The sequence below is a fragment of the Odontesthes bonariensis genome, chromosome 2 (genome assembly GCF_027942865.1).
Source record: "Odontesthes bonariensis isolate fOdoBon6 chromosome 2, fOdoBon6.hap1, whole genome shotgun sequence".
NCBI classification, from domain to species: domain Eukaryota; kingdom Metazoa; phylum Chordata; class Actinopteri; order Atheriniformes; family Atherinopsidae; genus Odontesthes; species Odontesthes bonariensis.
This window is the reverse complement of record NC_134507.1, coordinates 4,762,505-4,819,947: the sequence shown is the minus strand read 5'-3', so window position 1 is coordinate 4,819,947 and position 57,443 is coordinate 4,762,505. Positions and strand designations below refer to the sequence as shown.

Sequence of the window (57,443 nt, the reverse complement as noted above, 5' to 3'; positions counted from 1 at the left end):
AGCGGATCACCACTCCTGTTTCCGAACAATATATAAAGAAATGACTTTGGCACAGTAATTGTTTATTGATTAAACACAAAATTAAAACTAAGCTTATAAGATAGTATCGTCCTCCCTGGTGTCTGCAGCTGAATATCTTCAGGTTTGAAAAAACAATAAGATTAATTAATAAGAGACAATTACAAATACAACAACTTGTAAATGTAAATACAACTTTTCAACATTTTTAGCTTCTTCTCAGTGTCACCTCCCCCTAGCGGCGCATGACTTCTTTGGGAAAACGGATAACATTTGGTATATTGAGCCATAAAACAGCATGCATGGCCCCTGATTTCTGGTAATTTGATTACTTCTGCTGTATCTAACTAACATGTCTCATGATGTTGATGACCCCTCTTGAAGAGGATTCTCGGGTAAATAAGCTGTTCTCGGGCAGACTGTTTTTCATATTGAAATCTACCATTGGTATATAAAATCATACCCAATGCATGATGTATATGGCCAGATTAAAAAATTTATAAAAAAAAGAAATTCTAGGTGTTTTCTGTTAATCTGATGCTGAAATTTAACTCTCACTAAGTAGATCTGATGCCTTTTTTATGCTTTATGTTGGTTTATGTCAACTATGTACCGGCTTCTTGATTACTTCAAGCATTCCTCATTGAAACTAACAACTGCTGGCAAAATCCAATACAACAAAATGATTGAAGCACATCTGGAATTTCTCTTTCCTGCTAATGCATGTGGACAAAAGCTTCAACAATTGGGATCACAGGAACTTTTGGGGCCACAGGTGAGACTGGGAGGTCTTTAGGTCGGTGAACGGAGGCTTTGCCACCGAATTCAGCACCTCACCAGGATGATATATGCTTTGTCTCGTCAGAAAGGTTGGCAGGAGTTGGAGAGCACTCGTGCTTTTGGTGTAAATGAGTTACCTGGAGAAGATGAAATGAGTTCAGAGTGGAGGAACCTGCCTCCTCGACATCCTTCTTTCACACTCCAACGGAACAAAACGTTCAAAGGTTGCACTATCACCGCTTTTCTTCTGTACCATGTGACCTCGTTGATGGCTGTTTAAACTGTCAAAGTGCTCAAATCTCACATTTTTCCATGCTGGAAGTTTGTTGGGTTGCTTTCCTTCAGTTTCTGGGACTCTATTGTTGTCAGGGGGGAGAAAAACAAGAAAAAACAGGGTTTCTTTTAAAAATCGTGTCATTCCTCTAGCCTGGCTGACGCGTCCACAATCTCGATGAGATGGTGGTCTGGGAACTAGGTGTGCATTTTCTCGTATTTGAGGCGTGGTTTACGAATGCCTAGAGCCGTTTATTGGGCGCTACGAATGTCTATCAAATGACGTCAGGTTCTTCCCATGCTGCTTTGCGCGCGATTCATAGCCAATTGTATCACTTATACCAGATGACGACAGAAATTCGACGAGGAAGAAGAAAAAAATGGAAAATAAAAGTAAACTTGCGCTCTAAGCTACTTAAATTGACAACAAAGTAGGCCTATATGCTATATTCTACATGATTTTTTATGTTGTAGAGTTGTGAATTTATTTTATCAATGGAGAAATTGAGCAGCCTTGCTTTGTTGTCTACAGTAGTAGCTCAACCCTCATCTTACTTTGAAGCTCCCAGCTCCAGAAGTGACGTCGACGCAGCTTTAGCTGCAGAAAAGCTATCAGGCTTGTGTTGATAATAATAAACTCCTGGACTATTTTCAAACTTCCAAATGCATCGTTTTGTGAGTACAGACCATATTTGTACTACTGTAGAAGTTTGGTGTCATGACATGTGATTTTAGTGTGGTAATTTTGGAGATACTGCCAGGATCCATTAACCCTTGTACGAAGCTATTCGGGATAACTCAGTAACTCAGCTGATGTTCAGCCAAGATCGGAAAAACTTCGGGTGGGCTACTTGGCTGGATGTCACGGTTCAAATGACCCCAGGTTGAATCTACTCCGAAACACTTTCTAAGGCTGCATTGAACGGTAACGTTGTGTCCGCTGTCATGTTGGATTAACGCTCTACAAGCTTCGGTGTAGCGCATAGACGTCGTCATCGTCTTGCTGCCCCCCCCGTTCTGCGATTGGTTCCCAAACTCTGGCAAAAATAAGGGCGGTGGTTTCCAGGCTGACTTTGCAGTGAGAATGAAATCGAGCGCAAAGCAGCATGGGAATTCCCAGGCTATCATTCCTCTGGATTTTAGATCAATTTTTCAGTTCTGAATTCGCAGCTTCGCAGTCACAATGCAGTAGAAACTGTGCGACTGCTCTGCCAACCTGCTGGCTCATTCATTCCAGTCATACCTGACCTCAGAGCTATCTGTTGGAGAAGCCCTGAATCAAAACTTTGCTCTTTGAAAGTTGTTATGTGAAGTTGTATTGTTCTCCTGAGCTGCATATTGCAGAATAAACTTGTGTTTGGTAAATCAAGCACAATCACGTTGGGTCATGGAGAACATGGATCACTTCACCAACTCTGGTTTGTTTGTGGGTGTGTTGGGGGAAAAATGAAGCTACTTGATCTGAGTTTGTAGCAGCAGACACATCAACACAGCAACACAATCTAGGCTAAAAACCTACCTATTTAGGATTGCTTTTAATACCCAGTAGTACGATGACACTTTTATCTTATTTTATCTTATTGCTTTCACTGTTCTTTTATTGTTGTTTTTTGTTTTTACTTATTCTTCTCTTTATTTATTACCTTTGGTACATCGTAATGATTGTTTGTAAAGGGCTGTATAAATAAATAATTTACATAAAATTCTAAATACATTGAATTCTAGAATGGTGCAACATTGGAGGTGGCATCTTGCAGTAGCTGTGGGCAAACTGTGTCTTTCTTTGTACACGTTTGAGATTTTCTGCTGAGCTTTTGTGTATGAAAATATAGATTTTTCTAAAAATCTTTTCCACACTGGCTTGGATGCTGTGCAACTGGAATGATTTCTGATGATAATTTTTCAACTCTTGTAACATGTTTATGCGTTGGAGCGGCGGATTAAGAGTTAAGAGGAATAACACCCCGAATGCAGATGAGATGGAGAGGAGATGACACAGATGTAGGGCACGAGCAAAACGGAGATGAAGGAGGAAGAAGTTTGAACTATTACTTCGCTTAATCATCAGGGGGCTTGTGAGATCACTGACGGATAAAATGGAAAAGCTCTCCCGGGCTCTCAGACTAAATGTTCAGGTCAGGTCCCTCAGAGTGTCTTTGCTCTGTCATCCATTACCCGAGGGTGCAGCAGGACAGGACTTGTGAGATTAGAAAAGAGTAATAGCAAGAAAAAACGATAGATCTCTACCAGAGTGTTATATTCACCTCACCTGGATTCATTTTTCTAAACACCAGTTTCACTTAAAGAGCAGGTCCGCTCCTACATCAGTATACACCTGCCATGTTACTGCTTTGATGTCTGCTTTTCTGTACGTCACACAGACGAGGAGGAAGTTATATGCTTTGATAGTGAGCAATAAACACCGCCTCCACAGCATCCTGGCAAGACAGAGGACTGAGAGGTTCAGGAGGTCCTTTGTCCCCACAGCCAGAAGGATTTGTAACAGTGACTGCTGACATGTTCTTCTCACATTTATTTATTATTGTTGTTGTTCTAATATACAATCATTGTAAATATTTTAATTGAGCGACATGACAATTTGAATTTCCGCCACGGGGGATGAATAAAGTATTTTTCTTAGGGCTGGGCAACGATTAAAATGTTTAATCTAATTAATCACATGATTTCCCTGATTAATCACGATTAATCGCATTTGTACGCAGAATCCAAAAATGAATCCAAAAGTAGTGTATAGCTTTTAGCATTTAGCTTTATTTTAAATGTGCTGCCATATGAATGAAAGTGCCATAACATTTGTTGTGCAAACACACTTTTAACATCAGCATCTTTCTGTAGTTTTTATGTAGAAGCCTCGCTCCACTGTCTGTTTCCTTGAATGACTTGCTGCTATCAGTTGTGTGTTTTGCCTTTAAGTGATATTTTAGACTGGAACTACTACGCTGAGAAGACAATTCAACTTGGCAGTGTTTACAGATGACTTTGGTTCTGTCGACTCCGCCGTCTGGAAGAACTTTAAAATGAAAATGGCCGAGTAAAAGTTCCGTACCCTTCTCCATGTTTGGTGGATCCGCCGATTACTTTCTTTTCCTGTTCCACAGCAGACAGCAGCAGACTTTTACAAAATAAAAGCCTGTGAGCAACAGACTTTTACAAAATAAAAGCCTGTGAGCAACAGACTTTTACAAAATAAAATAAATAATAAAACCTGCGTTAATGCGCCATAAAATATTTATCGGCGTTAAATAATTAACGAGTTAACTCGCCCAGCCCTAATTATTCTATTCAATAGACACAATGAGTCTGTTGTCAGCCACTAATTTGTTTCATTTATTTTTTTGTCTCATTATATCAAATTTACAGTTATTGAAATAATCTATAAACCCTGTGGTTGTGACCCAGCAGTGTTATGCGTAACATAAAACAAACTGAAAATCTAAAAGGAAAAAAAAAGACACTCCTGTGGGATTTGATACCCCCATGGCCACAAAAAAGAGGAAAGCAAATCAAACATAGTCAAACATAAACATGCACCATATGTCAAGTGGTTCAACTGAAATGCGACATGACAACAATATTATTCATATTAGTTGAAAATGTGAAGTATGAAACACATTCAGAAGAAACCTGAATGTCGATATGCAGTAGTAATGAGATGCTAGTCAGAAGCAGACCTGTAGGACTCCTCACCTGATGCCTCTAATGTTTGTCTAGATTTCCCCCATCGTACACTCGCACATGTTCAGCACACGGCTTTGTTCTGAGTTTGGGGAACATCTGAGATGTCCCCACTGACTGACAGAAAACTGCAGCTGCTTACAAAAAGGTCAAAAACAGCTGCAAAAATCAGGACTCACGCATACTCGTTAAAAGGTCTGAGTCAGTGCCTGCCAACTTAGCTGCTGGTCACATAATAACTGATAATAACGGCCTGAGAAGGAAGAGACCAGCCCACTGATAAACTTTATGACTGAAAGGGGCCCTAGAAAAAAAAAAATACACAAAACCATCCACCCTGTCTGCACTAGAGGGATTTTGTGTGTCTTTAGTCTCAACTTTGTTGTAGTTTAATGTATTTTTTTGCTGTCGTTTTACATGTCTGTGGTTATTTAGTGTAACTGTTTTCTGTCTTCTCATTTCATTGCGTCTCCTTGCTTTTTCTTTTCAAATTTGTACATCTGCTTTGGTTCTTTTGTGTGCATTTAAACTTGTTTTGGTACATTCTGTGTCTCCTTGTAGTTGTTTTTTTTTTTCTATCTCTTACTACCACCTGTGACCTTCACCCTGTCGGTCGTAGTCTGGCTGAATCTTTTTTATGTATTTCTGGCTGCATTCCTCTATTTGTAACTTCTTACAATTTAACTTAACAGTCTCAGTCTGTGACAATTTGAGGTGTCACTATATAAATGTTGTATTTAACCTCATGGCTGATGTTATTTTAATGTTTGTTTTAGATTTAGTGTGGTTGTCGGTGTGATGTTGTGTGTGATTTTAAGCATGAGTTGATTTGATTGTTGATTTTATTATGTAAAGCACTTTGTGCTGCTTTTTAGTGTGAAAAGTGCTATATAAATAAAGTTTTATTTGATTTGATTTGATTTGATTTGAAACTAAACACCTTGATCCTCCTTCATGCAAAGAGACACACACACACACACACACACATGCAGCTCATTGATAGGTCCTATTGAATCAAGATCATCAATGACTTCTTCATGTGAACTAATGCGTTAATCATATATATCCACTAGAAGCAAAATGCAGAGTAAAGGGGACCGTGTGGGGGAGCTTGTGCTGCGGTTCCCAATGATTGCCACTAGAGGCCATTGCAAACCAGAAGTTATCCAATCTCTCATTTCTAACATATTCTATCCGTCCAAAGCATGCACTGTCCAGTCCTTCAGGTGGTGGCGGAGCTGTCAGGTGTGAAAAGAAGCAGCTGCAGAGTTGGACGATGACAGCAGAGTGTTGCCTCAGCCAGCACAGGTGATCACAGAAGGCAGGGGGGCCGAATTTAAACGATGCAGCGAGAAAGGTGGACAGGGATCAGCTACCTGAGAGATACTGTACGAAAGCACAAATAAACACACTTCAATCACACCTCACCTGAAAAGCTAATTTATTCAGATAATGTAGACGGAATATCTTAGTGTGTGGGATGTCAACAAGAGAAAACTTTCACAGGACCTTTGCAATGCCTTGATTTCTGCCTTCATTGGCTTGTCTGTTGTCCATTTGCAGGTCCATTTGAGATCACCGTCCTCTTGCAATGACCCAAATCTGGCCAAGGTTTAACTTTCACACAGATGGCCTCACATTCGACTATAGAATTCTTTGATTTACACAATCGTTTACGAACCACCCAAGCGTACGGAAACAACGATGGACAGAAAATTAGTTTTTGGTTTAGCCCACTCATCCATTAACTTTGATTTAACTGTTGCATTTTCTACATATTTAGTGTTTATTTTCGGGGGGCTTTAGCAGTTTCAGTCTCCAACAGAAAGGTACCTCGTGGAGTTATGTTTATACACATTTTTTTCAAATATGATTTCTACCCATATCAACAATACATGCCCAGTAATATTTTTTTAATGTTTTAAATACTTGAACGCAGTTTTTCTAAAGAAGATAATTGTTTTGTATATGGGATTATCGTCCATCGACTCTTTTGGGCTTTCACATGCGCGAGCCTACAACCAGCCGGTGAGTGACATGCTGTTTATAAAGTTGTTTTGTAACGTCCCCATGCCAGTAATGTGAGAACCATGCATATGGTTTTGATGGTAAGGCTTGTGACTTTATTGTCGGATGGGTTATAAAGTGGTGTGACGTTTCTGCAGTGTGCAAGTTGTTGTTTTACGTGGAAGGGTTAGCGCTTGCCCCTTAGCCACCACGTATTAGCCTCGCATGACATGCTGCACGAACAGCGCGATCTCCACACAGGGAGCGCAGATTTGCACCTGTCTGTGTCCTACTGTCAGTATTTGACAACCTCTAGCAACGGAAACGCGCTTCAAATGCCCCGGAGTTCCCCTTTAATATCCGCTGGCAGTGGATATTTAAAAAAAAAAAGTATGCAGGTTTTCAAGGCCTTATCATAAGAATGGTCCGCCACCATCAGGCCCTATTTCATTCAAACAATCAAAACTGGGTTTAGACCTTTAAATTGTCTATTTTCCAAAATTGCCAACAGTGGACTCAAAGGGACAGAAGTCGCATCTTAACAAGCATGCCTTTGTGTGGAAGAACAACTGGGGAAATAAATTGCTAACATATAAAGATGCCACCATCCTTAGACTGCACATTGAATTCAACGTGTGCAGCAAGATGTTGGAGATGTTCTATCAGTCTATTGTTGCCAGTGCACTCTTCTTCGCTGTGGTCTGCTGGGGGAACAGCATCAGAGCCGGTGACACCAGCAGGCTTAATAAACCTATTAAGAAGGCTGGTTCTGTCATCGGCTGCGAACTGGACTCATTTGAACCTGTGGTGGAGAGGAGGACACTGAACAAACTGTTATCCATCATGGATAACCCCACCCATCCTCTCCACCAGCTGCTGGTTGGACAGCGGAGCTCCTTTTCCAACCGGCTCATCCAGCTCCGCTGTCACAAGGACCGATTCAGGAAATCCTTCCTACCAGCAGCCATCACCATCTACAACACCTCCCCTCTGGCTGGAAGAGAACTTTACGCTCCATAGGCCTGAAGTCTCTCCTAAAAACAATAACATAAAAAAAAAAAAAAACTCTTCATACTGTAGATTTGTACATAGCGAATGTTTATTCACTATTTTATTCTATTTTATATTTATTTTATTCTATTCTATTTGCTTGTTTTTACTTTAATTGTTTTCATATCTTTTACTGCATGCTGCAACAAAACAATTTCCCAAATTGGGATGAATAAAGTATCTATCTATCTATCTATCTATCTATCTATCTATCTATCTATCTATCTATCTATCTATCTATCTATCTATCTATCTATCTATCTATCTATCAACAAACTGTCTTATTCAAGTTGGAGAACCCAACTGCTGCTTGACTACCAAATAAAAATATGTTAATGTAATGATGGTTTTGATTGTTTTGATTATTACTATTAAAGATATTAAAGTCTTAAATGATTGAAAATGTTTTGGATTCATTTCGTTTGCTGTTGTTGTTAAAAGAGGTAATTATGTGTGTTTTGTTATGTCTACCAGCAGCCATCACCATCTACAACACCTCCCCTCTGGCTGGAAGAGAACTTCAATCTATCTATCTATCTATCTATCTATCTATCTATCTATCTATCTATCTATCTATCTATCTATCTACGCCTACTTCTCTTTAATGGTGAGGGGGAATAATTTCCGTACGTGGGTAGGGGGGGCTGCATCTCTTCAGAAAGCACACAGAGTTGGTGTGGAAGTGCTGCGTGCCACCGCGGTGTGGGCGGGACCACGGTGCTCTGACTCAGCTGTTAGTCACCGCATGACATGTCTGTCACTGCCGATGCGTCCACCCACAATTTGACAAAAGGAAAATGTTACTGTGCTGTTACTGACACTGTTACTGTGGTCCTGTAGTTAAACACTGTCGCCGAACCCCATCTTGTGTATCTTATTGGAACTCCTTTGTGCAGAATGTTAATTGGGAAAAAAAATTGGTCTCTCCCACACAAGTTTTTTCTCACTAATAAAGTCAAATAAGTCTCTTTTAAATTAATTCATAAATTTTATCCAACTAAGCACTTTCTTCAGAAATATAAAGCTGATATTTGATATTTCCTGTTCTTTTTGTAAGCTTTACCCAGAAACATCTGCTCATCTGTTTTGGAACTGTACATGCTCGAAGAAGTTCTGGAAAGACATTTGTTGCTCTGATATCCAACTATATCCAGCCAGATTTCCTTCTTTTCTTTGCAAATTTTTTGTTTGGTATCACAGATTTCAAGGCGAAAGATTCCTCTCCCACATACCTTATCAATCTAATATTGTTGCTTGCTAAATTTCATATTCATAAAAGTAAAATAATGCACAGGAAACCACTTTTTGCCCTCTTCGTAATAGATGTAAAATTGTATCTTGACTCAATCTCGAATTCGATTAACAAAAAGGCTATAAAAACAATAAGTATTTGGAAAGACTATAACTTATGTTTTGTAACTCGTGTATTACTTGTGTAATTTTTTTATTTTTTTCTCTCTTCTGTTCTAACAGTTTCCTATCGTTGTATTTTTTAACTATGTTCTTTTTTAATTTTATGTCTTTTGTTCATTACTGTACACTATTTCTTTCATGACTACTGTTACTGTGATATTGTGAAGATGAATAAAGTTTATTTAAAAAAAAAAACAAAAAAAAAACGCAGCGCCAGACTGGCTGTTCTTACGTGACTTCGCATTGGACGCGAATATCTGTGACATTGGAGTCGTTGAACTGAGGCTGTCCGTAAATCTATAATAGTTCATTTTAGATTTGACTTCCAACGTCCCGGCGTCGGCGGAGTGAGTTTTTCTCCCTGAACAAAAGCCGAAGAAGAGCCATATCTTTCACATCTATTTTTCTACTTTAGCACCGTGCTGGACGTGTCTACCACAGAGGGTGAGTGTCTCAAACTGGATCTTTAACTCTGCGCGATGAATCAGTGGGTCGGAGGTTCTTGGTTGTGACTGTTAGTTTTCATCTATTTCTTTAAACATATTGAACAAGTTCAAGAAAGTTGTTTCATGTATGTAAAGGAGATATATCAGATGGATAGGAAAGAATAAGAATAATACGGAATCTGAGCAGCACAGCTTGGATTTCCCGTTACGCACGATGGTTACGCACGAAGGTGTACCGCCAAACTCATTTAGTGGAGATAATACATCATTTGAAGCTGATATGTAATAGGCCAAATAGACAGACATATTTTTTGTAATGTATTGATGTTACTCTTCAAATCGGCTTGAATATCAAAATGTAAACACGACAAGCTACAGAGTAAATAGTAACTGTAGCAATGGCACTCCTTGTATTACAGTAAAATTCTTTAAATATACACAGGAGCTTGTTGTAAACGAGGAGCATTAGTCAATTCAATAAGTTGAATTTCTATTTAGAAAGCATGCGTCTAGTCGGCGCATATCAAATTAAGCACGTGACTTTTAAAAGTGTTTTTTTATTCGTTACTGCTCGCAATCATGAAGCAAAACCAAGAGACTTACGTGTGTCTATTCTGAAAACGCGTTCATATTGATGAGACCTGAGAGTGTTTGAGCTGAAATGAACTGGTTGTTGTTGACACTCGAGAGCGCACATTCGCCCTGCCGCCTGCGTTATGTAACCAAGTTGTCTTAAAGCTCTTAAACGCACGCACGATCACTGACGGACAGATGTGTCCAGATGGGCTGCTGCGCTGCCCAGAGATGCGCAGCGCATTCCCCACCTGGGCCTGACAAACGCGCTTTGTGAGCCTGTGCCAACATTGTGATCAAATTCCAACTTTTACGCTACAAACAAGCATCCGGACATAGAAAATAAATCATGACATTCCAAGGTCAATTTAAGGAAGAGCTTAAGTCTAACTTCATGGTAAAAAGGACAGTAAAACACTAAATGCATCTCATTTTCCACCTCATTTAAGTCCCACAGGTGACACTTTCTGTTCTCCTCTGGGATTGCTTGGAAACGTCCAGTTTCAACCGCCAGAGGCAAAATGCCCCTTCACTTCTCAGCTGGGCCCAAACAGAGCTCTGCGCTCTGCTAAGGTTCAGGGTGACATAGTGCTCTGGTTGGTAGACAGACTTTATCAAACAATACATTCTAAGTTTAGGTTTGTACAGAATTTCTTCTGCCCAATTTTGTTTATAGTTTTCAAATAATATTATCTAAATTTGTTTGACACTACAGGATCATTTATTTCTATATTCGTATGAGTCGGGTCAAGTTGAGTCAAAAATAATGTAATAATGTACACAATTTTTTTTTGTAGCGCAACTTTGCTGTGTCGTCTTTTCTTTCCTTTCGACCACGTGACCTTTGATTTATGTTGTGAGCTTTCGGAGGGACTTATTTTCTAAATGAGGAACAGCTGGAGCAAACTCTAATTCCAATCCGAAGTGCGTGGTGGCCTTTTAATTCGCAGTTATAACTGCGTCCTTGTGCAGATGTTTGCCCGGCAGCTGTCTAAAGATTTCTGTTCAGGTATCTGTACGTGACTGTGTGGCCACTCCAGAATGGCCTTAATGAACGCACAGCTGTCAAATGGCAACAGTTGCTGGCAGAACTTTGTCGGCGGGATTACACAAGCAACCAGGCTTCTAATTTAGCTGCTAATCCAGATTAAGGTGCCGCTGTCCGTCCCCTCTCCCAGCTCGTGGTTCGGAGCTGCCTGGCATTCCCTGCCTCTTTCTGTCTTCTGGGATGACACGTTCAACACCCTGCAGCACATGTAAAAGCAGACTAAACCTGCCTGTTGTTGGTCAATTCTGTCAAACTCTCCTAACCCTGAGACAGTCAAATTGTTAACGGTTGCACTAAACTCAAACTCTGTAGTTTCACGTGTTTGTGCGTTTGTCCACACGTGACCAGTCTAATCGATCTCGCTTGTTCAGGGATCAAATAATCCACATGTTACAGATGCCCACAGAACGCCTGACTATGTCACAGTTTCTAGTCGTGTGTCAAATGGAGTCAAAATATATCGTGAAGTGGAAACTCAGCTTTGCCTTACTCACCAATTCCAAGCTGTGTACACAAATGGAATGTAATGTCCCCCAATGAGACGATAACTGGACCCGTGTGTTTTATACGAGCACATATGACAATTTTCTAACATGTGAAGGTTGGTTGGACAGGTGCCTCGTTTCTTACTGACTTTTAAAGGTTTCATTTTATTATTTTTCTTCTTCTCTCGGAGCTTCTCCCTTTAATGCACTTGGCATTCAGTGTGGAGAATCTGACAGAGAGACTGAGGGGGAGAGAGAGAGAGAGCTCTGTGAACTATAAATAGATAGTAGGAGAGTGGTTGTGATGATAGCATCACCGCACAATAATCCCTCAGTAAGACTGGCGTTACTCCATTGCACTTCGCCAGCTCCAACATTGAGCAGGTATCCCCCGCCTTTTTACTGCCTCCCATACAGTAAGCAGAGCTATCTGGATGAAGCTGATCTTCTGACCCTCTGCTCAGTGTCTCCGCTTGCCAGACGCCGTGCCAACTCTGTTAGACTGACGGGCAAAGGGAGCTTTTTTTTCACTCTGGTCTAAAAGCCCTCACAGATCAGACAATAAATGTACAGTGTGGATGGAGCTAAGTGATCTAGCAGGCAGAGGTGTAGACTGCTGCTCTGTTGTGGGCCTTGACTGCTGTTTGTTGAATGTCATGCTGTTCTCACTGTGACTCCCATTAGCTACCACTCGTCAGCAAAATACTGTCAGTTTAAGTTGCTCATGGAAAGCTTTACACTGCAGTACGGTTAAACAATAGTCATTACACAGCCCACTGCTGAATAAAGACCACTGGTGCCAGAAAAACCTTTAAAAAAGACTTGAGAATGGCGTCTGCTCGGATGTGGAACAGTCATGTCTCCTCTCTGCCACTCGCTGGGGAGGAGGTGCTTTACAGGATGCCACGATGAGTCGTTTTGAAGGGTATGACCCAATAACCTATACGGGGGTCGTGGTTATTGTTGCATTGAGACACACCCATGAGGACAAATGAACAAACATTAGCTCCACGAGTTCAAAGATGTGTGTGTGTGTGTGTGTGTCTTTGACTCACTTTTCAAAAACAATCTGGTGGAACTCACACACTGGAAAAAAATGCCCCTCCAAAAATAAGTGAAAAAACAGCAAATACAAGACGTTTTTGTTTGAAATAAGCAAAAAAAATCTGCCAATGGAACTAGTGAAAATCGGCTTGTCAAGATTTCTTGAAATAAAATGTGATATTTAGGACTTTTGAGTTAAAAGTGATCTTGAAATTAGCTTAAAAACCCCTTCAAATGAAAAAAAAGCTTGTTTCATGTGAAATATGACTCAAAACAAGATGTTTTCAAGACTTTTTCACTTAACAAGATATTCAAGATGTATTGTATTAAAACAAGTCCCTATATCTGGCTGAAATGGTACTTGTTAGGCAGTTGTGTCTTATATCAAGTGTAATGAGATACTCAGTGAGACAAATATACTTGGTAAGATTTGGATTTTTTCCAGTGCACTGGCACTACAGAAGTAGCTTCAAGCCAAAGCAAACAGTTTAAAAGCTACACGGTGTTCCTGTCCTATCGTGTATTTTTCAAATAATGTTTCACTTCAACGTTTTAAAGCGGCACAATGCAACTTTTTCATGGTCATAAAATTGCTTGGCAATCATCAGATTGCTTGGCTGACCTGTTCTGATGAAAACGGTGACATTTCCATCTCCATCTGGTGGCCCTAGACCGAAACAGCGCTTGCAACTTTGCCTGTGGCGCCGCGTGCTTTGTTTACCTCTGGAAGTCTCGCTACACACGAGAGCCGAGAACTACTGCTTCACGGCAGGTCGTAAAGGGCTCTGAGCCGAGCCAGGTAGCCTGATAAGACACACCCCCTCTCCATTAGCTGTCGACGGCTCTCCAACTCTCTGCCAGTGTCTTGAAAAATAAACCGTAAATGCCTCTGGTGGGTTTACGACAGTCTGGCTAGACTGTCACCTTATTTTCTACGGAGCTCCCCCTACAGCTTTGGGGTGTGTATTGCATGGTAAACAAACCCCGTATTACTGAAAGTTGCTTTAAGGTGAGTTGGGCAGGCAACATGTGGACCTGACCCTTCCCCATCTTATACCCTGTAGAGTCATAGAAAAAATTCTATGACAGCCGCACAGTTAGTGAATAAAAACACATTCTTGCCTTTAATTACATACATGAACGCTTGTGTTTATGGTGGCTGCTTCACGTATCCTGCGTTTGTTTGGAGCGTCGTTGATGCGACGTTGGCGACCAGTAGGGGCTGTGCAGGGCGGATCGGATCGGTTGTAGGGTCATATCGTCAGCAGCGCTAAAAGTGTTGGGAAGTCGGCGTGTTTGTTCCGCTCTGAGTCATCTGGTGCGCCCCCCTGTGGAATCCTTTGGTAACCGGCATGGTGGCACACGGGCAAATACGTGCCATTATACCACGATGGAGCAAGTCGCTGACGTGAGCGTGGGATTAAAAAGCCTCCGTGTGCGTTCATGTGTGTTATAGAACAATGTTCGAGGTCAAAGCTTTGTCTTCAAGGACGCTCTAAATCTCAGCCCTTTGATGCAGAAAGGTGACAGGAAATAGCCCCGCCACCGCAGCTTCACTTGAGTATATTCGTGGAATATTTTCGACAAATCCAGACTTTTGGTCGAGGTTATCCGAATCGTTAAAACTTTGCATCGAGAAGTCAGATTGAAATAGAAGAAAAAACGTTTGTCCATTTTAATCAGGATTCGATGAATATTACAAATGACCGAATTGTAGGTTGCAGGTCAGCAAAGTTTGGGAAACCGTATCATTTGGGACAAAAATTCCATAAATATAATGGGATACTGATTAACTGTCTCATGTGACTGCTGTGTCAAAGTTTTCCACATCTGTGTTACCCTGATGCTACTCCGTATGTCACTCCAGCAATGACTTGCAAAGGGTGTAGAAGCTCAGAGTAAAGCTAGGTCGTCACTACGACAGATGGTTACATGGACACGTTAATGACGTTTATTCTATTCCTTGCTCTGCTGCTATTCCGTGTTTGGGTTTTGAAAGTCTAAAAAAACTTGATTAACTCTTTGGGTGCCAAGTACACGTCTTTTGAAAAGCTGTTTGTTTCCTCTGATGAGCTATTCCCTGGTTAGCACCGTCACCTCACAGCAAGAGGGTTCCAGGCCCAATGACCGCTGGGATTGGCTCCAGCCCCCCCGCGACCCGACCGACGGATTCAGCGGGTATAGAAAATGGATGGATGGATGGAGCTAGTCCCTGCCAGCATTATTTGAACTCTTGTCCTATGTTTGAACTATCACACTGTAAGGGACCGATATCTCGTACAGTACAAAACAAACAGTTTTAACAGCTTGCCTGTGCACTTGCCGCCATTTTTTTTTTTTTAGTTAGCGTCAATGAAGCCACGGAACTTTTTGTGACGTCACTTCGGTTGACTTAAGGCCTCAGTATGCTTCTCTGTCGCTATCCGTCAATCCGTCTCCGTAGCCACGGAGAGGCTTTAAACCTTTCAAAGTTCTCCGTCGGGTTGACGGATACGCAAGGCACTTCACCTCCCGATCAGTAGGCGTAGACGACCCAATCTTGCGACGTCTATCGTAAAGGTCGTTGATTGATAGTTTACCTTCCGGCTCCGTTCCACTCCTCACAGTGAACGATGGCGACCTCTTCAATTCCTCGATTTGCTTTAGCCGATCCCGATCCCACAGATAAAGGCGAGCCTTAGGCGTTGCTAAGCTGCCAAACAGCTTGAAATGTATTCAGGTGTTAAATAAACCTCGCTTCCAACTGTCCGGTCTGATAAACTCTTCTCTGCAGGTTCTCAGAGTATGAAGCCACGCCTCTCTCATGACACGTCTTCCGCACGCATAGAAACGCCACAAACAACCAAACTCTTGATTTTTATTATTGGAAGGGGTCTTTTTGGAGGAGAGATGCAAAGTTTGTTTTTTCCACATTATTCATCAGTCCAGCATCACAATAGGCTATCTGACGTGTGTGTGTGTGTGTGTGTAGCTTTGACAGATCTGTTCTCTAAGCTTTTACTTTGAGCAGAGCGTTAGCCGTTAGCCCCGCCCCTTTGGGCACTGACCTCCTTTTCATCATTCACACAAGGAGCACCTTTTCCTTTCTTCTGAGCTTCATTTTCTCTCTCACACAGTGATTCTGAATAAAAAAAAACTGAAAATCACACCGCTCAACCGTGTAGCGTTGGGAGGAAGAACCGTGCGGGACACAGACATCTCTTCATTGTTTATGTATCAGTAATTCATGCGGGGACGCCTTCTTTGTGCAAAAAGGTGCTGTTTCACAAGTGTTTAAAAATCAAATAGTTAAATTGTTAATATGATAAATGGTTCCATAAAATGTAACTTTGGACCTTTAGAATATTTATCGATCTAGTGTTTCAGTTTCAAATAGGTGCCGTGACACATAAGACGTTGTTCAAATTCTGTTTCTGTTGGCCCTTTGACGTAAGTGCCATCGCACGAAAACATAAAGTCATTACACGTGTTGTTTTCTGCTGTCGTTGCAATTTGTTTATGACACGATCGCAGTGCACTTCTATTTAGCCTTATAGATTTGATTTTTTTCAATGAAAAAACAAGCAAATTCATTGCATTTTTCCAGTGTCCAGTGTCTGAGGAAGCTTTGGGCTGCTTTCACAAATCCACAGGAGACGAGCTGAGATCTGAGACACATATTCTGTACATGCAGCACACACACACGCACACACACACACACACACACACACACACACACACACATATACAGCTGCACATGGATGGTGGGATCGGATGTCAGGAGAGCAGCGTTTCCAGAGCAGAGGAGGCCTCTCACAAAAAACAAAACATAACAAAGTATTAATAATAGACAAGGCTGAACTTGGACAGATAGATAAATGGATCAAGATCTAGATACAGGTCTCAGGTCGCTGTGTTGTTGTAAAAATGTGTAATTACAAAGTCACTTTTTGTTTTTTTTTCGTTACAAATGAACAGTTTAGCAATTTGAGAGCCTTGACAGCAGGAGCGTTTTCTACGTGAACTAAGCCACGCACGCAGATGTTGAATCGTAGGGGCGTTTTTACATCACCTCCCCCAGCACAGTGACTCATTGCTGCACTACTTGTATAGTAAGCTGTTACATCACGTACTCTGCCGGAATACCCCCTCCCACACGCTCTTCCTCCTTCCGTCAGACAGTGAGAATGACAAACTTAACGCACCGAATTCACACCAATCCTAATCATCCTGCTCCATAAATACCAGTGCGTGTATTATGATGGAGAATGGACGGGTTTTAATGCAGCTCCGGTGTTTGATTGGGGCGATGTTGCCTGTTAAACGGCAGAGAGAGCAGGTGCAATGGTGTCAGATGGTGTCTGACGTCCTTTAGTTATGTGTTCCAATGTTTTTCAGTGTGAGGAGTCAGAGCGAGTCTTTCTCTCAACACACATCTTAAATACACCGCTCACTACCTTAATGGGAGCTGTGCTTTAAAAAAAAAAAATAAAAATAAAAATCAATGAATAATGATCTTAAAAAAGTGGGAGTACAAAAGGGCTTGTTGGAATCTTGATTGCTTCCATTTTTGCGATCAATTTATTTGATTTTACAGAAGGAAGAATGAGCCGCCTCGGGGTGATCTCATGATAGAGGCCGTAGGATCAGGGTTTTTTTCTGGCTTGTTTGTTTTTTGAGTAGCTTGAGGGCATAGTGATAGCCGATTATCACGCATTGGGACTTTCAAACTGACCTGAAGGTGTTACTAAATCAGATCAGAAGATCGTCAGTTTGAATAACAACCATCATCGTTTAGACCACCCAAAAGCATGAGAGAAACAGCTGCAGATGCTGTGCTGTGTTGCTACTTCCTTGATGTAGAGGAAGAATAATTTCAATAACCCAATTTCAATAATCGGCTCCCAATTAAGACGTATTTTTTTGTTTAATTTTTAATTGATCGATGTCGTTGCTGGAGAGTACACATCAAAAAACATGAACAAATTTGATGTTTCTATAGTAAACGAGGTAAAAAAAAAACAAAAAAACAAAACGACCAACAAGAATTCAGTTGGGGCTTTTGGAGGTTTCGCTGTGCTTTTCTGGTGTCACACCTGCTGATCAGGATCATTTGTTAATTTTTCAGTTCGGCACGTTTCGGTCTGACGTACTTTTCTGCCACGAGTTCATTTTTAAACCTGCAGGGGTGTGTCTGTGACAGGCTGTTCTCCCTTTTTTAGCACACAGGACGGTGGATTGTCCCTTATACTCATTACTGCATTAGCAGCTTTAGAGCTCCCACTGAAAAAGAAACCCAAACTCGGCCAATGGCAAATGTTGAATGAGTTAGGGTGGCATATCAGGCCAGCCCTGATATTGGGATATTTGGCCTCCGGCCGCTGTATGATTATGGCCTAATAATGATCTACTTTGTTGTACAGTGCTGCGTCAGCTTGGCAGCCGTTTAAGCGGCTGATATCTGTGTCAGTGGTGACACAGTGGTGGGAAGATTATTGTTTGGGTCTCTGGCTGAATGATGACGTGTGTAACGCGATAATTTTGGCTTTGTGTGGGAGCAAGTTACGTGTCTTTCGGTTTGCAAAGACACATCGCAGGTCATGCATGCACACAGTTTTAGAACTTGGGAGGAAACAGATGAAATGCACCTGCTTTCTACTCAAAAAGATGGACCTTTGGAGCCTGGACCCATCCGAGTCTGGTCGGGCATAAGGGGTAAATCAAGCCACAACCACCGACGACTCTGAGTGTGTTAGTCTGGTTTGGGGGAAGCTTGGTTTTGTGGTTTTATGCATTTTAAAAGTCCAGTTTTTTGTTTCTAGTGCCTTCTAAATGTGCTTTGTGTTCCGTAATCACCTGAAAATACTGCTGCAGCTGCTGTTGGCAAGCAGGCCAAACAACAATAACAAATATTCTCTATTCTTTTGTTCTTGGTGCATTTTCAAATCATAGACATGCATCTCACCCTTTCACCCTATGAAGTAGTGTCTTTGCCTCGTGTCTCTACCTGCTGCAGCTCCATTCAGTTGAATTCTGTTTATTGCATAGTGCCAATTCACAAAAAGATCTCAAAATTTGTGAATTGCATCGAGTTTTCATTTCATTTCAATCCCCTGTCCTGAGCATGCCCTGAACGGCGGAGGGACAGCGGAGAGAAGAGCCTCCCTTATTAAGAGGAAGTGACCAGAAGGACCAGACTCAGGAAGGGCGGCCATCTGCCTCGCCCGGCTGGGAGGTGGGAGAACAAACATGAAACATCAGCCCAGGGGCCTCACAAATAGGAGTGCTTTAACAAAGATACTCATTACTTCACTTAAACTTTAAGGCTGTCCTGTAAGACATGGCTGAGTGTAAATGCGTGGTGGTCTGGAAGGTCACTTATCTTGTGATGATTTCCTGAAAAACATGTTATTCCTGAATCATTGCAGGCTAATTGAACCATGCTGCCAGAGTGGTTTGAATGGGATAGCTGCCTGACAAAAAAGGTCACATTTTTAAGGCGGAGTGTGAGTGTAAATGGTTGTTTGTCTCTGCGTGGTCCTGTGATGGACTGCCGACCTGACCAGGGTGTCTCCTGCTTCCGGCCCAATGGCGGCTGGGATAGGCTCCAGCTCCGTGCGACCCTAAATTTGAAATAGAAAATGGATGGATGTTTGATAGATATTATAGGGATAGTAGTGTAACATTTGCACGGATTTAGGAAACACCATAAACTGCGGTGTGTGTAGCAGAAGCTAGTTTTCATTCTTTGCCCTCGTGTGGATTTTTCTGTTTAATAATTAATGAGGAGAACATCGAACACGTCCCTCTGCTCAATAAGGACACTAAGTGTGTGTGTTGGATCAGGTGTTTGTGTTTGTTCTCGGTTGTATCGTGTTTCTTTGTTTTTACCATTGACCGCTGCGGGGGGAAAGGAGCACAAGGACTCCTTTTGGAGGAATCTGGTTAAGACGAGCTTAGACAAGACTGGGACATACAGTTTTAGACTGCGATGTGCCCAGTTAATCGGTGCATGGCGGTCTGATGCGTGCCAGCCCGGTCCAGCTCAGACCAGGCTCACCTCAGGTGGAATGGACCGAGCCCCGACACTACAGTCTGTTCGGATGGGTTTGAGCCCGATGAGCCTGGACTGGATTTATTTCAGATCGTTTTTCATAATTTTCCATCTTCTTTGCTGTTATGTTTCCAAAGCCTGCAGAAGCAGCTCACATTCTCAGGTTTTCCATGTTGTGCTGTTTCCAGTAAGAATTAAAAAAAAAAAAAAAGTCAGTTCCCCTGTATTTGTTTGTGTGAGTGGTTTGGGCTGAAAAAAAAAGCTTGGAAGTAAAGCATCTTTCTCATAGGTTTGGCTTGGCTCACAATCACTGTGCCGAAACAGAGTTGCAATAAATATGTATTCCTTTTTGCCCCTCTGATCGTTGCTGTGCTATTGCTGCTTTGCTTGTAGATTCGTTTTTGCTTTGTTGAAAAATGTCTTCTAAATTCACCCACTGTTAATCTATCATGTCACAGATATTACCTCGAGAAAAAGACGCAACGAAGACAGAGAAACAACAAAATACAGATTTAATAGGATTCGTTGAGGATAGAAATGTCATGATGATGTGATCTGCATGTTCTGACATTTTAAGGCATTGTATAGACGTGCAAATTCACTGGTGAGCACAAGTGGGTTTGATGTCTGGTTTATGATCATTTTTTAAGCCATATGTTGACCCCTGGTTGTTCGAACTCTTACAACTGCCCTGCCCGTTCTCTTTAGTGCATTTTCAAGTTGTACCAGAGATGGGACCAAGTCACACATGTGCAAGTCTCAAGTAAGTCCCAAGTAATTTTTTATTGGGCAAGTCAAGTCAAGTCAAAGTCAAGTCACCTTATTATTGCAATTTTAGCTTGTTTAACCCTTGCTTGTTGCTTGTTCACAAAACGTACAGCCGGTCTTGTGATGAGCCGGTCGGCGTGCTGTCACGTTGTCTGGAGTTAATGTTAGCAAATAAATTTAAAAAAAGGTTTCACCAAACCGACCACCCCGACCCCGTATCATATCAAGCTAATGTTAGCTAACTACCGACTAGGCTAACAGGATAATATTAGCTAATTTTACAAGCACTTACTGATCAGAATGGATGTTCAAATGACGAACAAAGTTGGAAGTTGTCGTCTGGCTGTCTGAGATGTCGATGCCGCATGTCTTGCACTGAGCTGTTCGTCTTTTGCCGTCAAAATGGTAATTACGAAAGCCGAAGACAGTGGCTGTGTTCGAAACCGCATACTTCTCCTACTACTCATACTAACTTTAACTTTTTTAAGTTCCCGGATGCATACTAGATACTCTGAAATGTTGGGTATGCATCGTGAGGTTACTACTCATACTCAAACTACCCAAGATGCAACGTAACGTGACGTCGCCGATCGTCATTTCCTGTCAAAACGGCAGTTTCAAGCTAGCTACAACGAGGGTAGGTTCACTTCCTGTTTTCAAAACAAAAGCACCAATTGTATCGTAATGGCTTTCCCTATGATAAAAGGCAACGGGTATTTTATTTTGTGAAAATAACCGGAAGTGCGTTGCTAACTGCGGCTAGCTTTAGTAGCGCCGAATTCGTGGGATCAAAATTATACATAGCCGCTATTTTGTCAGGTTTTCAACACGTTGGGGATCTAAGCGACTACTTTCTCGCCTGCAAATGTTTCAAATGTTGCTAAAGTTATATATTTACAGAGTTTATAGCCCGAGCCGAAATCAGCCGGCCTGAAACTGATTGTCGGCTGATTTCGGCTCGGGCAGGACCGAAATGCATTGTGGGTAAACGCTCTGCATACTGTCTGATCGATGAGTATGCCGTTTGCAAGTATGTAGTATGTAGTATGTAGTATGTAGTAGGCGGTTTCGAACACAGCCAACGACTCTCGGTCCCCCTCCCGCTGACATGTTGATGCATATCTGATATGAGAGGGCGGGTCTCTCCAATAAACACGCCAGGTATGTAGAGAGGGCATGGCTGATTGACAGGGTCGTGATCCAATCATGACGCCATTCTCAGCCTGCGCTCCTACCGGGTAATCGATATCATTTTTTTAATTAATTTATTAATTTTATATTCAAACTGAAAACATGAACTGAATAACACTCAAGTTAAGTCCCGAGTCTTTAACTTCCATGTCAAGTCACAAGTCATCAAAACAGCGACTCGAGTCCAAGTCACAGCGACTCGAGTCTTCATCTCTGAGTTGTACCAATAGAAATCTTAAGGTTTCAAGTTTAGTCTCCTGCTGTTTGAAGACTAATTAATCTAACCGTTACAACTGTCCAGCCTGCTTTCAGGGCAGTTGCTAAGGGACATGGTTAGGAAACTGCAGTTATACTTCCACACTGATATGCCCAAGCAGCATAAAAAACGCTGCCTGATCTGCCGTTGGTCCATTGTGTGCTGCTGAGCAGCTTTCACCATCTGCGCAGTTGACCCTAAGGAGCCATTATATCGGCTGCAGATCCTTAAAGTTCTTGAAGATGCTGCCGTGGATCAGACCTGTTTCAGGTCATCCCCCAGCAAGTCTCTCTGAGAGTCACTGTTGGAAGAAACATACTGCTGGCTGGGAGCACACCTCAAGCCTCAGGGTTCGTTTACACTAAGCTAACAATCGGCCATTGGGCGCATCTGGAACGTGCTGAAAGCGCTCACTCTGATTGGCTCCTAACTGCTCATCTTTTTAAAAAAAAAAAAAACAAGCGACACTCTCACATCGTGACCATGTGGAGTGAAGAAACTGAAGACCAGCTGATGATCATGACCACAGAGAGACCAGTTCGGTTTGACATTACTGACAAACACAGAGCGTATACGCTGCTATGTTTGTGTTTTTCTTCACTGATGCGTTCTACCGGTTTCTGTTATTGTATCATTTATGTAAATGCTGCTGCCCCCTTCAGCACAGTCGAGCTTTGTGTTCTTGCCCGGCTGGAAGTCTGTTCGGACACTGGTGACACAGTAAGACCCAGCGGTGGCCCTCCAGTTCTCCTGCTTTTGTGGTAATTTACCTGGATGACGACAAATATTTAATTTAAAGGGATAGTTCGCCTCTTTTGACATGAAGCTGTATGATATCCCATATTAGCAATATCATTTATGAACATTGACTTACCCCCCGCTAAGTCCTGTGAGCCGAGTTCCAGCCTCGTTTTGGCGTCCACGAAGGTAGTCCGGCTAGTTGGCTGGGACTAAAAAAATAAAGCGTTTTGCTTCTCAAAACAACATGCGTTCAAAAGAGTAATACATTTACATCACAAAATCGTTTTGCATGAAAAAGTCAGACCTCACAATCGCTTGGCGCTATTTTTGCCTCCCTTGATATCAATGCGTCAAGCCACCTAGCGATAGCCGCACCTGTTACGGTGTTTACTGCTTGGAAGCAGTGGAGTGCTTTGTCTGCTCTTCGGTCTGCACGGTTTACATTGGACGCATTGATATCAAGGGAGGCACTATATACGATACAACTTGTATCGTATATAGTGGCAGTCAAAAGTTTGAGCCCACCCACTCATTTAAAAAGGCTCTTTGTTGTTGGTTTTTTTTGCGTCTTTGCCTCTTTTTTTCTAAGTCAACCTTTAAAACGTTGCATGAAGAGCAGGTAACATGAAAGTAAACAGTCGCGGTAGTTCTAAAGATTTTGTCGCTGCACAACTCTTGGAATGCACTGACCAGCACATGCTGATGATATGTTGCAGAAGGCCTTTGGGAATGTGTGACTATAAATGCACACATCACCATGCAGTTTTCCACAGCTGTGGTTTGCTACAGGCTGCTTAACAGAATTAAAGATAACCGAGTCCTGTTTTGCTGCTCGGTTGCACTTTCTTTGTGCATGTAAATGTGAGCAACCAGAAACACAAGCGGTGCATTTACTGGATACTTTGTGTTGACTTCTGTTTTTGGAACACATGTTCATCTGTTTTTTCCCCCCAAATATGCCTTTTTTTGTGTGTGTGTGTGCAGAACAGAGCGTGGACAAAAGGCTGGGTGTCTGGAGAGGGTGCTGGGGAGGGGGTGAAAGGGATTGATGGGTGATGGGTGGGGGACTGGAGGAAAGAATGATGGCTGGGAGTCTGCAGGGGAAGGCTGGCTGGATGTGAATTTGGGAGGGCAAAGGTGGGGGTAAGGGTGGATGCGTGTGCATGTGTGTGCGCGTATGTGTGTGCATACATCTGCATATCTGTCTGCATGTGTCTAAGAGCAGGCATATCCTCATCTGCCAGTGAACTGATGTGTGTTTGTGTGTGTGTGTCTGCACTGCATGCCTGTTTGTAGGCTCGTGTGTGTATTCTTTTGTTTGCTCTGGGTTGCTGGGTGATGGGACCAGCTGGGAGGGCTGAAGCCATTCACTTCCCTTCTGCTACCCTGACGGCAGCCAGCAGGGAGGGAGAGAGAGAGAGAAGGAGAGAGGGGGTTGAAAGAATGAAATAGAGGAGAAGGGCATTAAGTAAGTAGAGGGGGATGTTTATATATCTTCACCAAGATATAGGAAAAAGTGCGAGTGCAATGAGACAAAAAAGAAGGAGAGCGGCAGCAAAGGTAGTTTTGAGCAAGCTCGGGGTGAATGAAGAGATTTGTGAAGAAAAGTCAGGGGTGAGGGAGTCAAGAGAGGGAAAGTGTGTCAGACTGAATCGTGATAGAGCAGCGGAGCTGACTCAGCCAGTCTGGCCTGGTGTAGGAGGGCAGCAGCAAGAGAGGATGTAACAGATTACTGTGCATGGAACTACATTATTCTGTTCAGGGTACCCATTCCATCAATATAACAAACATTTTTTTTATTTGAAAATTATAGCAATGGATGGACAAACAAACTATAACTGTGTTAACACGACTGCACTAATGTGGTTGCAGCAAAAGTTGGTGTCTGCTTAATAATTCCTCAACAGTTATTGTTAAATCAGAGCAAAAATGAAGAGAGTGTTCTATTTATAATTTGATAACCATGAACGGTGTTAACTACATTTTTATACTGTATAATGATAGTCACTAATGCTGAATGCTAAAACATATTGTAGCTATAAATTTCAAGGACGGTTCTAAAGACCTGCAAACATTATTCCTAATCATCAAACATGACAGCTCTACATTGGTTTAAGTCAGGAGACCTTTGAATCAGACCAATCCACTGAGTTGACTGATTCGTCTGACACCATGACATGATTTATTACAAACGATAAAACATTAGATCCAATGGTGCTTATTGGACTAATAATAAGTGAATCAGAACTGTGGGACTAACGCCATTGTCAAACTGTGCACAGTGACAACAGTGTGGCCAATTATTTCCAATGGAATGGAGCTAAAACGTTGTTAATGTGGATGAATTATGCAACCTCCAGTGGTTGTGACGGCAGTTACGTGTGAATTGCAAAAATGGTGTACATGAAGGTAGAGGTCAAACTGTGAAAAGATGATATTTTAGTCCTAACTATTGGTGTTTCTCTAACCCTAACCAAGGGAAGTTACAGGCTAAACCCAGCCAGTAAGTGAAAAAGTTGTGTCATAGCATATGTTTCCATGTAACCAAGGCAACCAGCGAAATGGCATACGTGGGCAAGACGGTACTATTGTAAAAAAGATTGCATTTCAGACCTAACTTCCAACATTTTCTCACAGCCTCCTCCTGCAACACACACGGAAAACCAAATTCAAAAGCTCAAATGCAGGAGTTCCTGCACCTGGAGAGAGACTTTCTGTGGAGTAATACTTTGGATGCTAGTCACAAACTCTAAAACCCTTAATAGGCTGCTTGTAGAAAAATAATTAAGTAAGTGTTGGAAAACATTTCTTCATTTGGACAAGTAAAGTCAGCAAGCAGGATGTTTAATGTCAGTGACCAATATCTCCCGAAAGTTTGCTAGCATCGGCTAACGTTGACAACGGCTAGCTACTAGTTGCACCTCTGAGTGTACCAAAGGACAAATTTTCTTTCTTATAGATACATTTTTTCTTTGTAATTGTCAGCTTTTATGTTCTTATGGTCACTTTTTAAAAGTTCTTCTTTTTTGTATTCTTGAAAGAGTCGAGAGAGAAACAACTGAAATAGACAAGCTTGAACTTGATGATGAAAATGCATTGCTCATGAATTTTAATGTGTAGAGACAATGGAAACAGTGTTATCCAGAAGAAACGTATCTTTGAAAACACTCTCAAAAGCAGAGATACAAGACCTGCACTTTGGTGCATAGAAAAGTCAAATGTTCGTAGATGCTCTGTAACAGGTACACAATGGCCCTCATTTATCAAGCCGTCGTAGAAAGCATCGTAGATATGAGCGGAGAACTCGTCGTACGCAGAGGCTCAAGTGAGATTTACAGAACATGCGTACCACACCAATCCCATCGTAAGACCGAGCGGCTGTTGATAAATCCGGCGGCTGAAATCCATCGTAATGATCCTAACCACGCCTTCTACAAAAGGCCGCACCTTTGCGACAAGGCGGCAAAGAAACGCTGTCAACGCTGTAAATCGCAGACCGGACGAGTTATGTATTTTCCCCTACTGTGATGGTCAATAAAATGTGATAAACTCCAGATTAATTGAAATCTAAAATCGAACGATGTTTTACTTTTTCTCCAATAAGATCAGGAAGAAGTGGTCCGATATGAAATTTGCCACCAAAGAAGATCGCAGCTCTCCGACGCAGCATGTCACAAACGGGGGGGGGGGGGGGGGGGGGGGGGGGGGGGGGGGGGAGGGGGGAGAGAGAGAGAGCTCCGATCCAGGTTTGAGTGCCTTGGAGGAGAAGGTGGCTGGCCTGATCGGAGCTACGTCTTTTTTCCTTGAATAACAGAATGCTTACCAAAAGTCAGAATCGCTGAATAAGTTCCTCTCTCCTCCTGAGCGCTCTTGGCTGTGCAGGCTGGTGGAAGGGATCTCTGGGTGCGGGGTCCTCTGGATGTACATCTGGAAATGGCACTCCGCATGCAATAATAATATTGCATACCTTTTCGGGCGTATATAGAAGGGTTCCCCCCGCAGCCGAGAGACAGATCCACCTGCCCTTTAGGAGCCCTGTACACCTCTCCACAGTGGCACGCGTACTATGCGCAGTGTTAAAGCGCCTCTCCTGTACGGCTCATAAGCCACTCATCATTTTCCCGAAAGAAATCCTGCCGGTCCCGGAACACTCTCTCGCGCCTGATGCGCGCGTTCAGGTCCTCTAACAAAGCCAGATCTGCCATCGTTTTGCCATTACCGCGCCGCTAGAATCACCTCTTAAATAGGCGGTTGAATAATGAGCCATCACTCTTCCAATTACGGAGTCGTACTTGTTTAATTTTTTTATTTATTTAATTTGCGTTTATGTTTATATTTATGTTGAAGTCAAATAAAACATGGGCCTTCTTTGAAGTGATAAGTCTGTAATTTTAACCTAGGGATTTGTTGCGACTCATGAGGCACGCACTAGTGACGCTGCTGTTTATGTATGATGTTTGATAAATGCCAACCTTTGCGCTGAAAAGAACGTACACACAACCTACGCATGTTTTTCGTCTTACGCAAGTTTGATAAATGAGGGCCAGTGTGTTCTGTGAGGATTTGGTGCTTTTTTCTTTATCGTGATGACTGTGTAACAGCTCTTTGGAAATTTTCCCGTAGGTTTTATGAAGAAAGTCATTTGAAGATTTTTCTGGGTCACCTGGAAAATTGTCACTGCCAATTTTGATTATTTTGTGAGTAAATAAATAACTTTTAAAATCCTTAGTTGAATAGAAAAAACGATAAAGAGGAAGTTGGACCGACTAATCCCTCGCTGTGTGCCTAAAAAGGCAATCCTAACGTTAGAATTGAGGGTCTGTACATATGAAGACAGCCTCAAAGCTATAGTAAGACTGCAATTTGGCTTCCAAACGAATCTAAACACGATGTAAAACTTCACATTCTCTATGAAACATCAACCATTATCCATAGACTCGCCATATTACGCAACTAATCGTTATTTCATTCCTGGTTGGCGAAATACAACGAAAGTTTTCATTTGAATGATTTCGAACTTCGCCCGGTGATCAGTTTGACTGCTAAGCTAGTAGCTCGTTTGCGTATTTGCTTGTCGATTTATGCATCTTCTTACCACACAGTGGTTGACACACATGCAGTGTGTATGTGCAGCATTCCAGATTTAGTTTTAAGACACAAATTTTCTACACATTGTAGAAAATACGACAGGTAATACCATTTTCTTCATTTCAAAAAGATCTGCCTCCATTAAAAGTTTGCCCAACTCAAAGTTTTTTCAAAGTCTCGGCTTTTTATTGAGAAAATACCATATTTTAATTTCCACCTGTCCTTATAGTTAGAAGCAAACATTTGATTAAATGGACATAAATACTGGCAAATGAAATCAGAGACTTGATTCGCAATTCTGATTGTTATGGAAAAAAGTTGACTGATTACTGATTTGTAGGTTAATATAGTGAATTCTCTGAACTGAAATTAAACTAAAGCGTTTACATTGTCGATGGTCAATTGGTTTTGCATCAGTATGACTACGCAAAGGTACTCAAGAGTCTGTCTGTCAACCAAATTTAGAAATGAACCTTAAAACAAATAAAGAATAAATAGCAGTAGGATCTATGGCTAAAAATCAGTCTCTTATGTAGAGTGTCAGTCAGTTGCTGACATTTCACATAAAACCCACATTCAACCGAGACCACGAATCGGTTGTGTTCTTTTGAAAAGAATGTACTGAATCCTAAATACTTTGTTTTGGAACTATATCACCATCTTTGGTGTATTATTTCCATGATTGCCCTCTCATCATTGCTTTTTGGCCATCTGTAGTTGATGGAAAAAGAGCACAAGATAATAAGCAATTTCAGTTAGACAAAGAAAAGAGTGGAATGAAATAATCAACGTAATCTCGTGACATGATGAATTCCGTACGTTTGTCCACGGAAAAATCCGCAGCAATTTCACGATGAAGGCTTTAAAATTGTACTAGTCCCATACTGCGATGCAGCTCCAGTTGCACCACTGATGACATTTCCACTCCTGTGGACATGACAACGTAATGATGTAAATATGTTAGATGTAAACTATGCTAAAAAATGCTATGTGACATGGAAGCGGGGGTTGGGTGGGACCTCGCTAGTTCGAATCCCAACCTGTGCAATCCTTTCCACAGTCCTTTCAGTTTTCTAATTCCGCAGTTACTCACTTTGCTACTTACTTTTATATTCATGACGGCACCCAAAACAAAACAACTGCTGACCTATGTGGTGACTCACAATTTTTAAGCCTGGATTGCGAAACTACTGCATGTTGGACACGTGGAGCAACTTTCCTACTTGGTAGGAAACTTTGGAAATACACAAAAGCATGATTACTACTGTTCTGAAAAATACATTTTCATGCCGGCACATATTAGAAGAACAAAAAGCCGGTTCCAGTACATCTATGAAAGCTCCACAGCAGCAGGCTGAAGCTGCATGTGTTTCAAGAGATACTAATGGCACAGGAGGAATTTTTCTTGACGACTCAGCGCTTACTGAGCTGTGACGACTTTATAAGAAAAAGAATTGTAAACTTTCAAAGTGTACGCACTGAGGAGAATGACGACTGAAAATGTAAAGATGTTTGTTTGTTTCTTTATTTGTTTCAAATCTGTATACAGAATAGAGTTTCACAATTAGCTACAACACTACGATTTGATAAGGGGATGGAGGAAGCTTTGCTTTTAATATTCCAACCCCTCACTCAACCGCTCACAACAAAACAAACACAAAAACACAATTCACTGCAATAACTCTCAACACAAACACAGGACAAAGACAGAGACACAGACAGGCCCAGACAAACTCCAACCCTAACCCCCCCACAGAATATACATGTGCATATACATATGTATACACATACATATATATATATATATATATATATATATATATATACACGTAACATACACAAGATCCGTATATTAAGGAAAAAAATAAATAGATAAATAAATAAAATAAAAATAGAGAACATGTCACATCATACTACATCAGTAGTGGTAGTTGTAGCAGCAAGAGTAGTAGTAGTTAAAAAAAATTAAATAATAATAGTAATAATAATAAAATTAAAAAAAATAAAACTACCAATAGTTAATACAGTAGGTTTTTGGGCATCAGTCGCTCTCCTCCTGGTATTTCCTCATCACCTTTCTTTTGAACATTATTTTAAACTTTACCAAATTTGTCCAGGTTTTTGTTTCCTCTGTTAGACTGTTCCATAAGATGGAATTGGATGTGAGAAATGTATATGTGAATGGGAGGCCAAGTTAGAAATGTATCTTATTTAAAGTGCAGGCCGGGGTGTTTGTGGTTGAATGTGGTTCTACACCCCACTTACAGCTTTTCTTCCCCTTTCAGTTTCTTTCTGTCATTTTGCCAATCATTTCCAGTGTGTTGTACATTGTGATAATAGAAAATGGCTCATTTGTGATTGGAAAGCACGTGAATGCTCACAATCTAAAGTTGCTACAGAGCGCGAAAACTGGAGAGACGAGAGGCAGATAAGCAACTAAACCTTAAACCGTGCCGGAGCCGCGGCAGCTTCCTTGTGTGCCGTGACTTTTTGAGTCGGCTTGCTTTCTCCCGAAGATTAATGACCTTCCTGTTTTCAGCTACAGTATCTGCCTCCGCGGAGTTTTCACTGCAGTTCGCTTTGACTTGTGCATTTTGGAGGGGAAAAAAAAACAAACAAAAAAAACACTGCAGAATTTATGTTGGAGGCAAGACATCAAAGATGTGCGTGGGGGGGTGGAATGCACACACATGAGATACTAGAGTCTGTAACAGGCAATAACACCCTACAACACCGCTACAACTGATATCACTCTTAAGTATTTCTTAGATTGCCACTATTTTTTATTTTTTTTGGCCCCCACCGCTTGGCTAAATTCTCCGCTGTCAATTTGTTTTTGTTGAGTTTTCTCCCAGTCCACAGAGGTATCTCTGTCCCTTCTACTGCTCAGCTAATGGTGAGTTGCTGCACTGGAATGTGTCACACTCACCAGTTTGCTATGGATGGGTATGTGCACACACACACACACTTTAAAGGGTTACGGTAAGCCCATAACTCTGAGCCAAAACCAGCTAAACACACAACAGAACAACTATATGTCTTAGATGGTTATTATACATGCCTCAGAATGTCTCCACTGCTTTAACTGATCTGCTGATCATCACGTGCTCCACTTTTAAACTTACGCTTTCAAGTGAAACAATTCATCAACTTGTAGATTGTTAAAGCTTCTCTGTGATATTTGCTCTCTCGATTCGTTCGCCTGACAAATATCAGAGAGCAAAAACTATTCATTTCAGAGGTTATGAAACAAGGGAAAGACACAAGGACAGACCAAGCAACAGAGTGAGAGAGAAAGAGAACAACAAATTCTTTCCTGTAAGTCACCTGACACTGGAGGCGTCACACCAACCATGAATAAACATATCTCCCCTCCCTTTCTTTCTCTTTCTCTGTCTTGCTGTCTGGCACTCGCGCCCATTTTATTAGGCAAGACACTCTTCAAAGATGACAAATTGTGTTTTGTGTGTTTCTCCAACTTTTTTCTATCCGTGCACCTATATCCCTATATCTTATGCACAGAAAAAAAGGAAGCTTGCTGAGTTCAGAGAAAAAGACACAAATCCCATCTGCAGAAGTTTTTAGACAGGTGTCACTCGGTGTTTCTCTCTTTGTCCACAAAGGCCAAGAGAAGAAGACGAAAAAAGTGCCGCTCTCCAAGTGGGGAGTGAGGACTGTTTTCAGCTGCGGATTGATACTTATTTACTTCAGCCCATATTCAGAGTATTTACAGCTCCAGAACAGCCGATGTGTCATCAAATGTAAACTGGTTGCTGTCTGGGTTTTCTTTATGATATGCTACATAATGATTAATAGTTTTTAATGAGGCAAAATTGGGTACGTGTCCCTTTAAAAACGGTTCCTTACGTATACGTGGGGTGAGATTCGGTTTGATTATTCAGATAAGATTCAGTGTTGTCTCAAGCAGTTATTTCATAGACATTTAATTTCACTTGTAAATAAGAGCAGGTCTTTCTTCATATATACATATATATATATATATGTGTGTGTGTGTGTGTGTGTGTGTGTGTGTGTGTGTGTGGCAAATAGCCCTTAAAGTAAAGATTTTAATTTTAATGTTGATTTTAATGTTGATTGTTGTTGATTGTTGTTGATGTTGCTCATGTTGGGGGTGGTGGGGGGATAGTATGTGTGCAGTGTGGTTGTCGGTGTGATGTTGTGTGTGAGTTTATGAATTGAATTGATTTTATTACTGATTTTATTATGTAAAGCACTTTGTGTTGCTTTTTTCTTTAGTATGAAAGGTGCTATATAAATAAAGTTTTGATTTGATTTTGATTTGATTTGATAAAGTGACCATCCAGGATTTAGGACACAGGACCTCATTTCCAAGTCAGCCAGGGTGTAAGAAATGTGTCCAGGTGGTTTTTTTTACATTCCATGCAGTCCTTGTGAAATCTCGTGTTCCTGTTGCTAAGCTAGCGCAAGTGAACGGCTATGCTCTAGCCTGCCCCGAAAACACTCTAAAACTATTTATTTAACACTGAAAGCAACTCAATTATCATGGCAGGTTATCGATGCAAATATATGTGTTGATGGGGGCGTTTAGGAAGTTAACCAACCTTGCAATTGTGTTTGATCACCATCAATCTCTCTTGCGGCTCCCTGTTGATGACAGTGTGGTTACATCACAACTGAAGACAGCGAGGTAAAATTGCGCTGACCCCGAGAAAATAGTCCCTCAACATTCTAAAATCCAGGCAGTGCTAGGTCGGTTTTATTTCAAACCTCATTATATGAAGACAAAGATTTACATTCGGAGCCTGGCCTAATTACGGTTTTGTTTTGAATGTTGTTTAAACTGGATAAGACTGTTTTTGGGACAGGCTAGAGCATAGCCGTTCACTTTCGCTAGCTTAGCAACAGGGATATGGGATTTCACAAGGACTGCATGGAATGCAAAAAAAACGTTCTGGACACATTTCTTACACCCTGGCTGACTCGGAAATGAGGTCCTGTGTCCAAAATCCCGGATGGTCACTTTAAATAACTCGAGATTATTTAATAAAAGAAAGAAAATACATTTTTCATTTCTTGATTGTACAGGAAAAATGCATTTGATTGATACAGTATCATGTCAACAAAACAGTCACCTTCAACCAGACTATCTTTCAGCAGTAGGTGTTGTCATCACCCTGCCAAGTAGTGTCTAAGCTGTGGTGGAAATGCTCAATATTCGTCTCCTCATCTTGTGTTGTTGCTTGTGCTAGTTGTTTTAGCATCACGACGTCTTACCAGATGAGTGTTCAAATGTGTCATTTCTACCTCTGTACTTAATGACCTGACCTTTTTCTCCAATGTTCCTTCCTAATCATCAGTTCTGAGTGATTTCCAGATGTTGAGATGTCTCACGCTGCATTAGAAACTGCTTCAACATCGATGATTTTTGTTTCTCTCACAAGCAAAAAACAAGTGCCTACCATAAGTGCTTTACCTCGAGATCTGTGCACGCAATCGGGTGGGCGGGCCTGCCGATACACCGCTTTAATAAAGCACAGAGTCCAATCACGTGGTGCGCGCCGGCACAGTCATAATGCTCTCACACTCTTACATTTTACGCTGACATTGACACCGAAGTCTCGATTTGACTAGAATCTGCAACAGAGTCTGTGTGCCATTGACCAATTTAAGGCACATCGACAGATCTGTATGATTATGTCTTCGGTGTGAACATTTTTTAGCTTCACCATAATGCTAAATAAATGTGCAAAGTCAGACCACTATGAGCAGATGTCTGCATTCACAGCAGCCTGAGGTATGTTGATTAAATGACACCGCGCGGAAAATGGGCGACTTATGAAATGACGGAGTTATTCGAGTACAGTTGAGCAATACGTCCGCGCAACTTTAAGTATTCATTAAGGAAAAAAGAAACTACTGAGCACCATTTGTCACCTTGACAAACACGTAATGAATAATAAGATCACGACCACCGTGAGATAAAGGGGTTGAAGTCATTAAATTCTATCGATAGGTGTAAAGCTTTGAATTTTCTTTTTTTTCTGGAACGGGAACCGTGTGTTTGTTTTGTTGTGTTTGAGTGGAAAACAGCAGAGGGTGATATGCAGCCAAGTTCACCAAAGCACTCCAAATATATTAAATCGTGCCAAAGTCTGGAGCCACCCCTCATTTTTCTTTATGTTATGCCAGGAAAACAGGAAATAGATGCAGCGATCTATTGAGAAATGTGCAAACATGAATGGAAATACAGTAAATGCAGTTTGTACAACTCTAATGAGCTAGAAGGTCAATAACTGAAACTACCCTTAGTCTTTAACACTTAACTGAACCCTCTTAACAAGCTTTGCTGTCATTTATTTAGCGTAATAGTTCTCCAGGCTTCTCGAAGGACATCCCAAAGCTCTTCTTTGGATGTGGGCTGCCATTTGTTCCGTTCTCTGTCAGGATGATCCCACACTGCTTCAGTAATGTTGAAGTCCGTGCTCTGGGGAGGATTAATCCTCCATAAAAGACCTGTTGCAACTGATTTTCAGCCCACTCCTTGTGGCGTTTGGCACAGCTCAGCCTTTTCTCCTGATTTCCCTTCCTTAAGAACGGCTTCCTGACAGCCACCCTTCCATGGAGCCCATTTCTGATGAGGCTTCAGTGAACAGCTGATGGATCAGCTGAAGGTTTAGATGCATGTCTCATGTCCTGTGTCAGGTCTCTGCTAGATGTGTTCCCAGTTCTTGAGGACATCACTTTCAGATGTAGGTAGTGGGTTTTTTTTAGTTTTAAAGCTGTCAAACTGTGCTATATTGGACGTCTTTTGTAAATGTAACAAAAAGATGGGAAAGATTGTGTCTTCGCAACAGGCTGCTGGTAACAAAGTGTTTAAAGATGCCATTTAAAATGGGTTCTTTACTGAGTTGTCTGTTATGTGTAGACACAACACCGGTTCATTCCGTGAGTTAGGTGCCTTTTTATGCTGGAGTGATTTATCGGTAAGTGGTTTTTAAGAAATAAATTTCAGGTACAAGAACTAGATGGGGAAGTTAGTGTAAAAGGAGCCAATGTTCAAAGAAAAGAAGACTTTCAGAAAACCTGGAGCACTCTTGCTCAAAAACCACTTCAAAAGATTACAAGAAAGTCTGGCTCTTTGGAAGCAATCTGTACAGAAATGAGGAGTGGCTTGTGGTTTTTTGCACAGGACTGTAGTGCATTTATATTCCTGCGAGTTTAAATGTACACGATGTGCTCTTTGTTACTCGCTTAGTGTATTCGTAGTCATTTGACATAATAACCGATACATTAGCACATTTAATCCAACTTATATTTGCGGAATATTAGCCAGGCAGTAACTAGGATTTTTTGTCTTATCATTCGTTTGCTTCTTCCTCGTGGAACATACACACTTTAACTGCCATTCACTGTCAAATCAAGATGTGTGTAACTGCTTAGATCACCGACACTACAAGAAACCAGCGGTGAGTCTAAGCAGCTGCGCCACATTTTGGAAGCTTATTTGACTAAAATCTTAGCGCTGTAGGAGGCTGGTTCGCCTTGCTTACTTGTTCTTCCGCTTTTGAAGTGTGTGAGTCAAGGCACTTAACAAGTGTTTGAAGTCTGAGAGTAATGAGAGTAAGAGAAGACGATGTGTTTTTCTGTGCGTGTGGTTGGGTGGGGGGGGGGGTGTGCAGACAAATGAAGAGATTCCTTTTCACGCCCCAGTGGGCTCTGTCCAGCTTTGCGCGTGTCTGTGTTTCAGTTGAGAATCGACTAAAACTGCTATAGCAGAAAATGAAGCTCTAATCGTGGATATTTCATATGAAGGACAAATCATCCTGTGTGGGTGTGTGTGTGTGTGTGTGACTGAGGCAACAGCTGCTTATGGGGCAGAGACGGGGAAATGACGGACACTCATAAAGAAGCCGGTCAAGAGACAAAGAAAAAGAACAGGAGGAGGTAGAGACAAAGAGAGGGAGAGAGAATAGGAAAGAAAGCAGATGGGTGATTTTTTTTGGTGTGGAGCCCTCCCCTCCCTGCCTCCCTCCTCCTTTTCTCTCCATATCGGGTCTGTGTGCCACGCCCATGTCTAATAGTGTTGATATTCTCATCGCACACACCCCTCAAATCTGCCAGACATGGATGTTTTCCTCTGGTTTCACCTTTTCTTCCTTTGTAGCTAAATTTTGAAGAACCTTGTTCTCCAAAAATACACTACAAAGGTCACCATGCCATGCTGGTCCACCTCCCCATGTGCTTATAGGTTCCACGTGGGATGCAAGTTAAACTTTCTGTCACACACTGATAGCTGTGGCAATAGATTGACAAAAATCGCCCCGTGCTCGCTCACCTGAAGCACATAACCTATTATCCTATCTGTAACAAATGGCTTCCAGAGAGCTCCAGGCTTGTGCTACACACCAAAACACGCCACACGAGCCGGTGAACATTCAAATACAGCCCAATTTGCAAAAAACACTGCTCTGAAGAGAAACCACTCAAATTCAGTTTCCACTGTCATTTCAAATGATCCTGGATGAGCCCCCAATCATTGTTACGACCCGTCTCATTGGTCCGTAACAAAGGTTAAGAGAGTATTTGGTTTATTAGTAAAAAAACAGCCTATGTTAAAAACTATCACCAACACACAACGAGCTTCAGAAGTGGTGATCTGCCTGCCAGCCACACTAATCTTTTTGGTTGTTATCCTAATCTACGAACCTTACGACAAATACATTTTTGCCATTTGTGAATATAGATGAGGGCAATGATTCTTAATCTAATCAGATTTGATGCCTCCTTTTGGGGGGAAAAAAATAACTCTTGATACTGTAGATTTGTACATAGCGAATGTTTATTCACTATTTTAATTTAATTTAATTTAATTTAATTTAATTTAATTTAATTTAATTTAATTTAATTTAATTTATTTTAATTTTAATTTTAATTTTATCATATTTGCTTGTTTTTACTACTTTAATTGTTTTCATATATTTTACTGTATGCTGCTGCAACAAAACAATTTCCCAAATTGGGATTAATAAAGTATTTATCTATCTATCTATCTATCTATCTATCTATCTATCTATCTATCTATCTATCTATCTATCTATCTATCTATCTATCTATCTATCTATCTAATGTAAATTAACAGGACACAACAGAACTGATAGATGACCACCCAAAGGAAATTTGTATGCACACGGCTCAAATGCACTAAGTCAAGTGGGTGCATGTCCATTGTGGCCACTGTAGAACATGATATATACACCAAAACCCTCACTTAATGGCTAGAGATGGTCTTGCACTCACTTAGTCTGCAGGAGAGGAAATTAACAGCGAAATATTTCAGTCGTCAGTCCAATCGTATAGACACAGAGCCCTGAAGCGATGGCATTGTGATAACACGGGACGCTTTCAGACTGTACAGCTCTAAGAGTTCCTTCAGCTTTTCACTGGTTTCAGCAGCTGATATTAAGAACTGTTGATTATTTGAGCGAAATGTTACTTTACCAAACAGGTTCCAGTGCTACATTCATTTGTTCCAGCCATCGCTGGTACAATTAAGTCCTGATAACCATAAACTGACATTGTCTGGATCAATAATTGTACACTTTAGTCTTTTAGACCAATCATAGCAGAGTTACATCCCAAATTGTTCCCCTTGTGTTGTGAAAGCTTGTACTTTAGCCTGTGTTGTCCTGGTGTTTACACCAGGCCTGAGTTCTTGCCTGTAACTGTCAGCAGTCTACAGTGAAGCAGGACATGCCACAGCCTGACCCTCTCTAAGAGGCTTGGAGTTTTTTTTTTACAAAACTGTAAGCTATCATAGCCTTGTAGAAAGGAGGAGCATACACAGGCTGGAGCTCCCAATCGATTCAGTGGTTTTGCACCCCTAAAAGAAGCAAGGAATGGGGTGACTTGTACACACAGGCAAATATGTAGTGCAGTGGCCAATATACAGACCGATCTCATTGGGCAGAAAACCAATGAACTGGCGCAACTGTCTATTGAGCAACTATTTGGCTTGACATAATTCATTTAAACTGGCTGGTTTTAAGTGTTTATGCTGTTATTGTTCCTGCAGTAACACAACAGTGTGTTGCTGAGGGCCTACTGCGGATGAAGTATTGCAGGTCTGATTAATTGATCTCTTTCTGGAATCAGTCATCTTCAACTTGAAGCCAGTGTGTAGTGCAATGTGTAGCGATTCCTTTATTACCAAGATAAATATGTAACAAAGAACGAAGCCAGTCACAAAACTCGTGAGTAACACAGACTCCTGTGTGTGTTTTAGCCTTTAAGTAGATGGTAAATAATGCTGAGATTATTAATTTCACTTTTGGACAAAAAATAAATAAAAATTTTGGTATGTTGCAAATTTGCGACAACGGGCATAATGGTCAATAATAAGATAACAATAACACAGTAATATAACAGTGAAAAAACAATGTTTTTTATTCAACCTTTTTTTTTTACATATTTATTTATATAAAGGTTCCTAGGTCCGTAGTGAATATGGACTAACCGGCATTGCGGGAATAAAGATGCTATCTCAGCTGGTTGATTGAGTCAAACGGTTTGTAGCATATATGCGACAATAGGCGTTAAAGGTAGGGTAGGAGATCCTGGATTTTGAGTCCAGCGAAGCTGCATTTTGAAAATACACAGGTAAAAAGTCCCAACCCTTTTCTTCAGACTTTCCCCCGAAGCCACGCCTCTGGAGTACATGAACGCGCACGAGCACGAAGGTGCACGAGCGCTGTTCTGACAACAAGCATCGAGCGCTGCCGTATTTAGTATTTAGTATATGCTAACTATACGTTTAATAATGCTAGGTGCTAGCCAAGCTGGCTCTAGTTTAGCTTCCTGCCAAGCTTCTGGACGCGTAATTCATTCACGGAGCAGGGTACGCGCACAGGGGGGGGAGGAGGGGGAGGGAGGAGCAGGTTGCAGTTTGATAGACGGCATCAGAATCCAATCATCGTTAACGGTCCGTTCAGTATGATTGGATAGTGTTTTTCCTGGATTGTTCGTTCTAGAGGCCACTAAAACTTTTCATATTTGTGTCAAAACTTTTAATTAATTGGTTGCAATGGGGGTGTGAAGAGTATTTCAAGCAATATGTAAAAAAAAATGTTCCAGAGAAAGAACCCCTAGCCCACCTTTAAGGGGTTAAATGTTCTGGATGGTGGCATTTTCTGCTCACTTGTGTGTATGAATTGATAGACCTTTATGATTTTTTTTGTTTGTTTTTTAAAGCACCGCCCCTTGCTACAGTGAATATAAACGGAACAATGGAATGGTTGGTGATCTAATTCTGATGACAGTTATTACCAGCCAAAGGTGTGATACAGCGACGGATGGAAGCAACATGTAGCTCCATGTACTGGGTGATGATGAGTGGGACCGGTGAACTCACCATGAGTCAGGTTCACACTAATAGTACAACACACTCACGACCAAGGGAAAGGAAGACGAAGAGAGCCTCATAAAACAAAATGGCTGAGCATTTTTACAGGGTTTTGAACATGTGCTCTTTCATACCGTTGCGTAGTCTGGTGATTATGGCCATTTTCATTACACGTTTTTAGAAACAATAATCCAGCCTTCAGGTTTGAATGCATCGAGCGACTTTTGCATTGTGCTTTTGCAGGTTCCCTTACTGATAGTAATCAGAACCTCAGGAAAAAACAGAACCAGAGAAAGACAAGATAGGTGGAGAAAGCAAAATGCAGTTAAAACAATAACAGAAAGGAACATACAGCTTCGGATAAAGGCAGTTCACCTAATGAGCAACTGTAGTGTAAGTGCGGCTTCTGTAGAGAGAGGGAAATAAAAGAAGAGCAATAATGAAATAAATAACGATAGATGGAGGGAGTGTGGGAGGGAGGGAGGTATGTTGTCGGTGCAGCTCTCCAGTTGGTGTTGCTATGGCCCTGCCCTCCCTGCTCACTGAGCCATTTCCTGTTTTTGACCTGAAATCTTTATTTAGAGCCATCCCTTCTCACTGCTCAGCATTCGTGAGTCAACTCAGAGTCCAGAGAGATGAACGCAGGACTAAAATCAGATCTCCATTCATCACAGTATCTACCTATGCCTGCATGCACAGAACTAGCCCGGCTAACCTGCCTGTTGGCAACACCGGAGCTGAGGTTTCCCTCCGGGTTAAACTGTTAAACAGCGTGATCGAGATACTTTGAGATCTACATCCCTGTTGTTAAGAATAATATGATATCCTTGTATATTACTATCTGAACAATAGTCTCCGTAAGCTCTGCAGTCCGACGCCTTCGACTTTTAATTAACCTTTCGTTGAAGTAGAATAAACAGATGAATGGTTTGTAGAAGGTATTGAATTAGGAGTTGATAATGTGACTCTGAACTTGTATGGACAGATTTTGTTTGAATAGGTAGTAGCCATGAGCTGAAGCTGTTAACCATGATCCCCTGATTAGCTTATTTGGAAGCGAAAAAAGCCAAATATTTACGTGAAGATTTTTTGGATCACTGCTGTCATACCAATTTTTTTTTTATGTGTGACCAAGCCATTCTGGTTTTTGATGTTCCACTGTGAAATCAGGAGAAACTGAATGCTTTTGTGCTAGTGTTGGAGCTCGGTAAACACTGGACTCCGATAATGACGCAAACACTTGAGGGAAAAAAACTAGAAGACTTGTGAATTAGGTGAACAAATCGGTGGAGAGCAGGGGGGCATCGAGGCCACAAACGGTTTAATATGCCCGTTTTTTGCCCCAGATATGCTCGGTGTGCTGCTGTTTTTTGTCTGTGTGGAGCAGACTCTGCTGGGTTTTTGTTACTGGACATCACCCTGCCATCTGCTGCAGGGCAGGACTAACATCGCTCCCCAGCCCAGCTGCACCCTTTGCTCGTTGCTTGTGACTACTGACCACTCGTATGCCAATAAAATAAAAAATAAAATATTATTTTAAGTTTGCATAGGATGCCAAAGTAGACAAGGACAAGCAGATTTAAAAAGCAGCTTTTTCCCTAAAGCCATAACCAGTCTCAATTCTGACACTCACTGATCATCCCTTTGGACAATTCCCTATTCTTGTGCAATATTCAAAAATTATGGCCAAAAACTGTTGTGTGCAATATATCCATTTACTTGAATCTACTTACACCTTATTTATCTATCACCACTAACACCATATTTTATTTATTGTATTTACCATAACAAAAACTGTGCATCTTTACACCCTTCCCTTTTTGTACATACTTATATATTTTTTAATATTTTTATTTTCTCTTTGCATTGTTTTTGGTGGCTTTAAATTTCGCTGTACCATGTACAATGACAATAAAGGCGTTCTGATTCTGATTCTGGAAGGAAAAAAAAGATTAGAAATAAAAGAGTGTTAGAAGAAATGGGCCTTAAATGAGGTCTTGTCACATGAATCTTGCTTCCAGTTCACAAATTGAAAATATCAGAATCAGAATCAGAAAAAACTTTATTTATCCCCGAAGGGCAATTAGAAGGGCGGAGAGCGGTACATTAAAAGAAGAGCAAGAAAATGGAATCACAAAGAAAAAGAAAATAAAAACACAAAAGGGGGTGACAAAAAAATAAATAAATAAAATATTTAGCAAATGAAAAATCAAATTAAATTAAAAAAATTAAAAAAAATTAAAAAAATAAAATAAATAAATAAATAAATAAAAAAATAGGGCGTCGATAAAATTAAAATGACAATGTGATTAAAGTGACATTGTAGTTAACTCGATTAATTAGACTAACAAAGTGGGGGGGGGGATAAAGAAACAATGTTATAGAACAGTGTATGTGTTGGCGCGTGCGTGTGCGCGCGCATGTGAGTGGAACTGTGGGCGGAGCCACACTGACTGATTCTCGGGGCAGCTGCTCGGTTTCAGCTTCTCCTGGTGCCTTCACCAGCGCCTCGTAAACGTTCCAATTTTTTTTATTATTTTATTTAAAACGGCTCCTGGCACGACAGTAATTATGCAGTTGTTACATTAAAAAACTGTTATAGAACCTCAGGTGCTGCAGCTAATGTTTAAAATAAAACAAACGGTCAAAATTCAGTTGTTATACACAGGCTTCGGCATTAAATGACACATGTTAGTTTATCTTCAGAGCAAATCCGACAGCACTGAACGCGTTCCTGTGAGCAGAGGCTGCTTTTCTCCTCCTATCAGCGCCATTGTGTGCCAGAGTCTCCGGGAGCGAGGAGCGATTGTTTTTCTGTGGCCGACGGAATTGTTTAAATACCCCCCCCCCTCCCCCTCCCACCCCCATGTTTCTCTTTAGACCTCCGGCGGACCTGGATGTGGTAAGAACACCGTTTTTTTTTTGCACCTTTTCAAAGGGCAAAGTCAAAGAAAATAGTCGAGAAAATATGCATACCAGCGTGGTTAGTGTAAACCTTATTTCTAATGAATAATAGAGACGGTGACTGCTGGTGTTTCTGTAGGACTGTTTCGTAGTGTGAGGTCTTGTTGAAGAAGTTTTCGCATTTGACAGAAAGCCTTTGCAAAAAATGTGTCTCCTCTACAGTTTCTCTGACCGTCCAGCACGAGACTCTGTTTCTGTTATTGTTGTTTTTGCATTGTTCTTGGGTTTTATGCCTTGTATTTGGTGTTGTACAGCACTTTGTTTCAGCCACAGCTGTGTTAAAAGACTATATAAATAAAGTTGAGTTGAGTCTTTTAACTTTTAACTTGACTGAAAACTCATTATAGTTTACAGAGACGAGGCAGTCCTTTATCACTGTGGAGAAAAGTGTATCTGATAAACTTTTCATTACCAAAAAATACCACGGAGGGCTTTCCCAACGAACCACTCACTCACTGTGAGTTTTCATGTGTCTATGCATGAAATATCTTTTAACTTATCTGGACTGTTGCTTGTTTTTAAATGATTTTATTTGTTTCTCTTTATATTCTTTTATGTATTTTAATGCTTCTTCCACTCCCTGCTGCAATGCTTTTATTTTATGTAAAGCGCTTTGAATTGTTTGTACATGAAACGTGCTATATACATAAATTTGATTTGATTTGATTTGATTTGGAGCTCACTGCTCAAACGGATACGAAGAATGTCACTTTGACAACTTCATAACAAGAAAGCAAAGTGTGAATTGTGCCACTTTGGAAACTTAGAACTGTGGAAATACACATAAATGTCAACTTAATTCATCTGAAATGTTTATGTGGCCCAATATAGTCACCCAGTCAAGTCTGCATATTGAAAATGTGCGTAAAAAAACAACATGTTATCAACGTATGGAGTTCCCTTTGCACAAACTGTGCTCCTAATTTCATAGTTATTGACTGGCTTGTGAAACATGCTCTGTGACAAGCTGCCCTGAAGTAGTGAAATGTGTTCCTCTAGTGTAAAGAGATTTGGTCTTAAGTGTGTGTGATACTATCTCAGCTGTTGTAGTGGAGGGGCCTCTCTGTTTCGTATCCTGCACCACAACACAAGCAGCCGGCTCTAGTGACAGCACCTCTTCCTCACTTTTTGCTGCTGTTCCTGTGCCGTGTGACCCACATGCAGCGTGGAGAGGTTCTCACTTTGTTTGGACAGGCAACGTCACAGAATAGACTCACCACAGACCGCAGAGATGCGTTTTTATCGAAGCCGAGGTGCAGAAAAGGTGTGATGCAGAGCTATTCAACTGTTAACGAGCAAGTTAACCACAGCGGGAAGAGATAAATCCTTGTTTTACCTGAGCGAAGAACCCCTCTGGAGGTTCCCAAACTCCAGGGCAGGGTCAGGAGTGCACTAGAAAACAGACGTAACACTGCGCGAGACACTACCGCCTGTAGGCTTTTATTGTGTATATGTAAGGCTTTTTACCTGTGAAGTCACATAGAATTTGTTCCTTACCATCAGCTGCTCAAGATGTATATGATCAGTTACAGTTAGGGAGCTCACATTGCAGCGGTGTGACCTCTACTGTAAGGCTCGTATAGGAATGGTTCGGCTTACAATCAAGTAATAAGGGCGCTAACTGCAGTGGAAATGATGACACTTGCAGCTCTGAGGCTGGTGCTGCCGTAACAAGGTGGGCACTGTGGTAATACAGCAAATTCTGCTGTGTGCACAGTGCGTGCTGCAGTAATAAGGCACATACCGCAGTAATAAGGTGGGCACTACTGTACACTCTGTGACCAGATGTGTCGATGCCATAGATTTCTGTCGCTTCTGAGGCTCTGTCACTGGAGAGCGCCAGGCTTGTTCTCTCCCGCGGTGGCTGGGAGGAAAGAGTGGAGCGCTCGTAAGCAGCATGTAGACACGTCTGCTGACCTAAATCTGCTCTCTTCTTCTGCCTTTTATTTATAGACTTAAGAGCGGGTGCATATGAGGGCGAGTGAGACGGTTTGTGTGTGAAGGCACTAATGACTGAAAATTTGTGATGCACATGCGTGGTGACGGTGGGAGTTTAGTAAAAAGTAATACGTTACCGTCAGTTTAACTGTGAAGCAGTCGATTTGTCTCTTCAACTTAAAGTACTACGAAGCACCTGTCAGGTCTCCGTGTTGTCTCTTATTTCTGGTGTCCAGTGTGTTGACTGTGTAAAAGTTTGCTCCCGTGGTTGAACATATATTTTTTTCTTAGTTGCCTGGAATGCCTCCGCTGTTTAAACTGAGGCTTTCTACTATTTTTTTTTTTGCCCAGCCCATTTCCACAACCCGTCCAACTCGCTTCGTATCGCTAACAAATCGAGTCACATCATGAGTCAGGAAAAGTGGTTTCACTTGGGTGACTTTTCCTGCTCTGTCCCTGAACTTTGCACTCCAGTGAAAGAGAGTGTGGAGAATCACCTTCGCAAAATTGTCACACCTTATATCCGATTGTACGTACGCTTGTGCGTAAGCTAAGTAACCCGTTCGTTTTGGTAAATACGTTTGAAACTAGCAGGCGGCAGGTGAACTTGGACTTGAGTTTGTGCCTCTCTGTGAGCGACACGCTGCGTATTGCGCAGTAAAACTGTACTGTTTTGTAACCAGGTCTGCTGTTACGTAAGAGACTGTAGTGGATTCTCTATGTGATAGCCAGCTGACCTCTGTCATGTGAGTGTTTATGATCACCCTGAGGGACAACACTCACATGTTTGTAGCACACACACACAGACACAGTTTTCCAGCTGTATGATTGTTGTTGTTTTTTTTTCATTTATTTTGGTTGGGACTCTGTTCTACCATGTGTGCCCTCCCTTCTTTCTGCTCCACAGGAACAGAAGTCCCTTTCAGACATGTTATACACAACATTAATGGCTTCGTCGGTCGGTTAAAAGCGACGGCGTTCTGAGTTTCCGACATAGCTCTGTGCTGTGTTGATGTATCTTAACGTGCCCAATGACTGCACATCATGTGACGCGCACGTTTGCCAGTTTTCTTACTTGAATAATGAGATAACACAAGTCATCTGTGTGGAACTTTTTTTTTTTTTCGTGTTTTTCAAGGTATTTTCTCCAACAAAATACCCCCAACCGTTAGTTTCATTTTAAAAGACTTAAAAACTCCAGAGCACTTTTCAGCAATTACAAGTGTTTACTCACTCGTTGGGGATCAGGTAGGAGTCTTGGCTCTTTCTCAGTCTATCTTAAAATTCATGATAATATTACCATTTTAAACCCCGGTTTTGTTGTGTAATCCATAATAATTAAAAAAATTAATAGTTTTCTATCAACATCTCGCCGTTTAGACCACTTAAATTAAATGAATCTTGATTTTTTTTTTTTTTTTTTTTAATGAGATGTGTTGAACCGTCCGCTGGTGTCACTGTAACGTTAGAGGTTTTTTGAGGAGCAGCTGCTCGGAAATGACACGCATGCTGTATTTTCCTCACCGGGCCATTTGCCTGTTTTCTTCAAGGCCAATAATGCAAAAGAGGAAGTTTCAGTAGAAAAAAAAATAGCTCATCTGTCGATACAGATTCTTGATGATCAAGTCTGATGGGGGCACACCTTGATTTGATATGCATGTGCAAGCGCTCAGAAATGTCACAAAACCAGTATCGATACATTGACAGACGAAGTTGTCGTAGTAGCAGGCGTGGTGGACGGAGTAGTAGTAGTAGTAAGTTGTAGCTAGGGTTGTTGTGTAACTGTATCTTAAGTTGTGAGCGTGTGGAAGTGTAGCTGCTATTGAGCGTAGCGGGTCTGGTCAGTCTGGCAAACACTACAATGCACTATCTCTTCCTCTGGGTTTTGTCTGGAATGTGTTTACTAGTTTAACATTTATGTGTGTGTGTGAGAGAGAGAGAGAAGCGCACACAAACACACGCGCACCAGCTTAGGGTTGAGTTGGACGGTGTCGTCCTCATGTGCAGAGCTGGATGCATTACAGTGAGGACGAACAGTCATGACTGCGCACTGCGAGTGTGCTGCCGTCCGCCTTCGTGCTCAGGCGAAGGGCGAGATTAATGCCGGCCGTTCTAAGCTCACGCCACAGTGCTGCATTCATCTACCTGCAGCAGGCAAGTGTGCGTCCATACTTTGTGCATGCACAGAACCTGAAATAGCCCGATGTGGAGGCGAGGGGGAGGGGTGGATATGCAGCTCAGGCATGGAAACCAGCGTATCCGGTTACAGGATCATAATATCACTGCAGTCCATCCACAAGCTCTGCACTACTGCACAACACACACACACACACACACACACACACACACACACACACACACACGTCTACTCACTACAGCCAGCTCGAGGAATATTCTGCTCAGCCCACATGTCTAATGTGTGTTTGCAGGCACAGTTGGAAGGCTAACGCACACTCCCATGCATGCATGCACACACCTGACCTCATGTCGATAACACCCCCCCCATACAACTTTGTCATTTGTGCATTTTATTAAGTCAGGTAGAATAGCTCCTGTTTGTCATTGATGTTATTTTCTCAATTTTCTCTCATTTTATTCTGTAAAAAGCCCACTTCCTCTTAACTCAGCCACAAGCATTTATATCTATTTCGGGTTAAGCTTCACATTTTGATCCTCGCTTTATTGTACTGTGCTCGTGTTGCCTGTAATGAAGCCTCGTCTGTTCTGTCAGAAAGGGACAAACCTCGTGGGCACGGTTGCGTAGACATTTATAGAAGCAGCCAAGTCCACGTTTGGTTCTTGGGTTTTGTATCAGGATATTCGGTGCTATTTCAGGCTGCAGTCAAAACTAAAGAAGTGCTTCCCTCTCGTGAATCCACTCACTCTGCTAGAAACATGCATTTGTGTTCTTCTTTTCATATTTTTAAGATGTTTTCTGAAAAAAAAAAAAAAAAACAAGGAGGAGGAAAGTTTGCCAGTAGAAGTCTTACTGATGTTGATCAAATAATAAGTTGACTATTATTAAAGTAGAGCCATATCCTGCCGGTGTTTTCTGTTTGACATGAAATCCACGGTGCAGCTTGTTTATGCACTTTTTGTGGAAGTGTATTTTTGCTCATGCATGTTTTTGTGAAATTTAGAGGTGACGAGTGTTTTTTGGATTATAAGTACTGATGGAGCTGACCTTTATATTTCCAGGTTGATTGATGTCTACTCAAAGCTGGTTGCTGCCTTGTTTTTTGTTTGTTTTTTTCCTTTTAAACTATGTTTCCCTCATTGAAGTTTGTTTCGAGAATTGTCCAAAGTTTTAGTTGGATTTTAGAATCGAACAATTGACAGAGATCCATGTGAAGTCTGAACGACCTTGGAACCATTTTGTACTCCTCTGCTGCTGCGTGTCATCCCCTCGACTCATGTGTGATCAGTTTTTCTTACTTTGGGGTGTTCTTATTTAGACATGGCTCATAGGGTGTGGGATGATGCTGAAATAAAATGAAGGGAGGGAGGGAAAAGAAAGTGTGAGTGCAGAATAGGTAGAGTAGGAAAGGGAAGAGGAGAGGAGAGGAGGATAATGAAGTGGAATGTGAGGGGTGGGGCACCTCTGGTATGTCAGCTCCGCACTGAGCGTGCACGTGTATGTGTGTGTAAAAGACCCCAAACAGCACGCCATGACTCTGAGAGTCAGACATGCGCAGCTGCCGCAGCTCTCAATCACACGCCCGTAAAACTGCTTTGAAACTATCTCCGTCGCTCTCTGGGATTCTCCATGTCTGCCATTTTCCTGGAAAATCCACACGCAGCTGCAGTCCATGAAGTACTTCACATGCCTTTAAATCCAAGGGAATATTACAGTTCCTTTGATTTTTTTTGAATCGCAGTAAAATGCAGAAGAACCGTTACTCTCCGGTTGTTTGTGTCGTAAACTTGACTTCTTTGTTGCTCAGCGTTTATTGCTGTGGCGTTTCTGTTCCGCCCTTCTCAGATCTCCTGTCAGTCAAAGAGTCGGTGATAAGAACCGCCTTGCCCTGGATATCTTTCCTAACAGTTAGACCAGGACTGATTTTGCGTCAAAAGTATTAAAAGACGGAGGGGGGGGTCACAGAAGTGTGCACACCGTGGAACAGTTTCCTCAGGAAGGCTGAGTTGTTACGCCGTGTTGGACACATGAACATTAGCAAATGTGAAGAATGAGAGAAGTTCAACCTCTGTATTTTTTATTTTATTTCTGCAAACTGTGCGTAAACGTTGGACTGTATGTAAAAAATCTCCTGTAGGGGTCAGATCCAGGCCACCTACCCTCGCAGTCTCAGAAGGAGCGGGAGTAAAGGGGTTCTGAAGCTTTCCCATCTTTCAACGAGCACTTTGGAGACAATATTGTGGCCTGTGGATGCAGACGTGCTCATTAGTCTAATGCACTTTAGACTGTGAGTCAAGCCTCCATAACCAATAACTGCTTACAGACCGATTAATTGCTCAGCTGATTAGTGGGGATGATTATTTGCCACTGATGAACTGGCCTCTGATAATTAAATATGGACGGTAAACGCAGACTGAATGTGGACACATTGAGGTTCAGGCAGCCGTGGCTGTTTGGCTGCTGTGGAACAATTTTTTTTTATTACCTGTGGACATTTATTAAGGTAGGTAGTTACTTATTGATTCTATTTAGAGCGCAAACTAGGTCTGCTTTAGCAAACATAATAGTTTTCCATAAATGTTCATTTAGATTTGATCAAAGTAGATAGGAGTTTAAACATATAAAAAAAAAAACCAGCACAATATTGACGTGCATAAACCAGAGAGTGCCTTGCTCTCTAAATAAATCCATATCAGTCGGTCAATAAGCCCTAACTGTTAGTAAGAACAGGAAGTCATCTAAATTCATGCTAATTCACCGCGGTGGTGTTTTTTTTTTTTTTTTTTTTTTTTTCAGTTAAGCAAAGCATGTCTGTGAGTTTGAGGATGTGCGATGATTTATTATAAGGTGGATATTATATTCACCATGAAAGCGGAAACCTTTGACTGCGTTGCAGATTGTTATCTCGCTTTAAAGAGTTTGTAATGATAACTTCCAACCCACAAACATGCCTTCATAGTTCAAAATAAACCCAGTAACTAGGAAGGGGCATCATTAAAACATTTATTACAAATTGGTTCCAGAGGCATGTACCTCCACCTGACAATTTCCAATAACTTTTACGTAACCTATTACCTTTTAATCGCAATTTCCTGTAGGCGTGCAGTAACATATCGACCTATTGCACTTGAGTGTCCATAAGCACGAATTGGTTCGAACAGAGATCCTGTATCATGCAGGCACGTTGTGAGTTGGACAATTGACTGTTAGAAAATGCACCTGCCGGCGTTCCAGTGGGCATTTAATGTTTAAGTTTGTCAACCATCTCCAAAGCAGTCTTGGTATTTCTGTCCTGCAGTTTCTTCTTCTTTATCGTAGAATATATGAAAAGATGAAAAGATGAGATAATGTCAAATCAGGAGGCTACTGCACTGGCTGAGTTATTTCAGAGGCTCTAAGACGGCTCTGTCAGTACAGTTGATAACACTCATTTTGTTGTGCTGTTTGAAAAAAAGTCAAATGGCTCCAAGCTTCTTTGCATCCACCTATAAAAGTGAAATAACCCACAAACCTTTCAAACCCTATAAAGATGTAACTTTGTGCTGTCACAAAGGGGGAGGTGAAAATACCATTCATGTCCTTCCTACCTTCCCGGATCAGTCTCTCACTTACTTCCTCTTCTCACTTGTCCTCCTCCTCTTCCTCTTCTTCCTTCCTGCCCCCCCCCTCCCCCCCACCCCAGCACCACCCCCACACTTGCCCCTCCTCCTCCTTTCCCCTCTTCCCGTTCTTTGTCATCTCTTTGGGTGAATTCCCAGCTGACTGTGTTTGTCATGGCAACCAACCGGTCGTGGTGACTGGGCCTGCAGCTTACACTTCCTGTGTGTGTGGACGGTTGTGTGCACGTGTGCATGTGTGCATGTGAGAGCAGGCGCAGGCGCAATGTACCGGAGTGTCAACAGCGACTGGCTGCATGAGCCTGTCAGGCTGGATTAAAGTCAAACACACTGCAGTAATTCTTTCTTTCTTTCTTTCTTTCTTTCTTTCTTTCTTTCTTTCTACTCTCTTGTGAGATTTCTTTTAGTTTGATTAGAGACAGATATCAGCCTAACTACTAGAATATGTATATATTTTTTCTCTCCTACTGTATGCCTTTGCTCCCACTCCCCAGACTAAGTAATTCAATGTGCTGCTCCAATATGGAAAGAGAACGGAGTGTGAGGGAGGGTTGGGTTTGAAGTCTGGCCTATGATCCTGTCCTACAACCAAGAACGCTGCAATTACATAACTTTGTGTGTGTGTGTGTGTGTGTGTGTGTGTGTGTGTGTGTATACAGTATTCAGTGGTGAGGCTCCCATTGCAGCTGCTCATGGTCTCCATGTGTGTTTTTTATTTCTTATTAAATCCCTCGTTGGAATATCCTCACTGCATTTAAGCAGCTTCTTCAATCACAACAGTTAAAAGCTGTTCGGTTTCGGTCTGAAAACTCGAATAGTGAAGGTATCGCAAAACGTTTATATGTACAGTTAGATCCAGCCTTTCGGTTACACTACTGTCCTTAGTAAAAGCACAGGAGGAGAATGAATGTGTTGACCGAGGTATATCCAACTCTGCTACAAAGAGGTGATGATTATGTCCCCTTAAAACTTGTTAGTATTGGGCTTTTTCTGGTTAACCTATTATGTAACAGACAAAAACAACTGGCTAATAACTTGGCTGACTGCAAACTGGTGCCATGTCGAGCAGGGGATTTGGACAGCTTTACAGTTCTGTACATTGCATACAGTTTGTCCACTTTACTTCTTCAATATGGGTCCAAAAGGACTATAAATGATTATTTTTGTATTTTTCATGGAATGATAACAAACATTTGCTTGATCTGTCTTGTAAAAAATAAGACATTTTTTCACACATTTTTCTTTTTAGGCAAGGCAATTATATTTCTATCATTAATTAATTTAAAAGTGAAGAGTGCAGATAAAATCCTTTCAGGTGTCATATGCACAGCTAAACAGAACTGTTTTCAGTCTGGATTTAAACATTGTCAGAGCTGAGGCCTGTCTCACATCTTCTGGAAGACTGTTCCAGATGTTTTTACAGTGTTCTGATTCTCAAACGAACAAATAATCCATAAAATAACCCAAAAGGATAACAATCTGTCAACTTTTGTGTCGCATTTTACACTTTCTAAGGCCCCTTGGGTCGGGATTGGGCCACTAACCACTTAATTAACTCCCTTGGTTCTCTTTTTTCGTGTTTTTCAGATATATGTTCGGTAAAGGTGCGAAGCGGAAGCTGGACGAGGATGAAGAGGGGCTGGAAGGCAAAACGCTGGAGGCGTCGGTGGCGGGAGGGGGGCTAGGCGTTCTTCCGGAGGGTCTTTCGAAGGTGTCGTACACCCTGCAGAGACAGACCATCTTCAACATCTCTCTGATGAAGCTCTACAGCCAGCGGCCGCACGGCGAGCCCAGCCTGGAGCGCCGCGTCCTCATCAACAACATGCTCCGTCGCATCCAGGACGAGCTCAAGCAGGAAGGCTCCCTGCGGCCGCTCCTCCTCCCGCCCTCGCCGCCGCCCGACGACCCCATGGACGAGGGATACCGCGAGGCGCCCCCATCTTTCGGCGTTCTGTCAGCAGCAGCAGCGACCGCACAGGTGTCCCCGCCCTCTGCGCTGCTGATGCCGGCGATGGCGCCGCCGCCTTCGCCCCACCCGATGGTGCCTCCAAACTGCCAGGCGTCCCAGGTCTACCCTCACCGTGTGGAGGTGTGTCCCGCCCCTCTGGAAGCCTGCCTCACCCCAGCCTCTTTGCTGGAGGAGGACGGTGGAGATTCAGCCTTCTGTGCCACATCTCCACCCACTCCTCCGCTGTCACCGCCCCCGGTGCCCCCTCCCTCAGCACTTATGAGCCCGGCGCCCCTCAGCGTCCCTGTGGCCGTCGTATCGAACGACAGCTTCCGCTCAAATCTGAGTGACATGGAGTTGGGTCCTTCCACAGCCATAACAAGGACAGCAGCAGCTAATACTACAACCACGACTACCTCCCCTGCTCCTACACCAACCCCCCTGCCCCCCCAGTTAGTGTCCCCCTCCCCGACACCCCCAGGCGCCACCAGAGACTGCAGGACCATGGGTGCTAAACCAGAGGCAGCTGCCATTTTCCTCGTAGAGAGCCGCTCTTCTGAGCTCCGGCAAATGGAAACTCTGCCCACGATTCCCCCCAGTGGCCTCGCAGATATTCCCTCCTCTCCCTCGTCCCCCCCCTCCTCTTCTTCCCCCTCTGGGTTTCTTTCGGATTTGGCGCTGGACGACGTCCTGTTCGCCGACATCGACACGTCCATGTATGACTTTGACCCCTGCACCACGGCGGGGGCGGTGGGCGTCACGGCGGGAGGCGGCCTCACCAAACTGTCGCCGGTGGTAACGGCAGACGACCTCCTCAAATCCCTGGCGTCGCCGTACAGTGGCCCCGCCCCCCAGGTTTCAGCCAATCAGCCTTTCAAAATCGATCTGACAGAACTGGACCACATCATGGAGGTGTTGGTGGGTTCATGACTCGTGGACACGAACGCCTCAGAAACAGTGACTCTATAACCCGGAGAACAGCCTGGAATGAATATTTAGGATCCTTTTTCCTTCTTTTTGTTTTCTTTTTTTCCTCGTTTTTACATTGTGAGTCTCGTACTTTTTCTCTCTTTTCTTCTTTTTTAAAAAAACTTTCTTCAAAAGGTCGAAAATTGTAAACATCGAAGGTGATGTCAGTTAGAACTACTATCACAACTACTACTTCTACACAACACTGTGCATGCACTGCGCTTGCCTTTCCAGATATGGAAATGAAGTAACTGGGAAACAAGAGACACACATACATTGGTATATGTGTACATGTGAGGACCTTCATTGACTCGCCTCCCTTCGTAACCCGAAAGTCAAACCTAATACATTCTAATCTTTAATCCGAATCTAAGCCTTAACCCTGAATAGTAACTATAAATAGATTTTATAGATGCCATCATTGTGGGGAGATGTACTCCTCACAGGTACACAAATACAAGGAAGCAAACACACACACACACTCAGTAATTATGGCTTTTAGCAGACGAGTGCCTTTCAAATGACCACTTATTCTATTCCTGTTTTTACAGTATTTTTTTTTTGTTCTTCTCACTTTATCAGCCTAGACAGGTCACTCCTCAATGTTTTTTTTTTTTTTTTTAATTTATTGTATTGTATTAAAACTATTATTAAGTAAGGTAATTTTACATGATCAAATGATAATTATTTAATCTTTATCTTATTACAGATGCTTTGTTTTAATTGTAAAGCAAGCATAGAAAAAGGAATGCATTGTTTTACCAGTGTGCTAGCTTACATATTAGCTTTGCTATAAAAAGACGCTTTGGGAGTAGCTCTAAAAGACGTTGACGGGTTGTCTGTTAAACTCCTTCGGTATGAGGAGGTATCTGTTCTCATGCACATCACGTCTACAAATCCTGTTCAGGACTTTTCTTCTTCATTTTTTCTCTCTCTCTCCCCACCGTATTGTCAGGCACATGTAACTGTGCTCTTCCTGCTGTTTTACATGAGCTTGGTCAAATGAGCTGGTTATCGTGATCCACTTGCAGCGGAATTCAAATGAGCTCCACCTACGGGAAAGTGTGTTTACATTGGAAGCAAAGAGCGGCGCCATCGCGGGCCGGTGGGTCCCGGTCGGATGCAGATGGTCTGAAAAGCTTCAGGGCTCCTCTCTGGCTGCAGAGCAGAACAGCTGCCGTGGAGCGCACCAAAGGCATCGTGGTACCAGTGCAGCTCTGAGGACTATTTCAGCGGGAAGAACGCACTTCTGGTTCGGTTCCTATGGATTCGTTGAAATGGTGACAGGTGAATTAAAGCGGGGCATACAGTATTACTCACATCCCTCTTTTTTGCCGAGTGCGTTTACTTGTGTAAAGAATAGGTGCCCCATACATGCGAGCTCATGTATGTACTCTGCGCGGTACTTTTGACTCAAAGGTCTGTAAATCTGTCACGTAAATCCATTAAACGCAGTTCTCCGGTGACGTGGGAAACCGACACCACAGTGCTGCAGCCACGCTGAGGGCTTTGGGTTGTTTCAGAACACTAATTCCCCCTTCACAGGCTGTCAAATGGACCATTTTGTTTGGTCTGAAATATCCCTTTGAGTTTATCACATTACAAAGGAATTATTTTCGTCCTGTAATTCATGGATTTCATCATCGACATATCTTCTACTTTGTCTAGCTGTTGACAGTTTGCAATATAGGACACACACACATTTCCGGGCAGTTTGTAGCAGTGGTCCAAACAGAGAATATATCACTGGTAGCAAAAATATTCAAGAGTGGATTTTCACTTCAAAAGCCACTAAGTAACAGATGTAAGAGATACGAGCCCAGTTGGGTGAGTTAGTTTGTCAGTGGCATTTCTGCGGGTGGCCCGAGTGGGTTGGACTTATCAGTTGTTGGATCTGAGTCACCTCACCGTGTCCATACGATGTCAGCCACCAGGTTTAACTGAACTCAGAGCAGACTGCGAGCGGAGCGGAGCACCAACTAATACCGTCTGCAGACGACTGCGTCTTGTTCCTTTCACTATGTTTGAATTTTTGGAGTGCTTTTAATTTTTTTCTTTTTTTTTTCCCATTGAAGTTATTTATTCATATAGTTTTCTCTTCGTTTGTTTGTTTGTTTGTTTGTTTGTTTGGTCTTTTCCGTGTAAATATATTTATTTTTTTATGTGAATTGAACATATGGATTGTAAATGTGTGTACAGAATGTGTGGTAGGGATGTATTTTAGATAGGAATGTATTGGAGTGTGGAATAATGAGTGGAAGCCATTTTTTTATCATACATAGTTGGTTATATTATCATGCTTATCTGTTTGTTTGTTTTGTTGCTTTGTTTATTTATCTATTTGTGGGGTGGCGGCCACGACTTTTCTTTTTTTCTTTTTTTTTTTTTTTTGTTCAACATTTTCCAGTTGAAGGAAAACAGTTCATGCAGCAATACTCGGAAAAGAACCCCCCCCCCCACCCGTCTCCAACCTTCAGATGTCAAGACTCCAAAGCCTGTCATGGATGCTTCAATGCCAAAAGTACTGTACATAGTTTGAACAACATTCAAGCTCCTGAGACTTTTTCAATCAGTGTTTGTCACCGAATCGGTTTTCAGCGCTGTCCGAGTGTGCGGCGGCAGATGCAGACTGACCGCAGTTGCGTCGGATTCCCTCTACAAAGGCTGTATTTTACACAGACCTAAGAGCTGTGCCTTTTTCTATGCAATGGAACACAAACACACAGAGAGAAATTATCAGCTGATCACTGTATTGGGTCTGTAGATAATATGTAAATGTATATATACGCTTCCATTTAAAAGTTTGGACGCCACTCTTTCAAAGTTGAAGATAAGGTGGGTCCAAACTTTTGACTGAGACTGTGTATATATATGTAGATATGAATAAATGGACAGCTGTTTATGAATTTGAAACAGTCTTACTTTTCTAGTTTTATAAATATATATATATATACACATATATATATATATATATATATATATATACAATAAACTGTAAAAAGTGCTATGTCTCCTTACCTTCTGTTATTGTGTTCTTGCTCATCACTTCACTCACACATAGAAGGTCTTCGGATGAACTATTCACATCATCCTTGAATCAATGTAAATGTTTGTGTCAAATTTAGAAAAAATTCCCTCTTGGGCGTTGGTGAGACTGGGACAGACATGCTGACGGACCGTCCGAGATCATAATGTCTCGTACACAGCTGCCGTGGTCAGCATGGAGGTATAAAAAAAAATCCCATCTCAAGGTCAACTTGTGCATGGAATTCAGCTCACATGATGATGGGCTTATGTACAGTGCAACTGCTGGCGACCCCCATGAGATGTGGGCCTCGGAAGTGAAGCTTCAACATTAAAGGGATAGTTCGCCTCTTTTCACATGAAGCTGTATGACATCCCATATTAGCAATATAATTTATTAAATTTGACTTTCCCCCCGCTGCGTCCTGTGAGCCGAGTTCCAGCCTCGTTTGGTGTTGACGAAGGTAGTCCGGCTAGTTGGCTGGGGTTTAAAAAATAAAGCGAGGGAGAGAAAATAGGACCAAGCGATTGTGAGGTCTGACTTTTTCTGGATGAACGATTTTGTGATGCAAATGTATTACTCTTTTGAACACATATTGTTTTGAGAAGCAAAACGCTTTATTTTTTAAGCCCCAGCCAACTAGCCGGACTACCTTCATCAACACCAAAACGAGGCTGGAACTCTGCTCACAGGGGGAAAATCAAATTTAATAAATGATATTGCTAATATATGGGATGTCATACAGCTTCATGTCAAAAGAGGCAAACTATCCCTTTACGTAATAATGTAGTGCAGATAATGTATTAAGATGTAATCACATGAAAGGGTTCTTGTGTCATTAGAAAAACTTTTAAAAAGGGGTTCATAGTCAGTTGATGGATTTTTATAACAAGGAAAGCCCTTAATTAAGCCTGTACACAAGCTAGAAGAGAAGTCAGCACTACGTTAGTGAACATGTGTTTTGCTCTTGCTGTAAATGTGGCAGGCCTTACATGTTCTGCTCATAGCTGTGAGAGAATGAAAGCAGATTGTGTAAGTCTGTAATGTCTTACCCAAAGATGTCGAAATCCAAGAGAAGTGGATTTAGCTAATGTGATGCCAATCTCAACAGAGATTTTAGCTAGCATTAGCTTCACTTTAACAGCTGGTGATGTTAAAGCTAAAGGCTCAAATTGTCTACTTTTAAATTCCTAATATTGTGGAAAGTTGAAATTGATACATTCCGATACCTTCACGGTATGGAAAAAAGAAAAGGATACTCGGTGACAAAACACTTACTTTGGTTAAGATTCATACAGCATGATTCTGAAACATCTCATATTCGTTCTTGTCATTTTAATTAGTTGATGTAGTGTACATCCATTTTTGCAATCCGGGCCTGTAACACATTCTGAAGCTAGGCTACGTCTCGAACTCAGGGGGGAATTAGAGCACCATCATCACCTGTCTCTTTGCGATCTAAAACGCAGATCACTATGGTAGATGAACAAGATCACGCTTGGAGAAATTTCACAAAGATGGGAAGTGCCAACATCGAACGTTTCATATTCAGTCT

The 57,443-nt window shown here is 41.8% G+C and overlaps 1 protein-coding gene across 3 annotated transcripts; it reads left to right on the top strand.

Annotated features, from left to right (window-relative positions):
* The first annotated feature begins 9,474 nt into the window (after positions 1 to 9,474).
* sertad2b (SERTA domain containing 2b) lies at positions 9,475 to 55,867 on the top strand. Of its 3 annotated transcripts, none has more exons than XM_075474619.1 (2): positions 9,475 to 9,681; positions 51,534 to 55,867. In XM_075474619.1, the coding sequence occupies exon 2, from the start codon at positions 51,538 to 51,540 to the stop codon at positions 52,822 to 52,824; it is 1,287 nt and encodes a 428-aa protein (XP_075330734.1). In that variant the 5' UTR covers positions 9,475 to 9,681; positions 51,534 to 51,537; the 3' UTR covers positions 52,825 to 55,867. The 3 variants fall into 3 exon arrangements, with proteins under 3 accessions (XP_075330734.1, XP_075330737.1, XP_075330736.1); XM_075474622.1 differs by lacking the exon at positions 9,475 to 9,681 and adding an exon at positions 19,012 to 19,047; XM_075474621.1 differs by lacking the exon at positions 9,475 to 9,681 and adding an exon at positions 41,963 to 42,192.
* The last annotated feature ends 1,576 nt before the right edge of the window (positions 55,868 to 57,443 follow it).

What these genes read in the sequence shown, in the direction of transcription:
- sertad2b (XM_075474619.1), top strand. Translation starts at nt 51,538, where the DNA reads ATGTTCGGTAAAGGTGCGAAGCGGAAGCTGGACGAGGATGAAGAGGGG.